Source organism: Macrosteles quadrilineatus, unplaced genomic scaffold, assembly GCF_028750875.1.
Source record: "Macrosteles quadrilineatus isolate MER2022 unplaced genomic scaffold, UCM_ALF_1.0 Scaffold_3__2_contigs__length_128488019, whole genome shotgun sequence".
Lineage (NCBI taxonomy): Eukaryota > Metazoa > Arthropoda > Insecta > Hemiptera > Cicadellidae > Macrosteles > Macrosteles quadrilineatus.
The window spans coordinates 49,543,692-49,604,639 of NW_026542596.1; the positions used below are offsets into that span (position 1 = coordinate 49,543,692).

Below are 60,948 nucleotides of genomic sequence, written 5' to 3' on the forward strand. Positions count from 1 at the left end.
ATTGTTACCAGAATTTTTATCACTATTAACAGTTAAGTTATATTATTTATTGAAAACCGTTACTAAAAGTGGCTGTGTGCAAGCTGAGGAAATAATAGATCATAAACTTAATGACTGACTTGCAAGGATTTTACTGCAAGGATAGTAAAATTGAAGAAGGCATAACTGCAACTTTCTTCATTGAATATTAGATACTTAAACTTAGCTTGTATTTAAAAATACGTTATTCAATCCTCATTTCCAAAATATTTTACTGATCTAGATTTATATTTCTCACAGTTATAATTAATGTTAAGTGGTTTTTAGTTGCAGCTGAACCGTTTTTTTTTCATTAGTTAGGTCTAGGAAACATATGGGTCTAGGAAACATATGAAATTCATTTAACACCATATCTGATAATTTGTAATTAAACTTTTGGCTTCTTTGATGGAATTCCATCCTCTAAATAACTACTAACCATAAATTTTTAAACAGTAACACTGTAAAATTACCTGATTATAGATATAATTTAGTTTTATATGTTAAATATACCTATAAATCTGTTAGTTTAGATATGTTTTTTTTCTAGGCTATAAAAAAAATCGGGTAAACTATATTTTTTATAATAATTTTGATTCTTTACTTCATTCAAGTGTGCTTTAATGGCACCAAGTCGCACAATATATACAGCTTAAGGGATTCACCAGACACTAAAGCTCAACCCCAAAACTCTTGTGATAATTCTTCTTAGATCAAATCACACAATGCTTAAGTTCTTTATACTTTTTTATAAATGTGTATATTTTAACAAACACAGTATGAACTTACAACATACAGTTTTTACTGCATTTAATCTCAACTTATCGGTTACATCACCCATAACACCCCATACATAAGTTCTATCAAATGCATAAAGTACCTCATATGCCCAATGGCTTATTAACAAATATTCTTCAGTACGGTATTAATTTGTTTTCTTCGTAGAACAGTGATTTGAACGGCAATTCGTGAGTAACTGATTTCTACATTGTACAATAAAGTGCAAATAATCTTTTAAATGCAAACCATCTTTAATTGAAAATCAAATCAGGGAAATGGAAATTCGTTTAGTCTGCAGGTTTGCTGCAGTGGCAGTATTTTTAATATTAGACACGATGGAGATTAGTGTATTCCGTGTTAGGATTTTTCACGTTCATAGTCGAGGGGCTACAAGTGGCATGTCCGCCAAGTCTCTTTTAACTCTTAGACCGGCCCTAACATTAACCCCAAATGCCTTATCTACCTGTTCGTATAGAACCTACTCCCACCATCCTCGGAGCTATGCTGCAGGGGGAGGGCACCTGTGTTAAGCAGTTCGACGAGGCCATACAAGTGCTAATCAGTTCCAGGCTAGTGTCCTAGGAGATAAAGAGTTTTAGCCGGAAGTGCAGGGATATTCAAAAGAAACTGACCCCCCAGAGTGCGTAAACAATTTTAACCTGCTTAAAAAAACTATTTATAATATAACTAAAATTTTGTTTTTACTTCTGTAAGTAAAATAAAGATTGTTGTTGTTGAATGGTTTCTGGAAACACGTGTTTCTACATAAAAATTGACTATAATAATGTTAAATAAATATTTTAACAGTTTGGAACGCTAAAGTTATAATAATTTTCATTATCATCCTTTACCATACCTACAATTGTAAAAATTTGTCAGGAGACGCCTTGTGAAAGGGCAGGTAATCTAAATCTTTTGCCCTATGAATGAAACTAACGTCAACTACCTAGGTTGATGGTACCACTAGATATAGTACTACTAAAATTCTACCACTAGATATTGGAAAAATATTTGAAAACGTATGCATTAATTAGGATCTGCGACGTTTATCTTCAGAAAACACTAGTTAATACTTTATAAATTCGTGTAAGGTTCTTTATACTAATTATATGTTTGGGATGCCATTTAACATTAGTAATGTGCAACTATTTATATAAATCTCTACCATAAACATCGCTCTGTTGATTCAACGTTTTCGAGATGTTTTTTTTTTTCATTAGAATTTGTATTGGACTTACGTTTGAAAGAGTTTAAAGCCATATGGTGAAGTGATTGGAAAATTAAATAGCTTATCATATTTTATATTTTTTGACACCTACTATAAACAACATCTAAGAACTTAGATTTTTATATTTTATCTTTGATTAAGGAACAACTGATTGTAAATTTGCGTAGATATTATTATTTAATCAATTTATGTAAACAACTCAACTAAATAAATTAAAACAACTATTTCCATCCCAATAAAATTTAGGATATCAACTTGAATATTTAATTTAAAAATACGAATAAGTAATAAAACACGTGTGTCATGTCTATGTAACTGATACGTCACAAAAAAGCGTATTTGATATTGAATATGAATTCAATAGGTGAATATTGATGAACGATTTTTTGATTGAACGGTGCAAAACGAGTCTTTCAGACCTTAACTCATCACATAACTAACAATTCGCTTCCTAGGGACACACCAAGATTGATGTTGGGTCAAAACAAACCACTCTGCAATATAACCGACACATGATTCATGTTGGAAAAATATCTGACTTTGTCAATGGTCTGTTTAATAATTCTAGGTCAACACCCAAAAGTAGTTGTTTCTTTGTTAATTTGACGTTTAGTAAATTAATTTAATTTAATTTAATCAACTTAGTGTTTTAATTTTTTTTTTTTTGTAATGTAGTCCCCAAAAGCAAGTTTATATGGCTTATTTGTTCAGACCATTTGGGAGTTTGAATTAAATTAGGGATTTTGTTTGGCTGTCTTACACAAGGCCCCTAGTTGAATTTGAAATACAGGAAGAGTGAACAGCTGGTGTGTTATAATCCACTGCACCATTACAACAAAATAATTTCATTAAATTTAATTAAAAAATTTGATTCAATTTAGCTTATTTCCTGTATTTTGAAAATTAATATTAGCAGAGTTATTTATCTATTATTAACTATATTAAAAATGTATATCTATCAGGTCTTAAAATACATTAACCCTTTTTAAATGATTTTACAAGCCAAAATATTATAATTGCCAGTCTATGACAGTTATTTATATAGCTTAACAGTTTCGTCAAATTAGCTTTGGTAAACTTCGAATATAGATTAGCTATAAATATAGCTGTTGAGTTTGATTATAATAATTCAGTTCAATGTCCGTAGGGACGAGTTTAGTAGCCTTTAGTAATGATTATCTATTCAATAAGTGTACGGCTACCTGTTAATTGAAATCTTGCATAATTTTACTCAATATTTTACTAAAAAGAAAACATAGTTAAGGTAAGAATAAACTAAATAATGAAGATAGAACAAAGGTATGAATAAGGTAGAATTAAGTTATAGTAAAGATGTAAGAATATGAAGCTTATGTAATTAACAGTGGTGTTTCAAATGCAATAAAATCCAAATTAAATACCTAAAGTAATGATGAAAGCTTAATTGGAGTTAAAACAGCACAACGAAACCCGTATAACTTGTATGAGCTATTTAAATGGCTTAGTATCATTTTTAACAATAACTAATTAATCACTTCTTATACATCACATAATTACGTTATGTTAAGCTGTTGCATAAAAATGCTCGACTTAATTTAAAAATATATAAATTTTAATTTTTAAACAGAAAATATCGTTATAAAAATGCCAAGCTTTTAAACGCACTAAAAAGTATAAAATAATTTATGTTGAGAGAATATATACTTGTAAGATTTAAAACGGAAAACGTGCGGAGCATGCTAATTCACAATTAACTTCACCTATTGAATATGCAATAGATCATAATAGATCTATTGCATACGCCCCACGTTTTTCGTTTTAAATATTACAAGTGTATGTTCTCTCAACATATATATAAATTATTTTATACCTTTTAGTGCGTTTAAAAACGTGGAATGTTTAACAAGTATTTTTATTTATAAATTATTTTCTAATTTTTAGTATTTACTGTGTATATATATGTTAAATATATTTTCTATGGCCTGTTAATATATAACCAAAACCTTATTATCTGTAATCAGATGTTTTATCTTTACTTTGAAATGCTTGTTTTATATTTTTAGAATATCTCGGGAGCAGAACCTGTACCTCTTAACTTATTCACTTCTTACTGCCAAATTTAAGTAGTAGTCTAACAGTTGACTTAAATTAATTGATATATCTACATTCTTTCAAAATGTAAATATTGAAAATTTGGAAGCCAATGGGGCGTAGCCCAAGGGAAATATGGAAATTAAATTATATAATATTGCATATATTGTCATCCATTTGTGAGCTATGTTTCAAGTTTGAAGTCCCTAGCTCATCGGGAAGTTAGTATAAAATTTATTTTAAAATTTCAATCGGACAAGAAAGCGAACTTATAAAAACGTTTTAAAATTGACTTTGTTAGTCTAAAGCCGGGTTTTCCTAGGCGCGTAGTCGGCCAGCGGAGAGAGGAACGCGGAGGTAATTTAATGTTACTGTTTTCCTAGCAGCGGAGCGGAATGCCATGTTAATTTCAATTCCGCTCTCCGTTGTCCGCTCTCCGCTGGCCGACTCCGCGTCTAGGAAAACCCAGCTTAAGGTTTAGCATTGTTTTTGTTCACACGATAATTTCTTTCTTTAACTGAAGAACGTTGTTTTAAGGGATTATAATAAATAATATTTTCGTTTTTAAAATGTTTTTATGTAACGATCAGACTTATAGATATTGACGCACAGTTAATGATTCCATCCAGCACCTCGAATAAGTACGACTATATTACCTAAAGTATATGTTGAGTAATAATGCCGTTTACATCCTGATGCCTTGGAGCGTTTGCTGTCACAACAGTCCATCTTCTTGAGTTTGTTAAACATATTACTATTTGATCAAATACATTAATTCGTTGTTTTGTTTCCTTATTCATAATATTTTCAACTAGCAGGAAACGGTAAGATTAATGTTTCAATTGAACAAACAGTAACATTGTTTTAGGTGTTATTCTATGTACATACTACCTATATCTAGGTGTATTCAATTAACTTTGGCATGAGTTTCCAATATAAAGTGTTTGAAAATTTAAAAAAGGGAATTATGACAAATGACTTTTTAGGATTTAAAGTTAACTCTTTTTGGTCCAAGATCACGTTTAAAAGGAAATGGGCCAAGGTAGAAAGGATACTTTTTAACCATATGATGAATTATTATTGTTATTTTATGGGGAAATAACACAAATTACAATAACTTTTAAACCGTAATTTTTACGGAAATGGTATTTGTACCATTGTGTTAAGAATTTAAAGAACCATAACGTTCTAAATTATTTTTAGAAAATCGTTTTGGCCATTTTTAAGAAAATTCTATTTTCTGTTATTTTATGGGGTTTTATGGGGAAATAACATATTCATTTACAATAACTTCTGAACCGTATTTTTACAGAAATAAGAGTCGTGCCATTTTGTTCAGAATTTAAAGGGTTACAACATATACATTTTTATCAAAATCGTTCAGGCCTAAAAAAAACTCCCATTAGAAATCAAAATCAAAAAATGAAAAAAAACACCTGGATATAAAATGGATTAGAACCTACACACCAGATTTCATCGAAATTGGACCACAGGTGTAGTCTCTAGCTGTGTATACATCCAGACACACACACATACATCACTTCGAAAACCACTGTTTTGGGTTCGGGGTGACCCAAAATCCCCTCAAAACTCAAACACACTGTTTTACACACACTTTAATATACTCATACGGTTCTGTGTTCCATTGTGGCAAAGGTATTTAATTTTGATTCTATGACTAAACATTTAATTAGCAAAATGCGTAAACATTCTTTATATAATATGTATAGGGGGAGAGAGTAAAATGAAAAATTCTCCAACGAGAGTATTACACTCGTTTGACAACCACTTGACATTGTTGAACCACTGTTTCCTTCAATATGATCAATTTATTTCAACAGCCACTCCTTTTCTATTTTTATTTCCCAATTATTTAACTTCACACACATCCTCAAAATAATAATACCTGTTGTTATCTTTATACATTTAAATGTTTAACTGATATTTACAATTTAAAACAAAATCCTATAACTCTGTTAACTAATCTATAATTTATTTAGTTTATCGAATCAACAAGCTTATATTATTTTGTTTGTGTTCTATTTGTAGCAGAAAAAAATAATTGGGCCAGGCAAAGAACGTATAAGTGATTTAGTAAGGCGTCTGATACATTCGAACACAACTAAATAGCAGACAGAGGCTTGAGAAAAAGCAGGTATAAGGGGCCAATTTAAAGACAGTTTTATACACTATTTAAAAAAGAAAAAACTAAATGAGACTAAACGATAAATTTGTTGAAGAAAAAGAGCTAGAATATGGTGGATAGGGCCTTTAAAGTAGCTAATTTATGTAAATGTACAGTTCTATAGAGCCTTTATGTACTCTGATAATACAGTTCTAGCTTTATTTGACACAAACATAAACGTGTTAAAAAATGTACAATGGATTATGGCTAGCAGTAAAAACTACTTACATGATTGGGTGCATTGAAAGGGTCATTAAAATATGTGTCGATGTATGAGTTTGGAATATTTTTAAGTTCTAAGTATTTGGGAATCATCATAACATGAAATCTTAGTAAAATAAATTATTTGCTTCTATACTCTACAGTATTACAAGGCAGAAATTTTGAAAGTTAAATTTACTAAGTGTTCTCAATAATCTTGTTAATGTTGTATTAGTATGTAAATAAAAATAAAGATCAGGAAGCGTTTTGCTTAAAATTCTATTCCAATCCCAGGACATTTGCGTAAACTGAAAAACACCTTGCATGATTGTCGTGTGATCATAAGACATATATTTTATTAAATTATGTTTACATTAAGTTAAAAATTACCTAACGAACGCTAACTACACCGATTGGGTAGTAACTATAGAACACCTATTTAACAAATACAAATGCTATTTAGTTAAAGAACCTCACCATTTGTAGACAAATATTTAGAGCGTATGGATATTCCAACATAATGTTATTCTTAGGTTGTCGGCTACTCATCACTAAAATAAATTAATCACAATTTACTAAAACATGTGGAAGTATATTTCAAGTTTTCATCAAAACCCATCTTCAGCCGCTGGTAACAACATATCTTAACAAGAAGGATATGTTGTTACCAGAGGCTGAAGATGGGTTTTGAGAAAAAATTGAAATATACCTCCACATTTTTAGTAAATTGTGATTAATTTATTTCAGTGATGAGTTGCCGACAACCTAAGAATAACATTGATAATGCCATCACGAAGAAAAAAAAATACCGGAATGAATATTCCAACATAACATATGTCCCATGCACTAGAAACACTGTATTTATAATATTTATATTAATATTGATATACGCTAATTTGGAATTTAATTAACTAGTAGTTTGAACTTTAGTTATTTCGATGACCAACAACACATCACTGACATTGGGCATCGACTTTACTACTCTTGAACAATATTTCATTACCCCTTACATTGACGTTATGCGATATGAAGGTGCATTAAACGCATTGTAATAAGAGACTCAGTTCCTTTAATCCTATTTAGGTATCAATTTATAAAAGGCTGCAAATTATTAAAGCTATCAGAGTTTATTGAGATACTTATTCGTTTTTATATTTTAACATCAGGGAATCGGATTAATTTTTAACATCAAACAGCAGGCATAATCTGAATTGAAAACTATCCTTCCGATGATTTAGTTGAACATCACAGAACTCTCTGTAAAATCATTCACTTTGGGTAAATGACAGAAAGACCAAATACATACATCAATGCCCTTTAAGTTTTAGTTGAAAATTAGTGCAATAATTATAAAGCATGCTTTTAGGCATTTATCCGTGTGAACAGCTGCTCTCTGTAAAAGCGCTTATTGTTGTGAACCCATCAATCAATGGATTGTCAGGTAATTTATTCTACGTCATCAACGGCAATGGCCAGTGGGAGAAGAGTTGTTCCTGATGTTGATAGGAGAAACGTCGTTGTCATTGTTATTTTATGTTTCCATAACCATTAACCGATTTATTTGAGTGCATGTAAGGTTAAAAACTATTTGTTAAATAATAATTTTTATTTAAGTTTTGGAATCCTTTTCATCAAAGTGAAGTATCACTCAGGCTTATAGTTGTTTAGGTTTTAGAATTCCAAGGAAAAATCGTTTACAACGATACTAAGAATGTTAATTTGGACATTAATATCAATGAATCTATTGAAATCTATTGAACATGCTATGCACAGTTTTTAAAAATCCTACCTCTCAATGAGTCCATTTCAAGTACTTACCAAAAGAACAACTGCATTTTCCTTATTACTCAAGCTATGACGTATGGCGTATAAGATCAATATCCCAACAAAGGAATTTATATTAATAGCTTGAGTTAATGAAAAATACTCCCCGAAGCTGAAGGTAATGAATAATACTTAATGTTTATCAAACGTGCTAAAATTTAAAATTAATTTAAGTTCCACACGTTGCTTATAATATCACGATTATTAAAAAGGGTAATAACTATCAAATATACTTTGTGACCAGCTCATTCAGATTTGTTTGATGAAGCCGAATCCAAATACATTTATCGTTAAGTAACGGCCTGTAAAAAGATAAAAAATATGAAACAGGGAAAATAGATAGTGAACTTTATTACCTATGATGCACTAAATGGGGGAAAAACAGTTTACATATTGATACTGAGTCACGTTTATTGAAGGTTATTTGTTCAATGATCCCATCATCAATTGCAGCATAAAGGGGGGGGGAGTGAGCTGGTCTAATGGTAAGAGCGAGGGACTCCGGTTCTTGGGGTACCGGGTTTAAATCCCGCCAAATTACCAATAGATTTTATATCTTTTATCTGTATCGATAAAAGATATACGGGATTTTTATTAAAAAAAAAACACAACAATTGAATGTTATATTCCCATGGATAATATAACCATTACTAATTATACAAGTATTAATTTTCATATAAATATAAACAAAGATGTTATTTGTATTAAAAACAAATGTCCTCATTGGCTAACATTTCTTAAATTGTCCACAAAAGTATTACAGTAGTCCAACTACAAACTACACAATACTAGTCTTAAAATAGTTATCTTATCTGGAGTTCGTCATTTAAAATGTTTTAACTTACATACCATTAAAAGTGAATTCGTGAATTTTCAAAGTTCCCTCAGTATGACAAAGCTGTGACCCATCCTATTGCGGGGCTTCGTCAAGTTATGAAGTACTTATAGGCCCCTGAATATATGGTTTGACCTAGAAATAATTAGAACACAGATGAAACCATTGTTGTTCGATAGTGAAAAGTATTGTGAATAACATATCAAAAGTCTCCAAAAATATCTTTGGTGGAACACCCCCATTTTTCCAAAATGGCGGCCAAATCCAGTAGTTTCTTGCTTTTTATTGAAATTCTGACTTTCCAATCAATATTGGTGAAAAGTCGTCAATACATTTAATGTTCCTCCTGAAATTACCTTTAAAGTGATACCAAATACATGTACCTACAACAAAAAATAAACCCCATAGAAATAATAAAATATTTCAAATACAAATATTTGTTATAAATTAATGTAATAGTCCATAAGCAAACTAAAAAAAAAACAGACACAGGGATCGTATAGAAATTTGCAAGTAAACATTTTATGGTTTTATTTTTATTGTTGTGGTGTGCAAAGTGACATACCAAAAGTTGCAAAAAAATCAGTCCACGTGAAACCCCTCAAATTAAGGAAAAAAATGTCGGCTTTTCCCAATATTGGACAAATTTTGCAACAAAAGATACCACATGTTTTTTTCACATTTTTTGAGATATTGACTTGGAACCACGACCAATATTTTTTGGATGGTCCGTACTTAATTTCAATAGCGGACGCTATTTTGGGCCGCCATCTTGGATCAGCCATTTTGGATCTGCCATATTGGATATAAATATTTTTTAATGTAATTATAGTGTTGTGACATATCATTATGAACTAGATTTCCACGCTGATTTCAATGCTGAAATCCGTTTTTAAATAAGTTTTTTCGTTGCTTAAGATATATTAAAACAAAACTCTCCCCTATACATCACTTATGGACATATCGTACTTTGAAAATGTGTTTTGATTATTTTTCTCCAAGTATTATTAATGCTTGCAGTTCGTTCTAGCCTTGAAATATTCAGTGATAAAAGAGCTTTCATTGTAGTTAGCTTTCATTTTGTTTTATTTATAGTTAAAACAGACTAGTAATGGACGAGGTACAAACCCCAACACAAAATTAAATTAAACTTTTTTTTATCAGTTTTTGTTAAAAGATTTATATCTCGGGTTGCTAATATGATAACAAGTTCGTTCTGGTATCAAAGTATACTCAGTAAATGTTTGGCTTTAATTTTATTGATTATTAAATGACACATGACAAATTTAAAACGATTCATGTAGGCCTACCTTTAATGAACTATTGAATGAATTATTGTTATTTTGAAATTTGTCTTTAGTTAAAGACATTTATCCCCAATTCTAAATAACTCCCAATAAGGAATCCATAGCTAAAATAAAAGTCAATACTTGAACGAATAGCTATGACGAGTTTTCCCGTTTTCGCTCTGCACAACACTACAAAATAAAACCATAAAACGTTTTGTTGAATTTTTTTAAAGACCATATCCTATATTTATCTAAATATAATTTCCAAGTTACACAATTACAGTTATTTGTAAGTACAGTTATTTATAAGTAAGTTAGTCATATGTACCATCAGTCAAACACCACTTCCAATCTGTTGGATCTGCTGGTGAACTATTTCCACGACATACTTGAACCTGATGGTACAACAATGGCTGTGGTAGTTTTCAATGTGTTTTTAGATTGTCAAAGTACGAAACGTCCATAAGAAATGTATGGGGGAGAGTTTTAGTTTTTATATATCTTAAAATCGTTAAACCCTATTTAAAAACTGATTTCAGCATTGAAATTAGCGTAGTTCATAATGATGTGTCACAACACTATAATTACATTAAAAAATATTTATATCCAATATGGCAGATCCAAAATGGCTGATCCAAGATGGCGGCCCCAAAAGCGTGCCCTATTGAAATTAAGTACGGACCATCCAAAAAATATCGGTCGTGTTTCCAAGTCGATATCTCGAAAAATGTGCAAAAAACATGTGATATCTTTTTTTGCAAAATTTGTCCAAAATTGGGAAAAGCCGCCATTTTTTTCTTAATTTAGGGGTTTTCCGTTGACTGATTTTTTGCAACTTTTGGTATGTCACTGCACACCACAACAATAAAAATAAAACCATAAAATGTTTACTTGCAAATTTTTATGAGATCCCTGTGTACGTTATTTTTAGTTTGCTTATGGACTATTACCATTATATTACTTCATCTATGTAACGTGCCGTTTTTCCCGCTCGGAATATATGCGCTATTCCGTAGTTAAAGCGGGAAAGACGTCACCAACTCTCGCCAGCGGATCGCTCAAGTCGGCGTGCTGGGAAGTTTCCAGGGTTCAGATAAAATAATTTATTTAATTAACTCAACAACCTAGCACAGGTACAGATTTGTATTTACGCAAAAATGTAGTGTGAATCAGGTGTGAACTCAGTACCGGTAACCAACAACGCTACTGTACCATCATCATCGTTCACACCTGGGAACAGCTAATTAAATTAAATTTAAAAATAACGAAAACCCGTTCAATGAAATTTTGAAACAACTTAATGTTGCAGTTTCGTCAACCTCAACACTTAGAATATTACTTCTGAATATACTTAGCGTGCTCCACCCGACCTCGTGTTTGCACGACCTGCATAGACGGGTTCAACTTTGCCCGCTTTGCCGCAGCAGTTTAACACCTACTGAATATCCCGGCAAAATATTCGCTAAAACCCCGTCACCCTCAATCTATATTATAAACACACTATTAAACGATGTATTTATACGTATTGAATCTTTAACAAATCCCGTGCGAGCCCTAGCATACGCTATCACACAGTCTTCAACAGGTTCTAACACCCAATAAAGGATTCTAGCCAAACTAATAAAGTGAGGGTTTATCGCTAAATAATAAAAAAAATAATAGTACACACTATTAAGATAAAGCCGGTGAATTACCTGTATACTCCAGGGATCTTCGCTAACACAATAAAGCACACGTAAATTCACTTTAGGCAAAACCACTACTGAGCTACTGAACACTAGTAACGTCCTAACGCTGGAAATCGCAGAATTAGAATGTCGACAATGTCGTCGCATCCCTCGCCCACAAGGGATCTTCACTACTTCCCCCTCCCTAACCCCTTAGGGATGGGGAATCAGCTGATTCGACTCCCAGCTGATCGGTGACGTCACGAGTTCAAACTTGGCGCTGTTGCAACACAACGCCAAAGACAGCCGACTAGTCGTACAGGTTATGTTGTTATTTACCTACGCCGACTGTGAAATTATACGCGGAACTTTAATATCATTGCGGGTTTAAACAAAAAGTATAATTTCCACCCGTGACGTGTAGCTTAGTGTGCGACAAAGTGTATGCATGTTATGTAGTCATATTGTATTTGTGATCGCGGTTCACCACCCTAGCCTAACCAACAACTTTGACCGTACTTCCCAAAGGTGTATATTAGGCATGGGGGTTACACGGAAACGGTTTATCACTCGTTTTGTACACAACGATGCAATACTGTGACTTGTGAATCTAAAAAATAGTGTCTTTAGTGATTTTGCCAAAAGTGAGGTTATCCCTACTTCAACCCTAGGATAGGCCTAGAACAGCCTATTTACCTTACCATGATAGGTTTACCACTATCACCAACCAGGTAAGGAATATGCCTACTGATAATTAAATAATAAATATAAAAACAACCCCTCTATAATTTTGACCCATTTTTTCCTTAATTTAGGGGTTTTCCGTTGACTGATTTTTTGCAACTTTTGGTATGTCACTGCACACCACAACAATAAAAATAAAACCATAAAATGTTTACTTGCAAATTTTTATGAGATCCCTGTGTACGTTATTTTTAGTTTGCTTATGGACTATTACCATTATATTACTTCATCTATGCTATTACATTAATTTATAACAAATATTTTTATTTGAAATATTTAATTATTCCTACGGGGTTTATTTTTTGTTGTAGGTACATGTATTTGGTATCATTTTAAAGGTAATTTCAGGAGGAACATTAAATGTATTGACGACTTTTCACCAATATTGATTGAAAAGTCAGAATTTCAATAAAAAGCAAAAAACTACTGGATTTGGCCGCCATTTTGGAAAAATGGTGGTGTTCCACCAAAGATATTTTTGGAGACTTTTGATATGTTATTCACAATACTTTTCACTATCGAACAACAATGGTTTCATCTGTGTTCTAATTATTTCTAGGTTTTGCTATTTATTTTCTTATTTTAAGGCGCCTATTAGGGTTTTCTTGTTAAATTCAAAGCAAATAGAAATGTCAAGGTCGTGTTTCGAAATAAGCCTGATGTTATTATTCAACCTACAGTTATATTTGCTTTGACTATATTATTGGCCGTAACCAGTTTGTTAATAGAGACATAAATCTGTGTACTAAGCTTTTAATAGCCTCTTAGGCTTTCAAGGATGTCTGTTTTAATATACCTAACCACGTTCAGCAATGGCTAGTTGAATAATTTTAAAATATCAAACAGATTGATGAACAAGTTTTCTTCTCATTTAGGTGGTTTTTAAAATAATTGAATTAAAGTGTTCTCTGTTCTAGGAGGACACAGCTTTCTCATATTAAATGAGAAAGAAATGTTTTGATGGAATAAAATCATTAACATTGTATACATTTCAAAAAATGTCTTTGCTTCAAAATACAATATAATAATATTGAAAGTTATACAGGGTGGCTGAAAAGTAAATTATACCCCCCCTCAACTTTTCAACCATTTGAGATACTTGAAATCTGTTTGCGGCAACCTTCTTAGATATGAAGGGCTACAATAATTATGGTCAATTTCAAAAACTTTGCCATTAGGGGTAGCGGAGGTAGGGGGTATCTCAAAATTTTCAAACAGCAAGGATAGTCGAGTTTAGTATCATATTACAGGTCTTGACAAAACATAACAATTAACATAAAGAAAATAGAAATCAGACTATTATTAACAAAATGGCAGCAAAAAATGATTAAGCCAATGGTTATTAAAAGTAATTTTGAACTGCCATTTTGTTATTAATGATCTAATTTCTATTTTCTTTATGGTAATTGTTATGTTTTATCAAGACCTTTAAAAATTAGACCAAACTCGACTAACTTCCTATGTGAACATTTTGAGCTACCCCCTACCTCCCTTACCCCTATGGGCAAAATTTTCAAAACTGACTATAATTATCGTATCTCTTCCTCATATCCAAACTATGTTTTTGCAAACCAATTTGAAATATCTCAAAAAGTTGAAAATCTAAAGGGGGTGGAAGTTAATTTTCAGCCACCCTCTTGGTTTTTTGGATTTGAAACGTTTTAGGGCATCATTTTGTTATTAGCGGGCCGATTTTGGTTTACTTTATGTACATTGTTATGTTTCATCAAGACCTGTAAAATGATGCCAAAGTCGACTATACTTGTCATTTGAAAATTTTGAGCTACCCCCTACTCCCACTACCCCTAAGATCGAAATTTTTAAAATTGACCATAATTATTGTAGCCCCTCATATCTAAGAAGATTGCCACAAACAGATTTCAAATATCTCAAATGGTTGAAAAGTTGAGGGGGGGGGTGTAAGTTAAATTTCAGCAACCTTATACACTCTCTAAAGACAATTGGCAACACCAATATAAAATTAGGTTCCTTTTTAAAGGGTACAAAAATCAACTAAAACTCATAATAAACTAAGTAGCCTTTAACTACGACTACAAGTATATACACTTTACGTAGCCTAACTAACCCTCGTTTAACCTAGACAGGTATTGTAGATAAGTATCAAATTTTAACCTGAAATAGTGATAAACGTGTAATATACGTGTAACATAAAAAGCTCCGACATAACTAGGTATGTACATAGTTTTAAGTGATCAATTGAATGAAAATAATTAAGACATAGTGAATAAAATCAAACACGACCGTATTCTATTATTAAAGTAGTACATAACACAATCTATTGAGCTTCCCAGTAGCACTAACTACGTCTAGAAGCGATATTGTATCTGTTAATGGCAAAGGTTTTAATATAGTTTGCTTGCAGTGGCCGTTTCAATGGCGATGAAACTGAAACATTGAAATTGGTTGACGCATGTAGTGCAAAGTCAGTGATAGTGGTTATGTATTCACATTTCGATCGATTATAATGACAGTTCAAGTTTTTAGGAGCTTGCAATTGAATACAGTAAATACAGTGCAGTTGAATTAGTGGTTGAATAAAATAAATACTAATTGGAACTTTTGTAGGGATAAAATTGTCATTGTTGCTTGCTACAGTTGTCAGTGTTGAAACTGTTGCTTTTTTGCTTGTGAAACTTTCAATTTAATGTTTGTGTTCAAAACGCATCTGGTTAGAATGGTTTACAATCTACGTTAGAATATATTTTTAAATGGTTTTGTGAACTATTATGGAACAGTTACATACATTTCAGGGATTTGACTAACTGGAAACTATTGGCTTGAAGTTATTCCATCCAAAACATATTTACTGTGTAATAGAGAGTAACAATTGTACTTAACCTTATAGTTGGTTACAATAAAGTTTAAAAGTACTTGCAGTGTTACTAAAGATTGCCAGTGGTTTCCTCAGTAAAACAAAACATTTGAATTAATCTTCTTACGTAACAACAATAGGTTTCTATATTTTACGCTAACTTTGAAATTGGAATTAAATTTCAGCACAACTAAACGTGATGTGTTTCAATGTAAAAACTCTTATATAGAACGTGTCGATTTATTTGAGTTGATCTCAATGTTTTTGCTAATACCTAAAAAGTGTGATTCTTTCATAGCACCAAGTAGAATGTTGAAAGTTTTTTTGGCCTTGATCGTATAGGATATTAAAAAATGCTATAAATGCAGTAAAATACCATCCAAATATGATACTTATAGGCTTTAAAAATGAATATGAAAGCAATCACATAACTACAATGTACAGTGACGTATTGTAAATATCTAAAAAGATATTTTCTTAGTCTGAGCTAATACTGTGTCTAAAAGCTGTGCGTATTTTCTTTATTTCTACTGACTATAAACATCAAATTGTTAAATTTTGTTCTTGCCGAAACACGTGTTGTTTTGTTTGAAATCGTAAAGACAAAATATTTTGATGTAAATTAGCTTGATAATTAACTGAGTATTCCTTTTATAAGTTGGAGAATGAGGAAAACTAACTTAGCATCTTTTAATTATATTTTCTATAATTCAAATCAATAGCAGAAACAAAACCTAAGAGACATACAACTTTGTAGCCAGCACCATAACAAAGATCACGAAGTCATTGTTTAATACAGTATAACATTTCAATTCCAAGATTGATTTTTTAAACAGGTATTTAGAGGCAGGTGATCCATTTGTTATTTGAATTGAGGTAGATTTAACATTTCCCTGAGAAACTTTTGATGTAAATACATCTTCTTTCCAATTTACATCTTAAGGCATTTTCAGATTCGAATGAATCGCAAATGCTCTTAGGGAATATTACCTGTTATATCAAATTAGGTTTCTTGAAGCACCATCGTTGGTTTTCACTTTTGCAATTTGAATCGTGAAGCGTTGATTTACAGATTATTTAGTATAAAATGTACCAAATTCTTTAGTTTATTTTTAACTTTACGGTGAAAATTAGATTTTTTCAAAGATGATATTTTAAATATACTGTACAATTTATTTAGATATAATTAATTACTGAGCCTCGTCCATTTCCACTTTTTGTGGGTTATGTGTTACTTTGATATCAAAATCTGGCTAAAATTTACATTTGCACATTCATTTTGTAGTATTCTAAGAAGTTTTTATAATGGTGTAAATACCTGCATTCAGTAATCCAATATGCTGCTTGTGGCAACTATAGTTTCGGTTCACAGGGAACCATCTTCAGGCCGTACAAGGCGTCGTTATTCACTTCCAAGGTCGTCATTTAATAAATAAGTACATAGAACACGAACACACGAAAACGCACATTGATACAAACATTTAACATTAATAAGACCGAGTACTCGGGAACAAGAGACAGGTGACACAATGCAGGTATTTAAACTAAACCATTATTAATATTCAAACGTAATCCGGAGGCTAACAACTCTTAAAAATGATCTAAGAAGTTTGCTTAATACATCTTGTTGGTAGATAGTGTATTATGAAACTACAAGCCTTTTATATTTGTAATATACGTCATTTAACCATGGTAAGTGTACTTATTTTAAATTTCGTCGTGTTGTGGTGTCCTTGACAGTGATTTTTATCTAATTAGCCTATTTAATCGACTGTTGGATTCGTAAAAAATCTTTTACAGCTTTAATAATAAAACCTATGTACAGCTTAACATGCACTCCTATCTGCACGTCTATGCTCTAGCTATCCTTTTTTTTGTGGCAATTTCTTTTACTCGCAGTTGTACCATTGACTATTGTCAAAGGTTGTATGTACACAGTGTATGATATTAGACCTTCAAAATCATTTTGAAGTTGATATTAAATTGATGTTACTAAAATATTGGATAGTTTCGCTGGACTTAAAATTAGCTCTCTTTTTCTGTGGAACAATTTGACCTCGTTATTTGTTATTCTAAAACTTGTCACACCTTTAACGCGTCTGTTAACTATTATGTAATTAGTTTATTAACTAAGATATCCATATCGAGGGTGTTCATTTACAAAATTTTCATATCTGCTGTGTACAAACGTAAGGCTTTTAACACTTAGTCGTTCTCATTTCCCAAAAACAATTTAACAAAACTAAACTGTACGCAATTTACTTAATAATAGGGGATGGCTTTCTTACAAAATGTAATACAAGTTTTCCGTAATTTTATTTTTCCTTACTTTGATATTTACATAATGAACTGCAGGTGAGTCGCCTGACAAAAGTTCAGTAGGTAGGGTATAACTATCTATTTATGTGAAATAATTATTTTTTCTTTCATACATTATCCTATGTTATGCAATCCCTTTTTAACCATAAACTTTTAATATGTAAGTTTTTTCAACTAAGTTAACTTTTAAATAAGCGTAATATTTGAAATTTAAATCGTATGTTACAGTACTTGCATATATGCATCAGCGCCTCATATAATTTTTACTAGGAACCCTTATAAGTTAGCCTAGCTTGAAAGAAAGATATTTGTTGGAACAAGTCCAATAAAATATTTTCCTGAAATCAAATGTGTAACTATTTTATACAACAGATTTAAACATCAATATTTGCTCTTCTGTGTTATCTCCGTTGCAAAGCACGGGTACAGCAGATAGTTTATAATAAATTAGATTTCTTTGCAATGCGCCATGCATTTTAAACTGTGTTATATTTGTTCCACAACAACCATTCCAAATTGACACTTTGCCAGTTATATTATTTTTCTTCTAAGTGAATTCCATTACATTAAGTTGGAATATAGTCGTTAAAATCACAAAAAAAGAACAAACTCTAGAAAATAGTAGTGGACTAGTGAGTTTACAGAATGTGATTAGGCATTACACAACAGTATCCTTGACAACAGAATTTAACGATGGCAGTTGACTTTATATGTGCAATCAAGACCTAGCAGTAGTCGACGTTTTGTTGATGACTTGAGGCTGGAGGCTGATGACGTCGTAAGATGGCGCCAACTGACTATACAACCCAGTAGTAGATGAAAAGATTTTATGAACACACAAGTAGTAATGTAATGTTGTTATAATTTACATTTTCATTAGGAGTACATAATAACATGGTTTTCAGATAATGTAGCTATTCCTTCTAAAGTTATTTAACTTGAGCTGTAGTCTATATAATACGGAAAACCTATATTGTCATTACCATTTATTCAACAGTCCATAAAACTTAATTCAATTTGTAAACCCCAAACTTGATTTAATAACTTGAAGGTACAGTGTGTTTTGATATTAATTAGTCCTTTTATGGTAGAGGCAATATTACAAACTATCGGGTAGTTATGATAGGAATAATTAAGGCTTAAAGTTACCAAAAAGTAATGAGAGGTTTAATCATTAAAAGCACTAACAGATTTAATCGTAATTGCGAAATTTTATTTTTTAGCGAATTTCCCATATAAGGAATAAGCTACTACCGTGGTACTTATTGTAAGACCTGGACCCGGGACTTGTTTACTTTTTCGTTTTGAGGTCTCTGGAGACCAAAATCACCAGAAAACTCTTAAAAATTGTAAATTTAAAATTCCCATGTTATTCTTACCGAGAATAAGTAAACTATTTTAGTTTGCTTACTTATGAACGTATTTTGATCAAATTTGGAAAATGCATTTGTTTCATTGTAAACTATTAACATTTTACAAAAAAAAAACATACTTTTTTACCCTCCTTTTTACAGTAAACCTAAGCACTGTACTCGTGTGCTATTTAAGTAGGGAATAAATGTGATATTTAAAGGAGATATTTAGTATCAATCCAATTAGGCAAATGGAAATTCGCTTAGTCTACAGGTTTGCTGTGGCGGGGGTATTTATTAGAGCCTATCATCTTATTTTATAGTTCAACATATATTAACTAAAAACTCGAAGGGAAAAAATATATGGAGTTTTTGCCAACATTGTTGGTTTTTTACACAGTGAGTGTATGCCTAAACAATATAAAGTCTGTGAAAATGTGTTGTTTAAAGAATTACAAACTAATACAACCCTTATGTTTACAGAATACCTAATACAGTAAGGGGTTTCCCTGTAACATCAAGTTTCCAACCATCCTACTTAACCGATTTTGACTTAACGTTTTTTTAAGTCGTGGTGACGTATCCGATAATAGGTACTGCACATGAAAATCTGATGGCTTTAGAGTATGCATTAGGATCCTTCCAAATTGTTATGCTCATTCATGTATTTAAAAAATGTTTATTGAGGATTATAGATAATACACAGAACTTAACACGTTTTCCAGTTTTTAGCTAACCATTCGTTTTAGACTTCTACAGCAATAAATTTCTACCATTAATCTACTCGATACATGATCAGCGTCACCACGTATACGTCATCAGCACAGGTGTAATCCTAATGGAATGTCTCTGTACTCATGGTAGGGTAGGCTCATTGGTGAAAGGTAACCTACACAGCTTACAATCGACACTGAACAATAAAAATTACAAATTCGAAATAAAACAAATACATTTTATTAAAAACCCGTTTATTTCAGGTAGAAATTTTTAGTATACCAATATCAATTTTTGTAGGAGAGTTTTTATGAATGTCAAAAATAGAGAAGTAGATTACTTTTACATTTGTTTTTTCATAATTTACACGTTTGTAATATGGATTTGCTATAGCACACTTGCAATCAAACTTGCTCACTTGCACACTTGTATTTGTTGTTGTCGTTATAACGATAAGACAGCTATAAACTATAATAGAGTAAGAAAAACAATGTTTTATATCAAACCTTATGCCTTTCGAAAAAAAACTGGGATACTATATCCAATAGTGTATACTTTTTGTAATGCCTTATTTACACCATTACTATATACTTTTTGTTAGTGTTATTACTGAGAATAGTTGAGCATGTTAGGAATAGTTCAGTCCTCCAATTGATACTTATGAAATGTAATCAATTATGTTATTTACAATTAAATTATAGAAATAAATTTTAGGAAGAAGTAAGTATAGTGAAAATCTAGGTCTGTTAAAAGCGAGTCAAAGGACCATGTGACAAATTATGCAATCTTTATTATACCTTTTTTGTTACCGGTACTTACGCTGGATTAAAATCCTTTTAATTTTGAAAAGTGACAGCTCTTAAATTTCCATTCCGGTGAAGTGTAACGAAAGGTAAATTCGTTTAAAATATCGAGGGTAATTCAACGCCATCACTGGTAGCTGCAAGCTATAATCTTGTAAAATGGCGGATTCCATCACGCGGCATAGATAGACCGGAGGCTTACAATATTTTCTCTTTCAAGTCGCATTCAAAATCATTAAAAAAAAATACAAATGTATTATTAGATACATTAACACTTTACATTTAACCATGATCCTGTACATAATATATGTTCTTGGCTTCAAATCTTTACATTGAATGAGAAGTCTACTCGGTGTATAGTCAATGATTAAACTGAATTATAGTATTGTTTATTTGGCTTTTCAAGTTTTAATTTTTAATCACATTATTTATTTACCAATTTAAAGAAGTTAAAGTACGGTTTTTCCTTTTAAAATAATTTAGTTTTATATTTTTCTTTATGAATAGAGTAAACTATATAATTATCATACCGAGTCTTAGATTTTTAATGTCCGCTTTGAAGTTATTGCGCAGTTCACTCATAAAAATAATATGTTGAACATGTTATAATTAAATATTTTAATTACTTATTAAGTAATTAAGTAGGCTCATAATATGATTATAGTAGAGAAATGAGTCAATAATTTACCACAATTTAAATTTTGATCAATTTTCTTGTTTCCACAAAAATGTTTAATGTTCAAACTCTATCTTTTGACGGGGAATAATACTATTTACTCTTTATAAATGTAATTTTGTAAGAAGAAATCTCACTAATGGATTCTGCTTAAGGAATTTAGAAAGCACTAACCACAAACAAAAACTCTTGTTAAGTTTCTGTTCTGAGAATATCGGGATAAGGTCATTTCAACTTTAGAAAAAGAGATATTGGAGTTGTGTAGGATGTGAATTGAAAAATATACTCTTAAACTGTCTCATTGTTTGTTAACAAAACACAACATACTCTCAAATTGTAAAAAATCGCGTCACATATAAATATTAGAGGGCTTTAACCGAAGTATTTAACCAACTGTTAGGTTATTTGTTTAGGTGAATTTGCTGTGTCTAAAAGAAAAGCTAAATAATAATACATTGAACAATAAATAAATGTGGTAAAATACTGTTAGATTAGATTTGTTATCGTTGTGAACTTCATATCTCGAGATTAATACCTGGTTATTAATCTCGAGATACGAAGTTCACAACGATAACAAATCGTTGCGAAACAAGTGTAAAACCCAAATGAGAATTTCATATTGAGGTCAACTCCAATAAGTGATTATCAATAAACGAGATTTTGATTGAACCGTGTAAAACAACCGTTTCAACCTTAACACATTACATAGCTACCGATTCCTTTTTTGGATGGGAACCAAGATTGATGTCGTGTCAAATAAGACCACTCCGCAATATAACCAACCAATGATGTATGTTAGGAGAATTGTTTGTTTCTACATTTCTGGGTCAACCCCAACAGTTGGCTTTGTTCAATCTTTTAGCAAAAGGAGTAGTTTGAATACGAAGAATATTATTTCGATTTTTATTTGTCTATTTTATTTACATATGTTTTTAATTTTGCCTGCTGAAGTATACATACGAGTATGGAGACCAGCTTTCAAAAGAAAACTTGCCAAACGACCCATTCACGGAGTATGCTATATCAAAGACTTTTCTTTGTTCCTGTAATAATTTATAATATATTTATATGCTATTTAAACATATAATATATTTACAACAAGTTGTTATTTTCTTGTTTCGGTTAAAAAGTGGGTGTATTGCACAGAAGGCTCCCATAGGTACAATGTCAGTGATACAACTTGACCTTGTTATTGTTTGTTTCTAAACAAGCTAAAACTGTTGCATAGCAAGAAATGGAACGCATATTTCTATAGAATATAGTCGAAGATATATTTCACTTTCCAAACGCTATCAGGTAATTGAATAGAAAAGCTTCCAACACGTTCTAACTTAAAAAGAGTATTTAAGAAAAAAGAGTCAATTAAGTATTCCCTGAAGATAAATTTTGTTCTAGCTTCGAAAACACACGAAGAGTATTATAAGTATTATATATAAAATCCTATACGGAATATTTTTTTTTTATATTTCAGTAAAATTTGTTTTTAAATACACCGAAAAGAATCATTAGTTTTCTTTATGCCATGGATCGTGTTGTATTTTTAACACAATAATTGATCACACTAATTACAATAATTTCACCACACAATCATACAATTATTTGAATTTGAACACAATAATCTATATATATATAACATCAAATGTATGTTTGTTTGTTTGTCCTTTATGGACTCCAAAACCGCTACACAGATTGAAATGAAACTTTCAGGCATTATTAAGCATTATTCAAGGATGGTTTGTGTGAAGTTTGGTCGTCAAAAGAGCTCCACCCCAGTGGCTCTGGAGTTTCCCATGTTAACCTTATGAGTACTCATATTTAAATGGAATTAAAGAATCTTAACAACTGGTTCAACTAAACAATTTGAGTCTGCAATGTTCAATAGCATTAAAAAGTTTATAGGTTTACCAACAGGGTGCAGCAATATTATGTTTTTAAATTTATGACAAAAGCTAATTTGCAACCAAAAGGTGAGTGAGCGTAGCGAACGAACTTAAACCAGGACGTGATTGAGCCATGCGAACGAGCTCATCTTGAAAATGAACAAGCATTTAACATAAAACCACATTAGTACAGGACGACGTATGTCGGGCCAGCTAGTCCTTATATATAATTCTCTGGGACAAAATATTCACCAGAAAATTGTAGACGCCTGGTACGTCACAGAAAAGTGGGAGGAGTCATAAATTAAAGGTCTTAAGCTCAGGGACTCGGGAGAAATAGCGGAATTCCCTAAAAAATACCAGAAAACGAGATATAACGTAAAATATCCTCAATAAGAAAGGCATGAGGACTGAAAAACGCCTGCATTCTAACCAGCTGTTACTTATTTATTTGCAATGTTTACATTTATTCCGCTGTCAAAGTTAACAAACATACTATATGTTAACCCTTACGTGCAATATTACAAAAAGCATCAGATTTGATTGTAAGTCAGGAGCAAAACCACGACCTGGTTAGGGGCGATGGCCCCTACAGGCCACTAGTTACAATTATTAAACCAAAAGCTTTGATCAATATATAAACATCTGACTATCGAACCATCTAACATCTTACTAACTAAATTCAATATTTATTTATAAGGAGACATTTTTGTGTAAATCCAATCAGGCAAATGGAAATTCCCTTAGTCTGCAGGTTTGCTGCGGTGGGGATATTTATGATTTATGCTTAACTGTTTGGTTGTAAAACTAAGGGACGAGCTGTTGTTTACGATCATGTGGTTCCATTTGGTTGAACGGAGTTCAAATAACTTATATAACAGTTACAAAATTGTAAATGAAACACGATACTAGCAGCAACAGACGGAATTAACAATAACATTTTGTTCAGCCATAAGAATGACAAATATACATAATGGGAGTATGTTTAATCTATGGTATTTGAGAATTGGACTACTTGTATGGCATTGGATATAAAACTCAGCTGTTGAAAATTCTATTTTCATTCGCTCAACATTTAATAGTCACATGGTCTAAAAATATTAATAAATTCACTGTATGTAAACAAGTTGTTCCGCTACACACATTCATTCAATCTTTTTCTCTTTTCGATTATCTTAAGGTGAAATGTATGATCAAAACAACGCGTTTACACTGTGAAAAAAACTCAAATTGGTCACGATTTTGTAAATTTCTTGCATTTCATCAACACTGGAACAACAATGAATACCGAAGCACAAGCGAATACAGAAAGTCAGAAGCCAAAAGATGCTGTCAAAAAGGAAACTCTTCCTAATCAAACCTCTGGACACTCTCATTCCACAATCGAAGTCGTTTCCGTGAGGTACTACATAGGCCCTGATCCTGTGAGTGTGATTTGTCCTCACTGCAAACGTCTGACGAGGTCCAGAACATCATGTGAGATCCCACTTATTGCTCATTGTTTCTGCGTGATGTGCTTTTTGTTTGGTTGCTGTCTGTGCAGTTGTTTGCCGTACTTCCTGATCTACGACGTTCGACACGTGTGCTCGCTATGTGGAGGTTACTTGGGGACTTCAAGAGGCTATTGAGGTGATTTTACTTACGTTGTTTTGCATAGATGCAATGTTGTTAAATTAAAATATGTTTTGTGTGAGACAAAGACTGTACTGTTTGGTCGTAATGTTTAGGCTGCTAAGGTTTAAGTAAGCTCTTGCTATCTTGTACAAACAATTCGAGAAATGTAGCTGATACTTGATTGAACTACAAATAAAACCAATATAAATTTAAGGTGGGGGCTACTATGTACATTTAACTGAGACTGATATCCAATATCATCATATTCTAATGTAAAATAACTTTGTCCAAACTTTAAGTTCTAAAACCGATTTCACTACTTTATGTACTGTGAAGCAAATAAATACCTATGTTTGGTTTCTATTTCTTTACGTATTTCATCAAACCGATTCTACTTAGTTTCTATAACTTCATCATCATTTTAAGCTTTCCATAACCTTACGTTTCTATAGAAAACCAAGCGTATTTCAAAGGTAGAACCGTAATCCCATACTGGTTATTCATATTTAGAATATTTTCAGATAGCAAATTTTCAATCCAACAAAGAGTTTGACAAATCTTCAAGAAGAACTGGTAATCGATATATTAATTTGAAACTGTTTTTCTTTGTGACAGCTAATTTGAGAGAATGGCTGGGCGTAGTAACTCGGTAGGGGTTTCTAAAGAAAGGTCTTGGTCTGTAGATGAGCCATCAAAAGAGAAACATGGCAAATTACCTTGGGTCTCTGCCCCAGTGGCCTTTAAATTCCCATCCAATGTTATTCTTATGGAGGAAAACATTGTTTTTGTCACAGCTAATTTGAGAGAATGATTGGGCGTAGAAAGTTGGTAGGGGTCTCTAAATAAAGGTGTTGTTCTGTAAATGAGCCATAAAAAGAGAAACGAGGTAAATTTCCTTGGAGCTCTGCCCCAGAGGCCTTTATAGTTCCCTCAGCAGATTTGTTTACATTATGAGCATATGGTAATTTTACACTACTTTTAATGAACCAGCTGTTAATATTAAAATCGATATATATAAAAGGCAAAGCCCTCACTGACTCACTCATCGCTAATTTTCCCACTTACCATTTACCTAGGAGGCTGAAATTTGGTACACTGATTATTTAGGCATTAAATAGGAAAACTAAGTTGTTTTTATTCTGATCGGACTCTCGGGCTCCGCCCAAATGTACGTAAAACCTCAAGAGTAACCGTCGATTTCGACGGGATTCACCTAGTATTGGAATGAATACAATTTAAAATATAAAGATCACCAATATTTATTTCATGAACTTTATATTTTATAAGGCCTACTGTAAATCCCTTGCATCACGACATAAAAATTTTTTTTTGTGTTTTGAAACTTATTATCGGTTACTATCAATAATGTATTCTTTAAAACTGTTATGTGTATATGGAAGCAGAGCCCAATTTAAACCAGATGGAAATGATAGCCAAGTAATTTGTCGGTTATGTTTGTGTTGTGAGAAGTTTTAATTGCTTTGTGATAAGTTTAGATATGTATACAGTAATCTGTTTGTATATTTTTAAATCAAGAAATGCATGATCATCATTAACTTAAAATTTACAATTGTGTAGTGCACCACAATATGAGGGTTCTTTATATTCAATCATGTTTATAAGCTTATTATCTAAAATTGGTATATTGACGTTTTATAACTATCTAATTGAACTTATATACCATTGAATCGCTTAATCTTAGTTTATACAACATACAAATAAGACTGCTTTAGAGATGAACAAAGCATAAGACAACAAGAAAGTAAGACTTTATCCAATAACTTTGATTAAAACCGCAGCCATTAGTAGGTGACGGGGTGTCATTTGTTTCTCCTAACCTAAACCTCTTTGTCTCACATCTACCAACAGGATATTTGTGAATTCCTTTACAAAATTACATCAGCAGGAATTATACGAGTAATTACAATCAAGATACATTTTAGCCAATTTTGTAGGGAATTAACCGTTACTGTAGGCCTCGTGGTAAGACCTAGATCTGGGGCCACTTTAATCTTCCTGTTTGATGTTACCAGAAGAGTTTATGTAGAATAAACTTTTGCAGTTGTACATACATTTTGTTCAAATTTGGCAAATATGCTTACGGCTTATCATAGCTAAACGATAAAATAATGAGTGAAATTTGAATGTAGGTGATTATGGAAATCCCTGTACTAGCCACTACCCTATTTTCCTATGCTACAAAGGTCAATTCAAAATCAAAGCTCAAAAGCCTCTTCTCTTAAGTGATTCAGAAGCTAGTCGTAAAAACAATATTGAATTTAATTTGGCTCATCAACCTTTGTACAAAACAAAATGCTAATTAATATACAACTATGGTATTACTAATTCCAACTGTGTGAAACTCTGCATATATAAAAATAATAACCATCGTAATGAAAAATTACATTCATCAATTGCGTAACATATAAGGTTTTATTATTATGGAGTGACAACATCAATCATGCATCAATACAGTTCGATGACAGAGACAAACACAACTGAATGTGTTCCAAATACTTTTCAATTTTATTTAGATTGTTTTTCGACTTTTAATTGTTACGACCGTAACATGTTCTAGTAATTCTATGTGCATGCTATATTTTTCAAATATACCTACTTTTAGTGAATTTCCCTACTGGGAAGTAGTTATTACCGTAAGGGGCACGGTAACACCTAGACCCAAAACCAAATTACTTTTTCATTTTAATGTTTCCAGAGGCTAAAAACACTATCCAGACGCCAGTGAACATGATGATAACTAATTAGTTAACCAATAAGTACTTTTAGGCAGATTTTCATGAAATCAGGCTTTGTGGGGTTTCGAACTAGATAAACGCAAATGGGTTCGTGAACCAGCAAGATCGGGTCATAGGAACATTGCATTATAGGGGGTTTTAAATTTTCACATTTTTTACTATTATTTTTTTACCCTTAAAACATTAAAGTGTCCAATTATCATTGCATCTATCTCGTAGAGCTTAAAAAAATAAATTTCTATATTGAAGCGATATTGTAAAATTAAAAGTTACAGAGATAATTCCCAAAAACTAAATATTTAAGCTTCCCATGTCATTCTAATGGAAAAAAGAAAACTAAAACGTTTGCTTGTATATGGATGAATGTTAATCAATTTTTTAATTTATTTTAAATTTAATCCTATACTATTAAAATTTGTAAAAGGAACACTTGTTACGTTCCCCATATCAGCTAACCTAGATACTCATTAAATATAATTTAATTTAAATGGTTAGTATATATATATTGTCTTATGGAAATATTATAAAAATTCAATCAGACAAATTGAAATTCGCTTAGTGTGCAGGTTTACTGCAGTGGAAGTATTATTGTTTTAAAGGTATGTTTGAAATTACTTAGGTGAATTTTAAAACCCAAAGAGCTGTATAAGCTGCAATAAAAAATTCGGAATAGCAAAAGAACACGATGAAAGAGCTTGGAGTCTACGATCCTGCACGGTTTCACTACAACTCAATGCCAAGGTTCCTTATTTCTTCACATTCCTTTTATTGATCAGGTTTCTCTGAGATCGATCTACAGACCGTACACAGACTTTTTATTGTTTACCTTTACTCTTAAAACTAAGATGAGTTTATAAACTGAAAAGAATTATGTAGCCATAACCAGAACCCTCTAATAAGCACCAATTTAGTTACTTAATATGCTATTTAATTTACTAGTATAGCTAAATAAATATCTAAGTTTGGAAACATGACACTTGTTTTTAATAATTTATTCGTGTATTTTGTTGTAAAACAATTAAATATTTTTGTCATCGTAGAATAAACAGGATTAAATGAGTTAAATCCCAGACTATAGAACACTGTCTTCATAGTCTGCGGTTAAATGTTTGAGTAAACAAAATGTACACGCTGTGTGTTTAACTAGAGTTATTTATTTTTTTGTTGTAAAATGTTTCCTTCGTATTCCCGCGTCAGCAAAATATGATACATAAATGCCTCTTACAAACAATATAAGCAATTCAATGTAATTCGTAAGGACCCGGGGGACTCGCAAGCCACCTCTTAGAATAATGTGAAAGTATGACAATATTGATAAACACAAGTACATTGTGTTTGGTTTTAATGGTTTAGCTGTTAATTAATAGGTATTGTATAGTGTGTTCTATATTTGACATTCAATGTTAGATATCTGCCATTCAACATTTGCTATTTGAAATATTATTCCATTTCGAATTTCTAAATTCGTTCTGAGTCATCCTCACTTGTCCACAATATGTAATTTAACCTTTTCCAAAGCTATAACCATCTACGGATCGTAAGCTAATCTACACTTTAAAGTGGTTACTAAACTAGACAAGAAATATTTGTCACCACGTTTTACAAACGTTGATTGGAGGCTGAAAGCTACGTATTGCTGTCCATGCCAGCTGTCATCGTCATTTGGGGACCAAGGAGGTTTTTACATCCATAGGGCCGAAAATCAGCTGTTCGCTTATTTACTTTAGAACATTAATGTATGTTAAACTAGCTGTACCCGCGGGCTTCGCCCCGTTTAACTTCATAAGCATTCGCATGGCTCATTCTCGTCCTGGTTGAAGTTCGTTCGCTACGCTCACTCACCTTTTGGTTGGAGCTCGTTCACTGCGCTCACTTGCCTTCAGGTTAGCTCGTTCGCTACGCTAACTCGCCTCCAGGTTGAAGTTCGTTCGCTACGCTCACTCACCTTTTGGTTGCAAATTAGCTGTTGTCATAAATTAAAAAAAAAAATAATAGTGCTGCACCCTGTTGGTAATCCTTGTAACTTTTATGCTATTGAACATCATAGAACAGAACCAACTTGTTTAATTGAAACAGCTGTTAAGATTCATTAATTCCTTTTAAATATGAAAAATCATAAGATTAACATGGGGAACTACAGAGCCACTGGGGCGGAGCCCGAAAGGGTTTTTGAGATAAGAATATGCTTTAATGTTAATCGGGAATGTGAGCTATCATCATGCCAAATTTCAGCCCAATCCGTCCAGTAGTTTATGCGTGATTGAGCAACACACACACACACACACACACAAACATACACACAAACTCACAAACTTTCAGATTTATAATATTAGTAAGATACACAAGCAGTATCCATATTATGCAATATACCTTGTTTTATTGTAACCGCTGCCAAGCAATGACTTATTATTTTTGTAGATTCCTCAAAACTATTATTCACATAACCTTAAAGTTGTAGTTGTGTGCATTTATAGTATACATATTATCTCAATTTTGTATAGTGTGGTGAAAAAAAGCGTTTGTACCACGGGCCGAAAGGGTTTTACAGCTCTCGACCGTAATAAATTCAAGACGAGCCGGCAAACCATCATTTTCGGCCCTAGGTACGAAATATACTATTCCGTAACAACGGCAAATTAATGTTGATCTTGGCTCCGCACAAAAATAATGTTTGCGATTCCTAAAATAATACTAGTATTAATTTGTCTTCTGAGTTAAATACTTACAACTATTCTACTACTACTGAAGAGATTAACTTGTTTGGTAAAATAGGCTTTCATCCCGTAGATTATCCCTGATACACAAGGACGTCCTAAACAGGTTAACGACGAGGCCTACGACCTAACTGTTACAAGCCAGTGCTCTCAGAGAGGAGAAGGGTGTTTTAATGTGTTTGGGCCTGAAACTGTACACTTGTGTATAATCAAATGTGAGCTTTATCTCACCACTCTGGCTTTATAAAAAGGTAAATGTTAATCAAATAGACTAGTAAGCCCGTTGCTTGAAATCGAGCAGTTGAGTTCGGATTAAGAATGAAAAGTAACTACTTAATTTGTTTTATATTTTATTTATTTTGCAACTGCAACGAAAGCATTCTGAATAATATTAACTCTCTGTACACTATATTTTGTGAATACCCTGTCAATAGTTTTAATTTTCACTTCAATCATATAATAAAAAAAACCGATGTATTTTCAAAACAAATTATACCCCCATGTTAACCCTATGGGAGAAAATCCAACTTTGAAGGAAGCCCCTGCCAAAACTAATCAAAACCAAAAAAATCTGCATGCGTAACATTAAACGGAGAAATGATTTAATGCTCCAAACATAATCCTCGATCTCTTATCCACACCATTTTATCTTGAATTGTAGAGAGAGACTATGCATCCATCATACGGACCCAAATTCCACTGCACAATTTGAAAACTGAGCTTATGGCATATATTTCCTTGGCTAGAAGCGTACTGGGAACTCAATTGCGTATCAGCAGACAAATACTTAAGCAACTACTTAAAAATGTATTCTCTTTTTAGTTAAAACGAACATGTAGCTCTGGTGTTACCTTAATGATGTGTAGAGGTAGTGGTAGGCCTATACATGTATTCAACTTATTTTCTTATTTAACTGTTAAGCAGAACTTAATTACTAAACCATCAAAACACATCTGACTGTGTGAATCTATAAAAATGGTATACAAATCGGATGTAACGGAATGGATGTAACTAGGAAGCGTTTTCCGAATGAAAGATATGAAATCAAGTGATTTAAACCATGAGTAAAAAACCACTGCAATCAGTAAAAAAATCTGACCAGCTCAGCAAACAGCTTGCTCAAAATTGAGACCAGGGTTGGGTAGAGGTCTTTCTCACTACTTTGTACGAAGAAAATTATTTCATATTGCTTCCTATATAAATTCAAGGCAAAGTCACAACTTATGATTTGGAACAGCTGACAGGTTTAAGAGGCATATTAGTCCATATTGCACTTCCGGAGCTATTAAAATGAGTTTTAAAATTCAAACCATGTGTTCAATTACAGCCTCTTAATATTGCCATAACAATCTGAACCTGGTGCATTCATAAATATCGCTGGACTCTTCTATTAATTTGCAAAGGTATATTGGATGTATTTTAAGTCCAAACGCTATCAGCTGACTTTTTACCTGAGAACCTTTAATTATATCCAAGATTACATAGCCTTATGTATCATCTTTTAGCCTTGGCAAAATCAAGTGTAGTAAACATAGATTAGGTGAGAAATATAAACGTTTTATATCACATATTCGTTTATTGCAAAAATAACAATCACATAATGTATTTCATTGGTAATAATTAACAGTAAAATATACTAAAATAACATTTACACATCCTTCAGATCATAACATATGACTGGGTGCAAGGTAATATAACAGGTGATAAAGGTTGATCAGAAAGTATTTCACACACAACTATAGTTCCAATATTTAGTTGAATTAATTATGATTGTTCGTGCATAATTCTATAAAATCATTTGCAATGTTATTGACCATTCAATTTATGTGACTAAAGAACTGTTTTTGCTACCAAAGTTTGGAATTTTTTTATGAAAAAGCTAACTACAAATGATTGTAATAACCGCTTGATTCCTATTTTTATAGTATAATAATTTTAAAAGTTTTATTTAAGCCAAACATATGATAGAAAATATCTCTAAAGTTGGTTTTACAAAAAAAAAGAATGAAATGCTACGAAATATCGGACAGATTGCATGTAAAATGAGATAAACATTCGTTTGAGATCTTAAAATCACCTAACAGTTGTTGTATTAGTTCGAGTAATTGTGTTAAAGTATTATTCTAAAAAGCGTACATGTCCCACTAAACTTTACATGTAATCAAATATTATAATCGTTAGAAAACCATTTACTGTCTTATTTTTAAGTAGGCCTACATTGAAAGGAACACTAATGAACTGAATAAGTGTAATCAAATGGTTAATTGTTTGGGTGTCGTATTTATTTGATATATAAATAGAAATACGTCATTAGATGAATCCGAAACCCATTTTCTTTTCTCACTACAACGTATGACACAACTAGTAAAACTGTCTTTAAAAACATTCGTTAACCATACAGCTGTGTATAAACAAAAAGTTTTAAATGTTTTGGCCCATTACAATTATTAACCTATCACAAAAGCAATCTTGATGGTATATCTACTAAAAAAAAATGAAGCGGCCAAACTATATTTTTGAAGACTTTTACACCATTTAAGCAAAGACAAATTAGTTCATTGCGTATGATTGTTCCACCACAAGGTTTCAAACTATTTGTCTATAATTTTATACAAAAATATTAGAAGATTCTGGTATTTGATGGTACATTTACGTAATCGTGAAATCTACTACTAATTCCAATACATAATATACACACACAAGATGGGTGTAAAACTGCTGTGTTGACATATTTTTAACAGCTCAATGGAATTCATTTATTTTTTTTATATATCTCAAATGGAAAATTTGTATTTTTGAAAGGTTTTGTTCTTCAAACTCATTTATCTTGAAAACATCGTGAGCAATGTTTGTTTTTATTCACAAACCCGGATAAGGTGTTTTTATAACTTTTATACAGTTGTAGTTTACATGGTAATAGGTTTTTGGCAGTCAAGTTCCACTAAAAATTCACATGTTACACCTAAATACAAACCCTGGTCTAGGAAATGTTGTATACTACACGTATACTGTGAGGCGGTGGGTGTCAGTTACCTTCGAACTTGTCCACGCACCACACGAACCGTCAGGACTTGTCACTGTGACTGATAGAGTAATGACTTGTCATCACAGAGTTGTGTCTGCGAAACGATATAGAGCTGTTGAGGTTGTTGATGGTGTTGTCGCCGATCTCGTTAGTAGCGCGAACACAGCAGAACAAATACTGGTTGAAATGTTTGCGGAAAGCTTTGCTGACAAAGTACAAGGCGATGGGATTGATGCAGGAGTTTATGTAACTGAGGCAGAACCCGACGATGCGAAACGCGTGCCAGAAGTCATCGTAGTCATCATGTGATGACGGGTAGAAGTGGAACCACAACATGAACATGTGGTAGGGAAGGAAGCAGAAAATGAAGATCATTACGAAAGCCAACACCATCTTCGCCACTTTCTTCCTAGCTTGTATTTGGTTCATGGCTGATTTGCTCGGATTGTGTTCACCAGGAAGGGTTCTCGTGCTCAACATTAGATGGCGAGCCATCAATATGTAAAATCCTGCAATGACAAACAGCGGGATAGCGTAGTACGCTAAAAACTTAAAAAGTACAACACCTTTTTCGTAGGTGCTCCCGTATTCTTTGGGAAACGGAGAGCAGTACTCTATAGTGTGATTATCTTGAACATCTGCTGTCTGTACGTTTGAGAATATAGCAGCTGGAAGTGCTAAGATCATTGACATAATCCATATCAACACCGCCGTCACAATAGTTAATGGCTTCGAGGATATATGACTCCTGATTGGGTTCACTATAGCACAATACCTCTCTGCACTGAGAGCTGTCAACGTAAACACTGAAACTCCAATTGAGATGTCCTTGGTGGCTTCTGATAGCTTGCATATCAGTTCTCCCCACGGCCAAGACTCTATGGTGTACAGGATGGAGGTGAAGGGAACACAGCTGATGATTACTAGAAGATCACCCAAGGCTAGGCTGAAGATGTAGGTGTTGGGGACGTTCCTCATGGTGCGGTGGCGAGCGAAGATGAAGACAAGGGTGCCGTTGCCCAAGACTCCCACCAGGAAGATGACGGCGAAGACGACGGGCACAATGTAGGTCTCTGGTCTCTCAGAGTACGGAACGTAGCCAAACATTTCTGTGTCGTTGTCATGGTGGAGGGGATAGCCGGTCACGTTGTAGTGGTTATCCGCCATCTTTCTGAAACTAATTGAAAATTAATCTCGGAATGCGTTGTTAAAGTGTATGTTATTTCTTTAAGACGAAGATACATGGTTTCTCCCTTAAAATAAAACATAGTTCAAAGGAAAAAGCAATTTTGAGTATTTTAAGTACAGTAGTAAGTAAGAAATAATCCTTTTATGGATTCTGCACTGTAAATCCTTTTACAATTATTCAAACTTATTAATAAGAGCTCATTAATAAGTTTTGGATTTATTACATCTCTACACTCTTTTTACTTACTAAATCGTTAAAACAAATCCATCAGCACTCACAAACTTATAACACTAAAAACCAAATACTAACAACAACAAAATTCGCAAATACTATAAAAATCATTTTTTGCACATTACATATAAAAACATTATAATAAAGATTTTGAAATAGTAGTTTACGCAACGATTGCGTTAAGTTAATCTTTACGACACGAGTAGAAAATTTAAGGCACGAGCCTTGGCGAGTGCCTTAAAAACTTCTACGAGTGTCGTAAAGACTATTAACGCGAGTTGCGTACACTACTTTACCTACGACCGTTTTTTAATTACTATCAATCTGGATTTAATTACTAACAATCACTAATGATAACTTTTTAGAGAGGTTATGTTTTCGTGTATTGTCATTGCCACTGAAAGTGATGCAACGACTTGTTGTATAGTCAGCTGATTTCCTGTAATTACGTGTTTGTTAAACTTCGTTAAATATTACATTGCTAGCAGCATTCTTACCATAAATAATATTGTATCAGGTACAATTCGGCAAATATTTAATTTATTTTTGGACTTCCACCAACTTAATTAAGAATACGCGAGTATCAACATGAACAAGTCGGATCAACAATTAAATTGGTCAACTGATCAGCTGATCAGCTGATTAGTTGACGTTCGAAGCATTAAAATTTTAATTCTTTTCTCTCAATACTTGAACCTCATTGGTCCGTTACCTGTGTGGATATGAGAAAACTATGCGGATATGAAATGAAACTATGCGGATATGAAAGTAAACCGCTGTAAAGTGAAACTTTTCAATTCTAAGAACTGGACTGAAATGGCTTCTTTAAAAAACGGTCGTAGGTAAAAATATTTTAAGCTTTTTCTACTTGAATAATATTGCAAAGATAGTGAATGTTGAGGATTTTTTATGTAGCATGATAGATTAACATTGTCTTGCGTCCTACGCTGTAATTCTATCTGTTTATCTGTTTCCAAATTTTAAAAATTATACGATTCAAGCTTACGGTAACAATTTGAATAAACAGTTTTTTTTTTATTATTTATGTTATCCGAAATTTTCCCCAAAGAATTAACAGGAACATACTGCGAGTAATTTCCTTTGTAATTTTCACAAACAGAAAAGACCTGCTATCCTTGTTGAAAAGTATCCAAAGCGTGAATTATAATTTAAGGCCCAAACAATGGTTTTAAATATAAAATGAATTAATTTCAAAATTAATATTCTATACACATATTATATTTATTAAATTTTATTAGTGTGCCCCTTAACATAAAACAAAGTAAAAATAAAATGACAAAACTAAAACTATTATTTCAAAAAGGGTCATAACAGTAAAAGACAGATGTTAGATAAAGGATGGTCTTCTACATGCTCTTGCATGCATGTGAAATGTATTTCTAGGAGCTCAAAGGTTATTAGCCTGGGTTCATTTGCAAACTCAGGTCGTTAGGTTTGCAGATAACCTGATGAAACAGCTTCCTTTACCGGTTAATTTATACAACTATATATACATATTCAAATAATCTATTAACTCAAAACTAACATATCCATGATGACTACTAATTACTACTGTTAGTAATCTGTACTGTATTTAAGTAGTGAGTTACTATCGTTTCGGATGAAATTTATCACCAACATATTTATTTAACCGCTAGTGAAAGCGGTGCCTATGTGTTACTCAAATTTTGGTGCAAGTTTAACTCTAAGTCAAAAAGTATTTTAGTTAAATTATGATACATTACTTCTTTAAGAGTGAGGAAAAGGGCAACACAAACGTTGTTACAAAAGACGAAAGTCCAAATGAATACCTCAAATAACAAAGAAATCACTTAATGCTTTCAATAGGAGAAAGATTTTTTTGAAACCAAACTGACTGTGTTTACCGTCGCGTTGACTACCGATTACACGTTCTAACGAATCTGGCTCAGCTTGTGTAATGAAATGGAAATACACCTGTAGAAATATCTGTGACCAAATCTCCCTTTACCTGGACAAAGTTATCGTCCATGGTTTATGCATGACTACTTCTCAACGTATAGTATATTACTTTGAATTTAAATGTTTATCGTATAAAATACTTTTTTCAGACTTAAAGCTTCCTGATGATTATTTATAATGCAAAAAGATTAATATATATGGCTAAAATGTGAAAAATAACTAGAATATTATTTATTTTAATCGAAATATTTTTTGCTGTAAGTAACATATTTTTTTGTACGTCAAGCGTTTTTCTAAGATCATTTTCTTCTTTAAACCTGGAGTGAAAATTGTATTATTCAGAAAATAATATACACTTTAGGAGCTGAAGCTTATACAATGTTTAGTATTGAACTTTTGTGTGCTTAACGTAAAAAGATAAAAATACTGTAATATACAATGAATACATTCATATAAAACGAGAATGTTCCAAATGTCTTGTTTTAACAAATATTTAATACAGAGGAGACAGCGACTCTAAAGATGTGATTGAAAAAGAACCTTTTATCGGTAATCAAAAGAGTGTTGTTCTTCATTTTAAATATTCTCTCAACTCCCCAATTCTTTTTGTTCCCTTGAATATGGTTCTAATTTGAACTGAATAAAATATTTATTAATAATTTTATTGAATTTCCTTTAATCAATTCTAGTTTGACTGACATGTCTATCAAAATCTTTGGTTTAATTTAATTCCAAGCTATCAATATTTACACTACTTAATGTTTTGTTTAGTCTTCAAGCTGAATCAAAAATAATTTAATACAATCTGTAGTCCATAATGACACTTTTATATTATATCCTACACCCATACTACTCGAGTTTCTGGGAAAGGACTCATTCATATGTTAAAGTATCATTAAAATATACGCTCTAATATTAGTATGAATTATCTACAGTAATTGATTAATTTATAGTTGCACTCAAATATTGCATGTAAACCATAAATAAATATGTGACTGAGATTCATGAATGTATTAAGGACTTAAAAAATATACACGAAACAATAAATAAAATTTTAACTAACTTTAAATACAAACATTGAAATATTTATCGTTTTGTAAAACTTGATGGAAAGCCGTATTGGGAAATATATTACGTTTGAAATTGTTAAATCTCTTCAAAGGAAAGTAGGATTATGGAACATGGAATACCTACCTACTTTATCAACTCAAGACGATCAAAGTCCTGTTGAATAAAAAATAACAATTTCAATCGTAAACGTGCCAAGATTTCAGATTATACGAAAGAATAAAACTGAAATTCATCACTCAGCAACGTGAGGTGGTTTCCAAATTGGTTTTGGTAACCAAAAACCATGATAAAATAATTGTTTTTGCTTATTCTATAACTTTGCCATTATTATATCCGGGTTTGTTTTATTTTCAATTAGTGATAAATTAGCATTGATTTCTGACGTCACATAGTATGTACTTATACGTCATTATGCATATACAAGTACCTATTTTAATTGCGTTTGGCATTTGCATGCAGTATTAAATATCAATATTTAACGTTACCTGTCATGTAGCTTATTACCAAGCTGTGTAAAGTCTTTGTTAACACTATCGACGGTGGTTTTTCTATTTGTAAATATTGGTTAAACAAGAATATTATTTTTTTTTATTTGACGCAGTCTATTCAATAAGTGTTGGGCAACGACATAGGAGTTGGTAATTGGCAATTGAAATAGGCTACTTAGATTATTAAATATTTTGGTTTCCTCATAAAAAAGGATTTTTTTAGTTAGTAGACTTGAAACTACAAGTTATTAGTTTGATAAGAGGTTTAAAAATTATGCGAAAAAATTTAGCATTGTAGGATAAGATATTTTTAAGAAAGATAACGTTTCCTTCCATTTACATCGACGGAATGAATTTTATTACTGCATTGCTTTCTGTGGTCACTGCAGATGTTTAGTTTTGGCAGTCGACTGTTTCGTAAATGAAGAAGAACCTCAATTCACCGAGGTGTCGGACCAGCAGAGTGCCATCCTCAGACTTTCACACAGTTCTAGTAGCAAGTGACTATTGACATGCTATGATATACTATAACTGTGCGGAGGTCACGTCGCCCTGAAGATGACTCTCTGCATCAAGGTCGAAACGTGGGTGATTGGAAGTGTCTGGACGTTTGTGACAAGGGCGACCCTTGAATGCCACGAATCCATAACGTATCTTATTAACAGAATACACAAGGTAAGATTATTTAAAAAGCTGTTTCAATTAAGTTTAGCGTAAAACTTAAGCAATTCACGTGAAATTATATTTCGCCACACTACACAGTAAGCAGCTGGTTTCCGTAATCTTTATAGAACTAAAAATTTTAGCTTACAAAAAAGAATCTATAAAATCAGCTAGAGTGCGGTAAATTTACCACAATATTTCTAAAAGGCCTATTATGAGTTTCTTCAAAACGATCTAAGCCTAAACGAGGCTGGGTAAAACATATTCGATATATTTGGAGAGTCACATTACACTTTAACAACTAAAATTTAAAAAAATTATGTATGGGTCGTGTTTTACTTGCCAAAATCAACCTTCACTCCAAATAGGTTTTCTTATTTTTAAATAATTATTATGATCTCAATGAAAGGTTTGTAATGAAAATGATAAATCACGCAATCATTTGGTAATGCCAAACTCGAAATGACATCTCAAGAAGTTGAGCGTCTATGTTGAATCAGGAACAAGCTATTTCAAATGGATACGTGCCAAGATTTCCGAAGTACAAAGGGAAAGATAAACGAGTATTTATTCTATGTTTCAAGGAGGTTTATTGATTGTTGACTTGGAAGTCAGCTCACGTTGTGTTTTGCCTTTCGTGTCTTCCTTAGACTACTGTAATGCAATTGCACTAAGAACAGATGCATTCAATCTGGGGTTGGATTGAACAAAATTAAAGTATTAAAGTTTTCTTTTGCTGAGAAGAATAAATTAAAATCTAAACAGCAGTTACCTGGCAAAGTGGGCTTTCATCTACTGATTATATCAGCAAAGTGCTAATTGCTGCATATACTTACTTTTGCCGCACTTATTTTACTTTTGACACACTCAGTTTCTTTGGCCGTACTCCAGTATTGCAACCAAACATAAAAAAAACACTGTGATTTTATGAGGAAAGTAATACGTGTAGGCTTTAAAATAAGTTGGCAACACTTAAAAATACTGCAACTCTGCAATTACGATCAATTGTTGCAGTGTTTCCCATTTCGTTCAACGCTTGGATTTAACCTAACCTAAAGCGTGTTGTTTAGTGTTTGAAAAACTAATTAGTTCTATGCTTTATTAGTACAGGTAAAATAGGGTTTTATAAACAACAAAATTTGTACATTCATGAAATTTCACCTGTGAGTTACTAATAATATGAGAAATGAAGATCCGATGAGTCCCCAAAATTTTAGGCGTGCTAAGGCCCTTTTTGGGGCCCTTTTTGTTCCGAAGGGCCCTTGTTCCTGAATAATTTTGTTTTTACGTTTAAGGTCAAGTGAGGTGTGGTTTTCGATGGTTTTAGTTATTTTAAATCGATTGGGAGTAGTTTTAAGTGTATTAAACCACTCCATACAGGGTGTTTCGAAATATTATTACTTTTTACGATATTTAAACATTTATTCATAAAGTGATAAAATTAGTTACCACCATGCTCTATATAAAAGGGGATTATTGGAAATAATTGTAACTCTTTACTACGTAAGGGGAAAGGATCACAAGGAGTAAGAGAAAATATTAAATACCCCCGTCACAGCAAACCTGCAGACCTAGCGAATTTCCTTTTTACTTACTTGATTTTCGATTAAATATAAAATAGCATTGCGTTTAACGATTACCTAGGTTTGCTGCTACAAGGAGGCTAATAAAATGTGTTTATAGTAAAATATTAATAGCCTAGTATAAAACAAATAAATTTGACAAGTTTGATCAAAATATATCTATAAACAAACAAACAAAATCATTTTACACTATTCTACATAAGAATAACATGGTAATTTTAAATTTACAATTTTAGTATTTTTATCCGTAACTAATAACCATACAAAAACACGTTAATATACTAGATTATTTGTTTTTAAGCTATTTAAAATGTTCTAGGGAAAAATTGGGAAACTTTGTGTTTTGAGGGTAAAGTAAATAAGAAAACCCAATTTTTACCCCATAAACCTAGTTCCCATTGTTCAGGACAAAAATGCTTGTACCGACAATGCTGCTCTGATGTCTTAGTGCTGTCCTGGTCGTCATAATTACGAAAGATAACCGTACTTGTATTGATTGAAAATAAGTTTGAGGAACTTAAGATACAAGTTGCAAACGTCAGTATGTATGAAAAGTGTTTTTGCACCACATTGTTTGTGCTCTAAGATTGGTGTCGCCTGTTGTGCAATATGCAAGGTTTTAGGTTTGTAAAGGGGAATCCCGCTTGAACACAAACTTGGACAAAATCAGTAAAGTTGGACAAGTTGCTAAGAATAATAAAATTGTTAATGACTCGTCTGAGAATAATTATTGTGATGATGAAATTGTAAAGAGAGATACCACGGAAAATGTAGAAAAATAGCTTTACTTTAAGTACTTCATTTTAATATGTAATGTAAGGTTTTATACAAATACAATTGTTTTAATTTCTAATAAATGTAAAAAATAACTTAAATAACTACCTAAGAAAAATACATACAGGGTGAATAAAAAGTCAAGACCCCCCCCTCTAATATTTTTCCAAGTAAATATACAGAGATATCCTTTTGGCGGTCAATTAATTTTAGCAGGAAGTTTCATTTTATCATTTTGAAATTTTTGAGTGCCCCCCCAAAAGGGGGGATTTGGGGGGCAACTCAAATATTTTAACTGTAAACCCCCTTCAAGTGACACCTCATTTTGAAGAGTTTACAAAAACTTAAAGAATGGTGAAAACTAGAGGTCGCTATCTCTTCTCTATCCAAAATGGTAGCCCGTAAAATGTTGTGGAAAATCAACGGTAAAATTGTTAATATTGGCTGCCATTTTGGATAGAGAAGAGATAGCGAGCTCTGGTTTTCACCATTCTTTAAGTTTTTGTAAACACTTCAAAATGAGGTGTCACTTGAAGGGGGTTTACATTTAAAATTTTGGAGTGTCCCCCAAAAGGGGGGATTCGGGGGACAACTAAAAAGGTTTCAATAGAAACCCCCTTCAAGGGACACCTCATTTTGAAGTGTTTATAAAAACTTAAAGAATGGTGAAAACCAGAGCTCGCTATCTCTTCTCTATCCAAAATGGCAGCCAATATTAACAATTTTACCGTTGATTTTCCACAACATTTGACGGGCTACCATTTTGGATAGAGAAGAGATAGCGACCTCTAGTTTTCACCATTCTTTAAGTTTTTGTAAACTCTTCACTTGAAGGGGGTTTACATTTAAAATATTTGAGTTGCCCCCCAAATCCCCCCTTTTGGGGGGACACTCAAAATTTTCAAAATGATAAAATGAAACTTCCTGCTAAGATTGCTTGACCACCTAAAGGATAAATCTGTATATTTACTTGGAAAAATATTAGAGGGGGGGGTCTTGACTTTTTATTCACCCTGATAAATATGAAATTGGTCTTAATAGATTTGCATCAAAAAACACGTTGAAAGATTATTCACACCACCTTAAAAGTTGAAATTTTTGCTTAGTAACCTATGTTATTATGTTATAGTGTAAAACTTAATCCATCCCCTTTTAGCGAGCATCCCATATAGGAGATAAGCTATTACCGAAGGTCTTATGGTAAAACATACACCCGAAACCGATTTACGTTTTCATTTCGATGCCCCCAGAAGCCTAAAGCACCATCCACTCAAAATATTATATATGTGTTTATATACATATATACAGGGTTAGTAAAAAGTGTGGAGACCCCCTGTTATTTTTTTAACGGCCCATACTAGAAAAACTAAACTCGGCACACCATTATGGCATGTTATGAAGTACTTTTTGGGCATAACCACCACTTGGTGTTCATCCCCAAAATGGGGGATTTTGGGGAAAACTAAAAAATTTCAAATACAAAGACCCATCGAGTGACCCCTCATTTTGAAGGTCCTGGTAAAAAAAAACCAACAACGCAAACTAGAGGTCTCTATCTCAGTTCAGTACAAAATGGCAGCCGATTGAAATTCTCATAAGTTCCCAAACCCAAAATGGGGGATTTTGGGGGAAACTCAAAACTTTTTAATGATAAGCCCCATTGAGTGACCCCTCATTTTGAAGGTCATAATAAAATAAAACTAACAATACAAATTATAGGTCTCTATCTTAACACAGTAAAATATGGCAGCCGGTTCAATATAAAATTGCAAGTTATTTCCTATTTTAAAGATTTCAATCACCTTCCATTTTTTACTGAATTGAGATAGAAACCTCTAGTTTGCGTTGTTAGTTTTCTTTTACCAGGACCTTCAAAATGAGGGGTCACTTGATGGGGCTTATCATTAAAAACTTTTGAGTTTCCCCCAAAATCCCCCATTTTGGGTTTGGTAAGCAAGTGGCTATTAGGCTTAAAAAGTACTTCATAACATGCCAAAAAGGTGAGTAGAGTTTAGTTTTCCTAGTGTGAGCCGCTACAAAATTTACAGGGGGTCTCCAGACTTGGAAAGCTGCAAGTTAAATTCAACTTCTCAGAATTTCAATTGGCTGCCATTTTTTACTGGATTGAGATAAAGACCTCTAGTTTGCGTTTTTGGGTTTTCCTTCAAAATGAGGGGTCACTCGATAGGTCTTTGTATTTGAAATCTTTTAGTTTCCCCCAAAATCCCCCATTTTGGGGATGTACACCAAGTGACGGTTATGCCCAAAAAGTACTTCATAACATGCCATAAGGGTGTGCCGAGTTTAGTTTTTCTAGTATGGGCCGTTAAAAAAATAACAGGGAGTCTCCACACTTTTTACTAACCCTGTATAATATAATATATCCATGTTATATACGTGTCCGTAAACATGGTAACTCGAGTAATTTTGGTTCAATTTTAACGAAACCGGCATAATCGGTCCATGGAACAGGGTTTTATGTGGTAAAAATCTGTAATCTTTGACCCTCAAAAGACAAAGTTTCCCAATTTATTTCTAGAGCATTTTAAAGAGCTTAAAGAAAACAAATAATTTAGTATATTTTGTAAGTGTGTTTTAATACTGTTAATACTGTTCTATGAAATAAGTGTATTAGTTACAAAAAACATGCAAAAATTTTAAATTTAAAATTCTATGTTATTCTTAAGGAGAATAGTGTAAATGACTTTGTTTGTTTGTTTATAGATAGCCTATGTCTTAGTAAAACTTGTCAAATTTATTTGTTTTATACTAGACTATTAATATTTTACTATAAACACACTTTATTAGCCTCCTCGTAGCAGCAAACCTAAGTATTCATTAAACTCAATGCTATTTTAGATTTAATTGAAAATCGGGCAACTGAAAATTTGCTTAGTCTGCAGGTTTGCTGTGACGGGGGTATTTAATATTTTCTCATACTCCTTGTGATCCTTCCCTCTTATATAGTAAAGAATTACAGTTATTTTTAATAATCCCCTTTTATATAGAGCATGGTGGTAACTAATTTTATCACTTTATGAATAAATGTTTAAATATCGTAAAAAGTATTAATATTTCGAACCACCCTGTATGGAGTGGTTTTATACACTTAAAACTAGTCCCAATCGATTTAAAATAACTAAAACCATCGAAAACCACACCTCACTCGACCTTAAACGTAAAAACAAAATTATTCAGGAACAAGGGCCCTTCGGAACAAAAAGGGCCCCAAAAAGGGCCTTAGCACGCCTAAAATTTTGGGGACTCATCGGATCTTCATTTCTCATATTATTAGTAACTCACAGGTGAAATTTCATGAATGTACAAATTTTGTTGTTTATATGGAGTGTTTTTGTATTATTTTACCTGTACTATATAGTAACTGTGAGAAAAACAAAGTGTAACACGAAAGTAAAGTGCCTTTGCTGCATTCCAGAAACTTTCCACACTCGTCTGTGGCTCGTGCGTAAACCCTTCTCTCATGTGCAGTAAAGTGGCACTTCGCACACTAGTATCTATTTCCTTGTTTCTTTATTAAGTTAAGAATTGTTTTAAATCAAACCCTTTTAATAACAAACGTTTTCAATATATGCTAGTATACGATTACTACGATTTATTGTTGATGATATATTTTTTATTTATTAATGATCCATATCCCAATATTGTATTAATATTTAAAAATATACACCTTGTGTTTAAATGGATAATTTTTGTAGTTGGGTATTACGGTGTTAATACATGAAGTTCTTTTATTCCTGTTATTACTCGTGTAAAATGTCTGCAATAAAATATATGCTTTTGCTTACCCAAATAAAGTTGATTGTTCAATGGTGAATGGGGAAAGTATCATCATTATTTAATCGTAAAGAAAGAAGAGGTTAAGTGAAATAATGCAAACTCATTTTATTAATAAACTAAAAAGCCATGTATACCATTATATTCCCCCTTAAATGCTAGCAAAAGCCTCTCACTTGGGGAAAGGCGTTGTTTGAAACTGAATGTAGTCCGTCTCATGTGGCCAGGCCATTGTTTTGCATCCAAATCAACGAAATATTTCAACACGCATTCAAATCTCTTTATTTCAAAACACAATTGAAAGGTTTCATTTGTTTTCGCTCATCAAATTATGTAAATAAACGGTTGATTAATGAAAGACTCATTTATTGCTTATATTCACTTCCTAGAATCTAAAAAAAATATTTCAAACACATTGTTATTTTTATTAAATATTACCTTATATTCTTAAAAAACTATGAATGGATCATTATTTCTAGTTTTAGTTTATAAATTTGAACAAACTTCTAACTGCATATTTCTTCAAAGTATACACGTAATAATATAAGCTATTGTTTTTAACAAAGATATTTATCAATTTACGTTTGGATGAGTTTTTAGTTGAAATTGTTGAACACGGCAAGTTAAAGTTGAATACCCCGCCGCAGCAAACCTGCAGACTAAGCGAATATCCATTTACCTAGCTGGAATTCCACTAAATTATTCCTTTGAAATTTTCAGTTTTAGTTCCTATTTAAATATAATTTATTTTAATGAGTACTTAGGTTTGCTGCTACAGGGAAGGTTTTGATATTTGTTTTTAATTGAAATGTGGATAGCTTATTATGAAATAAACAAAATTGTCAAATATGATTCAAATATTTCCATAAACATCAAACTGCAACAGTCTATTTTTTCTCCATATTAATAACATGAGAAACAACAACGCTTCAATATACAAAATTGTTTATTTTTTAAGCTCTACGACATGGTTTGGAAAGAAATTGCAACATTTTATGTTTTTAGAGTGAAAAATGTGAAAACCCCTTTTCACCCCCATTAAACCCTGTTCCCAAAGTCCGATCAAGCTGGTTCGCGAACTCGTTCGAATAAACATAGGTTGGTTTACACGTTTATACCAAATTTCATCAAAATCGGATCAATTTTGCTCGAGTTATCGTGCTAACAGACACATATATAACTAAATATATACAGACAAATATATACAAGCTGCTATACCCGTGCTTTGCAACGGGAAAAAATGTGACCTAGAGAGATATTAAAGTGGTTCTGATGTGTGTTTTAAAATACAGCAACTCTATGATTTAGTTTGAAAATATAAACTGATTTAAAAGCGTAAACCTACTTACTATCAAACGCCTACTTTTGATGTTAATAGATCCCTAAGAATATGACAACATACCTTAGTGTATCAATAGCATCAATTATTGCTTCATATTGATGCTTCATGAATGACATGTTTTACCATCATTCTTCAACTTTAGTCAAGCCTCTTCACATGTAGCTTACTATACAAATTAAAAAATGAAACTTTGATCATATACACATATACAACATATACAACCTTGAACATATACAACCTCACTTTAAAACCAAACATAACCCTCCTCAATCTACTTAAAGCGTCACAAACATCTTATTCGAGTAAATAAACAAACACCAGTTCATTGTACTGACCAGCTGTTTCGTTAACTAAATTAAAATAAATCATTTAAACATTGGAAGCCTGCCAGGCGTAGCCCTTTGGAAATCAGCCTGTGGAGCAGATCCCTTGGGAAATTCGTCCATATCAATACTTTTCGGCAAATCTACACACTCTAAGCTTAATTTTGATGTGCCATGTGCCTATATTTTTATTTGGTAAATGACCCTAACCGTTTACATAAAATTTGATTGTATCACTTTAATAATATAATAGATATGAATTTGAACGGATAGTGTTTTTGGCATCTGGGGACCTCAAAACGAAAAAGTAAATCGGTCCCGGGACCAGGTCTTACCATGAGACCTACGGTAATAGCTTATTTCCTACAGTTACTTAACAATGTACATGCTCTCTCACTGATTTGAGAAAGAAAAGTGACCAATTCTCTCATCTGTGAGACAATGTTAACATTGTCTCACTCTAATTACTTTCTCTCACTCCAGATTTGCAACGTGAAGAAACGAAATAGTGAGCGCGTAACATGCAGACAAGGTCGTATGCGCGCAAAATACGTTGGCAGCACTGGCTGTAAATCAGCTGGTCAGCTGTTGTACTGTTGTATCATTAAATGTCATATTAAAATGTTTACTTCTGTGTAAAAATATGTTACGTTTCTTTACCAATTTATATGTTTTATGGTAACTGTAGGAAAAATATAATGTGCATCTCGAGTGCAAAGTGCAATTGACTCACTCGAGAGAAATACTTACTCACGAGCCGTCTAGTTGCAGAAATAACTATTCCCTATGTGGGAAATTCGCTAAAATTACATCAATTTTATATATCCGTTGTTAAATCAAGAAAGAATTTGAGTACATGTTTATCAACAACATCTTTATAGTTTTACATACATAGTTTTAGGACGATGCTTTAAGACAAATTCTAAACACGTTGTATTGCTATCATATTCATTCATCGTTTATTTTATTTGTAATTGTAAGCTGTTTTCTTTGCCATCCCTTCCTTCCGAGTGGAGAATGGGATTGGATTTAACTAATCAGGCCAAGGCTAGGTGATTTGCTGTGTTCCTGTCGTTAGGATAGACAATGTGAAGATAAATCAACGACTACTTTCATCCTCGATATCAAACTCTTCCTAAGCAAATATTTCTTGTTTATTTTGTATTAATATGTTAGGTACGTATCTAGGAGATAACTATAACTTTGCAAGACTCACCTATACTTATGTTACAGCAATAATGAATCATACAATGATTATTGTACAAGCGATTATTACTGTTTATACTAAACCTTAGTTTTGTGTTTATTTATTACTGTATTGATATGTAGGTTTTTATTATATGTTTTATATTAAATAAGCCGACAAGGTCTGACTAGAATTCAACTTAAGGTAAAACGTGTAAGAAAAACTTTGAAACCCATCGTTTATAATTGTGTTCTATAGCACCAAATAATTTACCAGGAATAATTATTAGTAAAATGTTAACTTTACTCCACATTTACTTTACAGTACAGTCTAATAAATGTTTCCTTTTTTTAGTTGAATTAATACGAATAATTTTTAGATTCATTTTGAATTACTTCATAATTTGATTTTGTTATTACGTAAATTGAGTATCAAATCAATTTTGAACTGGACGTTATGTAATTGTTTCAATAGAACTTCTTATGAATAAGGAAGTATCACACTCATTAAAATCATAATGGTAAACCAAACATCCAACATTAACTGTCATTGTAGTTTTAATTACAGTAAGTTTACGTTAAATGAAGTAAGACTGAAATACACGGAAATATTAAGTGGAGCAGTATGAAAGAACTAGGAGTGTACACATTTTTCAATGACTCTTACAACGGTTTAAGTTGTAACACGTAATCCAGCCAGTTACACAGAACTTTGGGTTCAAAGTGAAGCTGTTACGCTTTAATTAAACAATATTTTTCTGTCAAAGACATTTCTTTCAACAAGTCTGCTACGGCGGATAATGATTACTTCTTCAGCAGATTTCAAGTATTTAATTTTCTGCATCTTGCATTTTGACTATTAATTAATTTTAATTAGATCGCATCTGAGGTTTTATAAAATGTTTCCGCTTACTATTTGCGCAAATACAAGTTTTTCTCGTGTGCACTTGCTTATATGTAAATGCAACCATTTGTAATTAGAATGTGTTGAGTTGGTTTTTTTTTCGTGGAATAAAATCTGTAAGGGCTTTGAGCTCCTGACCGGTCACACTTAACAATGGTTTTGACATGCAAACAAATAATATTATTGTTAGTTGTTTTTATTTATCTTTAAATTTAAACCATCTAGGTGTGTTTATTTACATTTTAAATGTCCTTATCTTTATTTTTGATGCCCAAAAGTTGCTTACCTTAAACTAACCTTAATACAATTGTTATAAGTTCGACGTTATAAACTCATAAGATACTTCACAGGAATTCTTTTGCATGATTATTGATCAAAAACGCATCAAAAAAATCATTGAAGATTATAAAATATAAATTAATTGACAGTAGTGGTAAAATTTTAATTTACAGTTGGTAAACAATTTCAGTCTATATTATTTGAGATATTACAGTAATAGATATTTTTAATTATTAGAATAACGATCATTCAGCCACATTATAAAAGCTTGGTAAAACGACATAAATTTTAAGGTATATTTTTTAAGTAATTGAAAACCCAAAGATTCCATATTTGAAGTAACCGGATTACCATAAAGTAAATAAAACCAAAATCATACCAGTAACATTTTACAGAAAGTAAAAATAAAAAATAAATAAAAAAAAACATAACTATTGAAGGTAAGTTTAAAATGTGCAGCATTTAGTTGCCTTTACTGAATTTGCCAATCGTTCACAATAGACAAGTGGAGAATTATATCTTGAGTAACCAATCTTACACAAATATCAGAAAACTAATAGTAAATATTTGCCTACTTTAGGGTAATATTGAAACAAAGAACCGACTTAATATTCGATTAAATATCATACGTTTAATCGATCATTTATTTTTTGAACACAACTTTATTTGATATTTCTATATCATAGTAGTTAGAGGATTTTACTACATTTATGTATCTTTAAAAGACGTTTAAAACGTATTAAATCGTATCTACGTGTACTTTTTTTACTCATATTTTTAATTGCACTGTATGAATACATTTGTTTGGCTTAGCAGGTATTTTAGCTTACGTCGTTCGTTTTTAAGCCTTTAATATTTATTTTATAGCACCTCAAATCAAACACGATAAAAGTAGATGTGGGTTTGTTAACGCTGGTATGAATCGGTAGCGTTTAGTACCCAAAATAACATTTTTAAGAAAATATTAAGACATAAAACAATAAAAACTCATACACTAAAGTACACATTTAGAACTATTATGTCATAATTTGTAAAAAAAAACACTAACGTATTGTGATATACTATGTCTTTTTAACAATTATTTTATATTAAACTCTAGTTTTTAAGACACTTTAATTTTAAGAACGAGGATAGCGTATTAGGCGATCAATTTTCATTGGTTATGCAGTATCCATTGTAACCATGTATAGGAACAACTTTGAATGAAACACAAATTTCTGGAAGGTGAAATCATGTACCTTTGATGTAAAACAATTTAAAACACGGTAAGGTGCTATATTGTTTTAATAAATTATTTAAACTTATTAACTCGAAGAAATTTTAATTTTAATTCATTATTCGTTTACAAGAACATGTTTTATCGCTGATTGTATTTTTTAGCATTCCTATCTCAATATATAATTCTGACAACCGTTATTTGATTTAAACAGATATTAACAATTGTTCAAGCTGTACTAACCTTGAAAATGAGGTTAGTTATAACCTTAGAACTTCATTAGCTCTGAAATTGATATAACGTTCGTTTTATCGCAAAATGTTTTTAATCTAAATTTTGAGAAATGAGTGTTGAAATCAAGTCAGTCCGAATTTTATTTCTGATTTAACTGTCTTAAAGTTAGAAGAACTAATAGAAATATAAATAAATGAGACCAGTATTTAGTGGCTACACTCTAATTTGAAATATAGTAGGCCTAACTAACCATGTTTTCTTATGAATCTTGTTACAAATATAGTCAGTTAAATATTTAAGTTTCTAAATACTTTTTCAAATTATTAAATAATTCAAGATCAGAATGTTAACGTAGAGTAGTTAGACAAATAAAATGTTGTAATATTTTAAATATGCTTAAACTAAAATTATGTTATTTTTAAGCCTTATAAATTTGATTTATACTGTATCATTTATACTGTACTTGTAAATAGCTATTACATGTTAGCATGGCTTTGGGGATTTTCTCATTAAATTATTCCAATTAGCTTGTCCATATGAATTATTTTCATTGTACCAATGCTATTCAAAACCAATTTACTATGCAAATGATTGTGTCAACAAAACTGCAACTATTCATGCATTAAATCGAGTATACTTAGTCGGATTTGTCAACACTGTGACATGTATATTAGTTCCAATGCAGTTATGTCAACGATAATTTAATCCGAATATATTTGTTGGTAAAACTACAACTTACAGAGATTGGTTATTTTAGAGAAAATAAGAAACCTTTTTAATCACACTAGTCGTATTTAAAATTTGTTATAAATACTGTACGGTTATTTATAAAAACTAAATGTTCTTTAGCCGTGTAACCGAGCAAAGCCCCTATTTAAGCTTTCTCCAGAATTAAAACTATGACCAATCCTATAAAAATCTTAGATTTTAAACAACAATATCATTTGCTGATAAATATTGATAAATCATTATCTTATTGCAGAACTAAACTTAGTAACGCTATACAGAATTATTCACATGTGTTCTTTTACGCTCTTGTCTCTGTCTATCCTACGGAAAACATCTATGTTTCTGTCAATCGATATACTAAGAGCATTTACTTTCAATTCGTTGGCTTTTAAAATTCAAGCTGGTGTAAGGAAATTTACAGTTAATACACAACAACATTTATGCAACTAGCTCAACAAATGTGCTCTTCTACGATGGGCGTGCAAATTAAGCATGAAATAAATTAATATCTTAAATATTACGAAATATAGTGGCAAACAATCAATCTTGTAATTTTATTAAGTCTATTAACTTCTAATAATGGCATTTCACGTGCGGTGTTAATTATTTTCAATACTTTAGTGATAAATTGAAGTACAGTAATTTTACGTAATTGTTTTTAATTCAATTTAGAATTATTTGAATGGTATTAAAATATTTTTGGAAATTAAGTGAAAGTTCTACTTGGCGTTAAGGATTTAATCATCTTCCCTCCAAAGCCCCTTCCATAAGCAGATTTTGAGAACTCGAGTCATAATTCTCTGTACCTAATTTAATAAAATGTTTTTGTTTATTTTTGCATGATAAAAAGAAAAATTGAAGATGGAAAATATCCCAATTGAATCAACTTAAAAATGTTATTAACAGTTGTATTGAGTCTTACATTAAGTACCTTTATTAAGTAAGGGAATTTGTTGCTTTTGTTATTGACACAAACAAGCTGATCATTCAAAATCGTTTTATTGCACACTGTGTAAATATAAATTTAAAAACTTATCTCAACTTTGATGAAGCCTTCTAGTGAGTAAAAGTCTTATGGTATTCACGTGTATTATTATAAGGCCCATTTGCAATATAAGGACTGTTTTTTCAGTTTTAGAAGCCCAGATATTACAATGTGTACAATATTAAATAATATAAGGGCGCTTATAACGGATTATATTTTTAGAGTGTGTACATGTATACTTTTAACCTCATTTTTCGGCAAAAAAATACTTTTAATATGGGAAAAAAATTAAATATAGATACATTTAACCTAAATAACCTAACCATTAGCGTGGAAAGAATCAACGAAATATTGTTATTCTCTCGGATACCAAATGCATCACGTAACCCAAAAATATTACAAGATAGCAAGCCGCGACTCTAATAGGATTATTCTTATTGCTTCTTTTACAGTCTGCTGTTACCGCATAAATGTGTTCATAAATTGTCCATCCCTCAATATGAACTTATTTTTGATGCTTTTATAAGTACTCTTACTATTTGCCTATTTGTCGTTCATTTCTTAATTTTAGTTTATCCATGGCCTGATTTTAAATAATTTTGGGGTTTATAGAACTTCTTTATGGCGTAATTACACGCTAAAATGTTATTTTAAACTGTATACATCGTTATTGACACTTGAAAATATAGTCCTATCATTTTGGGTATCCATTTAGGGTATCCTATCATTCATAAACTATTCCAGTATCGCCACATTAACATTTTTATATTGTAAGTGTTCGGTAGGTTTAAGTAGTAATAGTAATAGAGTAGTTTATATTAATAAATCATGCCCCTTAAAATTTTAGTAAAAAGATGAAAGCAATAAATAAGTTAAACGAAATGAATTTCTTATTTAATAGTTAATCAAATGTTTAATTTTTTTTTTAACATTATGCTTTTTATATACACTATCAATTTAATAAACATCTTTCATAACTCTATGGTCTATTTAATAAGTGAATACCTAACAGGCTACTTTACAAATAATTTCTTTCTTATATTATTTACCAACCGTGTTTAATGTGCTATCCCGTCAGTGTAGGGATGTATTCAGCAGAAAGGTCGCGGAGAAACTGAAGTTCAAGCTCACCTCACAAAACCCACCCTCCCAGTTTCTGCCCAACTCCCCCCAAACCCGTACCCTTGGCACCCACTACAGTCTTACACCTTCCTCCCTACCCAGCTTTGTACCCTGTTTCATGTATACTACCAGTGAGAAGGGATTTGTCTAGAGGTTAAAAATATTTAAATATTACTTGAGCGGGCGTGGTGAAAAGCCACTTATATTAGATAGTATTCTGCCCTGCTAAGCACAGTTGTGGTAACTGACATTTTTGGGGAAAATGAGATATGGTTACCATGTGATTCTACACATACTTAGGATCATATAAATAGCCTTATATGCCGTATATGTTGATGTATTTATTTATAAAAGGCTTATTTTCTTTGCCGTATCTGCAGTTTAGGAGTGTTTTACTAAGCGCAGTTGTTGTAACTTACATTTACTAGGGTATTTTAAGTTGTATCTAACGACAGATACAACAATTTCTCTTAGGAATGATATGTTACCACAAAATGCTTTAGCAATCCATCAGTTACGGCAATTTAGTTTAGCATCATCCCCATTATTGGCCCAGTATTCCTATAAATGCCGTGTTGTTGGAAACAAAGCTTTTGTCTCTTTGAATTTAGGTGACCTATTATTATCAAATAATAATTTTAATTTCCTTTATATCGACATTCCACTTGGTGATATTGATAATAGTATATTTTCGACATCAACATTTTAACAGAGTTTCTTGTAGGCCTATTAAATGATGAGAGCCTTTCTGTAGAAGGGGTCATTTATTCTGCCAATATTGTAAGCCTAATAAATGAGGCTGTAAGTTAAAGTTTTTACAGACCAATCTGATGAAATAAATTATGACTGGAGAGAAGGGGTTTCTAAATTCCGATAATGTAGTATTGATAAATGAAATTGAGATTTTAACAGGTCAATCTGATGATCTTAATGAAGATGTACCTACTTATGGAAATTACTCATAACAAAACCGTCTCAAAAAGTTAGTAACATATTTTTTTACAACCTTGGGCTATAACAAAACCAATGATAGGATTATTCAAGATATGTATAAGGAAAATGGTGTCTCACCAAAACCCGATGGGAGGAAAGGATCAGTTCCCCAAAACAAGATTGACAGAACATCGATTGTTGATCCCCAATGAGCATAAAAATTGTCAAAAGCTGTATTACAATAATTGTTTTACAACCATTAAAAATCATTTTGATTTAAACTTCATATTACACAACAATTTTAATATAAGATTGGAACTATCTTTAAATTGTTTAACAATCAGTATTATGCAGTATACAAAATAAGTTTTAATACGAGTTGTAACTATTTTAAAATAATTTAAAATTGTTTTATTCTTAGTTTTGTTATAATGAATTTTAAAACAATTTTCCAAACAATATTTAAATTGTTTACAAAAGTACCGGTATTTTACAGTTGTTTGTGTAGGCCTAGTTCTTAAAAAACAAGTTTCAACGATTTAAAAATACATTTTTTTACAATTTTAAAATTGTTTACAAAACTGTTAGTCAATAGTTTGTGTAGTTCTTAAAAAACAAGTTTCAACAATGTTGAAATTAATGTTTAATTGGTTTGATTACATATGAGATGTTTAATCTTAATTAATGGGTTTTATCCCTGTTTTGGCAATTTTTTAAGTCGCCTGCATTTAATTTGGATTATATATAAGAGCTGAATACGTTTTATCATTCATGTTTATATTACGGCTTAATGCTTTACATCTTTTGTTTGAAAATGAAATGAAGTACCGGTAATTGGAAAAGTATTAAAATAAAAAAATATGTTTATCATTATTGTACAGTTAAAGCATGGTAGTTAATTAATTCTTCTTATAAAGCATTTTTTTTTATATAATAAAATTTTTTATAATTTAATACCATTTATGTACTAACCTACATGAATTAACATACATATATGTAGTGCTTCTATTATAAATACAGTATTGAATTACTTGAATAGGTAAGTTCATAATGCATAAGTTATCGACTTTTGTGATAAATTACCGATAACTTTGTGATAGTTGCGATACTAGATACAGTGATAGAACACCTGCTTAACATATAATAATTAATAATAAATACAAATATTTTTTATATTTTAATTTTCTAACTTATTTGAGAAAACTTTTAGTAGGTAGTTGAACAATTTAAGGGTGAAGATTAATTAATCATATAACAATTAATTATAATAACATCACTAATGGTATAATTCATATATATTTAAATACCAGTATCCTCTCCAACTCCCAGAAAAACAAATCAACAACTTGTTGCCAAAACAGAATCATAGTGTCAAAAATATTTCAATCCAGAAATTTTGTTTATTTTGGGAACCTTATATTTTGTTGCATTTGAAACAATAACCATGATTTTGCTAGACCAGTTCGTGGCATCTGCAGAGATACAACATATTGGCTTAGGAAAATTAAGTTGCCACTATATGGCCAAGTATATTTGATTGTAATTGATAAGAACTAAAGCATTATCTAATTTCTTAAGTATTTAGAATGTTTTAATGTTGAAAATAATTTTAGAAAAAGATTTAGCGTTAAAAAATACATAAGATGAGACAAAAAAAATGTTTTAAAGTCAATTTTTGACTGTAGGGCATAGTTTTAAATATACTACCCTCATTTTCTCAATTTTACCCAGATGTCAGTTACCACAACTGTGCTTAGCAGGGCAGTATTATAATGGTGTTTCGAGTGAGGAAGAAATATTGATGTAGCCACGTCAAACATTTCAGGCAAGGAAGGGCAGTTTAGCAACGTTCAGGGAGAAACGTGAATAATAAAATCCCTAATTTCCCTTACCTCTCTCAACGCCCCCTCTAAAACAAGCTTAGAGGATCAGCAAATCAATGGCTGATTTTTTCTTTAGTTACTCGGTTCATACTAAAAATATACAAGGCTCTTGTATACATTAAGTAAAATAATAATAAATAATCTTCATTCAATCACTAATTTACGTTTGATGCTAGGAACAAAAGAAATGTTTTTATTACTTTAAGAATTTCACTTGTAAACAAATGAATTTGACCATTGGGATATATTAAAAATACACAGTTACTCAGCAGTGGAGTTTTGGGCAGGTAAGCCAAGACATCAATAGCTTGCCCAGTAGGCTTATATCGTAATAGGACTTCACTGTCTTTTAGTCGCAAAATAGGCTTAATGAAGCAGAAATGATGGTAAGAAGTATATTAAAAGGTTACTGGTATGTACCACAAACATTCAATGACCTTTAGAATATTCAGGTTAATGGCAGTTCCCCTCGTTAAATGACGATAACATTATAGGTGAACTAATTTTACAGCATTAATAACTAGCAACAGAGCAAATGTGACATTAATAACATGGCTGTCATGTAATCATTTTGAATAATTTATGGGTCAAATGGCTGTACTTTAACTGTATCGTAAAGTTTTTAAACTCATAAAATATATGAGTTTAAAAACTTTACGATACAGTTAAAGAGTTATTAAGTATATACTATACTGTGAAAACCAAATAACAAAAAAAATACTTATTATTGTTTGGTTAGTCATTCAAATCCATGCACATTTTAAAGCACAGTTAACTACTCAGTTAACTACCTTACGTTAACTACCTTTATGCTAAAAACGGATATTGGCATGATCTGCCACCAACAAAATGGGTGTTTTTCATTTTTTTCAATTCTCAAAAATGTATTTTTTTGCTTATGTTTTGACAATATCTTTGTGAATTTTGATGCATATCTGACCATATTTACTTATTATTTGATACCTTGACCAAAAAACTAAAGTAATCAATTTTAAAACTTTGAAATTTTATTTTGAAAAAAAAAACATGCTTTTCATATTTACTAGTAAATTATCGTATTATTTTAAAATGGTTATTTTAATCACGTGGAGATATTATAAACACTAAAATTTTGTATGATATAGTGCACCTAAGCTATAGGAATATAATTATCTATCTAGTTGTTTGAGAAAACTGCTCACACCAGCTGCTCACGGACCTTAGACGCGATTTCTCAAAAAATATGTTTTTTATAACAGTCTGTTAAATAAAATAGAAAGTACTTGAGCTTATTTAGCACATCACCAAATACCGTGTTTTATAATATCATAATCAACTTTTGACACTTAAAAGTAAATATATTAATTTTTTAGTTGGGTAATTTTTTTAACTTTTTTAAAATATCTGTAATTCTTGTAACCACTGTGTTAACATGGTTGTTATACCATTTCAGTTACAATAGGTTCAAAGATACTTGAAAATGTTAACTTTTTTAGATAGGTATTGATAAATAAAAAAGTTATTTAAGTTTTTCTCCGTAAAAAAATATATATACTCATAAATTTCAAACCTTTTTTACATATTTCTTTTAAAAGGCTGTTAAAATAAAAGGAAGTATTAGTTTAAATCAAAAAATACTATTGGGGTTGGCGGATTCCCTTACTTGATAAGAGGCCTAAAGTCTAGGTTTTATATAAAAATTAATATCAAGGTAAGAAAAATTATAAGGATGGTTTTACGGCCTTTATCAAAACTAATATTTTTTAAAGAAATTGTTTACGCTGATTTAATGTATCTACAACTAATCTAGCCCTACGTTACAACCGTAATTGGTTGCAACCACAACAGTTGATGACATTGCATATCAATCACGTGGTGACAATGGTTGTGGTTGTGGTATTTGAGAGAAACCAACCTCATTACCGTTAAAAATATTGCTGTGCCAAATAAAACTTGAAGGCAAAATCTCTAGTTAAAAAGCAAAACTATTTGTTTTTTGCAAGCGGTCTAAAAGTCTTATGACGTTTTCACAAGTATTAGGTGCATAGCTAAAATACATCCATGACATTATTTCAACTGATGTGGTAAATCCTAGGGTTATCATATTTACAAATGACTCGTGATTACTGAAACCTTTGGTTAAATAATTTTATGTCGATATAATGTATAAAAATGTCAAATACTAGTTTAATGTATTATGTTTCAACTTATCTATTATGAATCCAAAAATTATTATTTGGTTTACAATTAAATGTAGGCTATGTTCTCTTGTTGATCTGCTTTTTAAACGTTATTGCTTCAAAGATAATTTTATCTGACGCAATCAGGTGAAGCTGGTCTCAATATTAGGTGCCGTATGTGAAATATCTTGCAGACAACCAGTAACACTTGGCCTACTATAGGAACAATAACAGTTATTCTAACTGACTTTGCGCATTGAATTCACCTAATTATCCACCAGATAACACATAAAATGGCGATCAATATATTTAGTAAGAGTACCAGTGTTTCTCGGGTACATTGTTTATCATATCAGCTTTTTGAACGACTATTTTCATTAATTTTAGGTCTATCTGTAACAAAAAAGTATTCATTTTAAACGTAGGTTTAGCTTACAACGAGTACTGCTGGTGTTTAGGTTATCTGGTTGTCTATTGTATATACAGTTTTATTGCTTCATAATAATATTCTTTCTGTCAATATCAAGCAATAAAGGAAAAATCTTTCTCATTAAAAAAATTCCAATTTAATACTCTTATTCAGCAAATGTTTTGAAGTACCAATAAAGCCGAAGAAATAGAGTTAGATGAGAGTTACACGTAGCTGTAATTGATGTTGTATACTTTTATTCAAATGCTAGATCTAGCTGTACTTTCACGAGGGATCCAGTGAATAGTTTTTAATTCAGTTGTGTTTCTGAAACTAAACATTCATGAGACGATATGTGAATAAACTCAAGTCGTCCCAGATGTTCTGCGTTGACTCTGCCGTTGTTACATAAACTCAGCTTCCTAATGTTGAAAGTTTACACGATTTGCCTACGTCTTGAGAAGGCGTTAAACTGGTAGTATACAGTGAGCACTCAGTTATATGAGGCTAAACAGACTGCACATCATTGGGAGGCATCCAAGTGGATCCAACTACATAAATCAGTTGCAATAATGGCTGTAAAAAGTAAATTAAAACAGGTAAAATTGTTACCGGTACGACAAATGATAAATATTTGCATAATATTATTGAAAATTTAACAAGCATGTCCGTTGCCTTTAGACAGCTGACAATACCGAGTTCAGTTTTAAAATGATGAGTTTTTATGACCAATCTCATTAAGATGTTGTTTGCATCCATATTCCGAAATGTTTGCAGGATTATATTAAGGTGATATCTACCACATTATAAATACAATCGGTAATCAAAACCCGTTAGTCAAACGATACACTTGCAATTAAACGATTTTCAGATTATAGCCACTGATTTTTTTAAAATAAAATACAAATATAATTTGTAGTTTCTATGGAATATTTATATCTTAATAATTCTGTATATCAGAGAAGTGTACTTATACAAAGATACACGTATTTAAAACTAAAAACTCTTTCTAATCTTTTTGATTTTTGAATCTTTTAATTCACTAATATGAGTACAAACATTTCTCGCTACGTATCCATTAGTATGTTTTATTTGGATAGTTTTTCCTACTAGAAACTTTCATTGGTCAGAAAGAAACTACAAGGTAGTAAAAATCAAGCTTTTAAATATTCCAGACACCTTTTTTTAAAATCTAGGTAATTTGATGATCAGGTTTTTTATTGTTTCTGTTTTCATGTGTACTAATACTAAATTGCATACTTAAACATTAACATAAACATAAACATGATATAAACATTTACATTTTATAAACAAGATATCGGACCAAATTGCAGCTTAGACTACAATTTAACCTTATAAATCAAAGTTTATTTCTGCCTAGTCTAAAAACATCATCTGAAGAGGCATTATTTGAAGTTGCACAGAGGATAAATTGTATTGATTGGATATCACACATCACATATGAAGACTCTTGAGATAATCCATGTGAACGGTGAAAAGTTTCCTGGCATGGCAAAAAAATGACTTTAAAAGTCCATCAAAAATGTAGAAACGCAAGCTCGCAAGGTATTTTCGGCTGTTTTAAGTTGTTTGTAAACGGGTTATAAGATAAATGATATAAATAACGTATTAGGCATATTAAAAAGTTACTGATTTTACCTACTAAATGTAACTACTAAGAGTGAAATACAAACAGTGCATTATCATGTTTGATCGTGTATACTTTTTGTCATTTAACTTAAACTAAACCTCGATAGTTTGTTATACTTTAGGTAATATAGGGTTGGTGAAATAATTTCTAATAATTTACACCTATTGAATACCATTTTTATTCATATCAACTGGTTAAAAATCAACGAACCAACAATACTATTAAGCAAATGCTGCAGAAAATCTAAGCATAATATATACAACAGTATTTACATAAAATATTTTAATTATTATTTAATTGTATTTTACTAAGTATATTTTGGACTACCTCTA

General features: G+C 31.6%; 1 protein-coding gene across 2 annotated transcripts; it reads right to left on the reverse strand.

The window, feature by feature from the left end:
* Positions 1 to 32,087: 32,087 nt before the first annotated feature.
* On the reverse strand, positions 32,088 to 53,560 carry LOC128989795 (neuropeptide CCHamide-1 receptor-like). Of its 2 annotated transcripts, none has more exons than XM_054411846.1 (2): positions 53,513 to 53,560; positions 32,088 to 34,694 (listed from the first exon to the last, which is right to left on the reverse strand). In XM_054411846.1, the coding sequence occupies exon 2, from the start codon at positions 34,692 to 34,694 to the stop codon at positions 33,567 to 33,569; it is 1,128 nt and encodes a 375-aa protein (XP_054267821.1). In that variant the 5' UTR covers positions 53,513 to 53,560; the 3' UTR covers positions 32,088 to 33,566. The 2 variants fall into 2 exon arrangements, with proteins under 2 accessions (XP_054267821.1, XP_054267820.1); XM_054411845.1 differs by having other exon boundaries at positions 32,088 to 34,698; positions 53,513 to 53,552.
* Between the last annotated feature and the right edge of the window lie 7,388 nt (positions 53,561 to 60,948).

Coding starts and splice junctions, on each gene's coding strand:
- LOC128989795 (XM_054411846.1), bottom strand. CDS start 34,694: ATGGCGGATAACCACTACAACGTGACCGGCTATCCCCTCCACCATGAC.